We start from the raw sequence: 72,089 nt of genomic DNA, 5'->3' as shown, positions 1-72,089 counted from the left end.
TCTTCAAGGCAACCTACCGCATTAAGTTGAGTCTGCAACTGCATTACCTTCCTGACTAACTGTCCAATAGCAGTACTTTTCTCCGGAGTAATCCTGCAGTCTACCCGTCCAGTGATTGAGATGGGCTTGAATACGACCGATCTGTTTGCGAGAAGGATTACTACCACCCATAAACTCCAAATTGTCTTGCACATTTGAAAGGGACGTGCTACACAACGCAAGCGCGGCATCTACCTCACCGACGCGCTCTACCGTTGCGCATACCGGCTGGTCCAAGACGCCCCGTAACCGCGCGCTCAACTCGGCCATGGTACTATCAAAAAGAGCCCCACAAACCTCCAACTCATAACCTAGCTGCTCTCTGCGCAAATAACCGATACCCGGGCAACTCCTCTGCTGCGAATGGCTCGTCTGCTCAGGCTGAAACATTTTTACAAGAGAAAGTATGCACTCCAAACAAATTTCAAACTTAATGCTACCTAAGCTCGCAATTGTGAATAGTGCTGCCAGCAGACGTAACCCAGACACAACCACACTCTGCTACCATTTGTACTGGTTGGTAGGACAGCTTGGCTGTGGAAGTGGAAGGGTAGCCCACAACATAGACAACAGTATTCACAATTACAAGCACCTAAGCTTTAATGATCTTCCAGCAATAAAGGCTCTTAACAAATCTCAATTAAGCAACGACATAAACTTGGTTACAAACATATGTTAACCTTCAACCAGCGAATAACACCAATAAAGAATTACCAATCAATAAAACGTAGATAAAGGATGCTTAAATTAAATAAAATCATGAAAGCTAAGTTACAATTGTTATGTTAAGCTTCAACAGGTGAATAACGGCAATAAATAATTCTCATTTAAATAAAACATAAATAGGAAAATGCCTTACCAAAATGCTTGAATTGTGTAAAATCATGGAAAGCTCAGTTACAACCTTTCTCACAAACTACTTAGGAATTTACTGCAAATAAACAAATTTGATCTCATTAATCAGAAGGTTACTGCCAAGTCCAAGCGACCGAAGCCACTCAGAGCGGACGACCGCCCCAACGCTGGTCATCAACCGACATCGTCACGGCCCAGTGGCCACCGTGCTAAAACAGACTAACGTTTCGGTAAGCGACCGACACAACACAGGAGTGACAGTGACAAAGTCGGCGTACGCCTTATGAAACACGGCACACCCTGAAGCGGGAGCAGGCACAGCTGACTAGCGGCCATATAACCGCGAGCAAACAAATCTCACGCCGCCCGTACTAATGCGGGAAATGATAGCGAGCGACAAGACGCCACGCGCAAAGCAGCAACCATTCCTACCCCTCGACCACAGAATGTGCCCTGTCTCCTTGTCTATGGCAATACAATTTATAGCACACAAGAAACGATTTAATAATGGCATTAGTTCAACGCAAGATCATTTAACAGTTAGGTGCAGTAAAGATTCACCCATGGATATACCTTCAAACCAACTTCTGAACCACAGGCGGAAATTAGTAAACTTGGCATAAGTCTTCACCAGACCGATAAACAAGAAATCAAATTAAACAGTAGCCAAAATACAGTCACGATACGCAAGCCCTTCAAGACCTTGCTATCTTACAGTTATCGTTAACGGCGAAACATACAGCAATGAATGACAAGAAATTCACCATTGAAAGCAAAACACACCACAAATCTGCAGACAAGCCAGTCACTGAAAGCTCAGTTTCACAAGATTAGGGCTAACCTCACTCGGCAGCAATACATTTCTGTGCATGATAACTAGGTTGCCCAAATTGGACTCCAAAACCCAAAACAGGTCACACGTTAGCCGTCTTGTCCACGACAAAAAAAAAAAAAAAAAAAAAAAAAAAAAAAAAAAAAAAAAAAACACCACACGTGGGCATAAGGGAGCAGCAGATGAATACCAAGCAAACTGTACGGCGCCAAAATATGACCCACGTCACGTCCACAACCCAGAGCACTGCTCCCAGAGCTGGTGTCTGCTCGCTGGACTGCCGCAACTCTCTGTTCCCTGGAAAGCGATGCTGACTGCCGCCTTGCTCAACGCCCCCTTCTCGGCCGTGCACAACAACTCTTCTCTTGTCGCCTCAGAGTGCGGCCGCAATGTCTCCTCCTGTCCGCCCCAGACTCCACTTTACTCGTACTCACTCCCCCGTTAGGACCCGCTCCGACAGGAGGCGCTTGCGATCGCACATAGTGCCAACCTCAACCAGAGGAGTAATGGATCGCGTCTTGCACCCGAGAGCCGCGCCACGGCTCAGTTGTCTGATGTCTATGTTCATGCCATATTTAATGGACTTTTCGTTATAAAAACTATAACTGTGAAATAAAATGATAAAGTGATATTGGATAACAGACAAATGCCTGCCAAGAATTTTGATGCATATATGTATATCACACACAATAGTTTGCTATACATATCTTGTATTTAAACAGAGAAAAACAAAATTATGTGTGGCTTCTGATATATATTAGTGCTGGCACAGATGTGTAGTACAATGCCCATACCATATACCAGACATTAATGTTGAAGCATTTGCACAGTTTTTGGGGAAAACGATCTTATGTTATGAAAAATGGTTTAAATACAGGCTACTAAATTTTTGAGATGTAAATGTTGATATCACCTGAGCAATTTAATTTTCTAAATATGGTTAGATCATGTGACCCATATCGCATTAGTAATTCAAGCAGATAATTTTTCTGTCCTGGTAATGTATTTCATTTCATTTCACTTTATGTTTTGTTGGTCCTTTTAATCAATTGTTTTTCAAGGTGTACAATACATCATTGGATAAGACATTGTGATTTGCAGCACACATTTTTAAATCATAGAAGAATATTTACATTGGTTTAGGCTTAATATTATTACAACTTAAAATTCAGCTTTTGTGCATAATATTTAACACAAGTAATTCAATCAGTTTTTTTCATAAAACTTTTGATTAACATTTCATTTATTCTTTTTTTAAATATTTGGCAATAAATTTTTATGTTTCAAGATATTCCTCTACACTATAACAACACTTTTGTAATAAATATTTATGGACAGCAGTTTTAAGTTTTGAAGTGTCTTTTAATGTTATTAGGTATCTTGTTGTATAATCTTACAGACAGATATTCTGGTAAGTTAATGCAAGATTGTTGCTATTTTCTAAGAGTTTCATAACAAATATTATTACTTGTAAAATATACAGACATGGTAGTGCAAGTATGTGAAGTTTCTTAAATAAGGGCTTGCATGAGCTTCTTGAGGCAGCATTTCCTATGGCTCTTTTGGCATATAAAACAACTTTTGCTAGCAGATGCGTTTCCCCAAAAATATTATGCCATATCACAGTAAGGATTCTGCCTGAGCAAAGTATACATGTTTTAGTGTCTCTTTTAACATGCAACCAAAAAGAATTTTGATAGTGTAGTCGCCAATGTTCAGAAAAATCAGTAGGAACTTGGACTGTTCAATATTTATTTATTTTTATCAGTCCATAAAGGTCACTAGAGGGTGACAGTGGCCTAACCCCATCCCGTAAAGTTTTGATGACAGAGTAACCTGCAGCATATCCCAAAGTCTAGGTTTGGTTGGAAGGCACAGTTTGTTTGTTTGTGCAAGGTGGGTCCATTATTTAACTTTGGCCCAAAAAGGTACATTGTTAAAATTAAAAACTAAAATGGCTGCAGAACATTGCAACAAAACGAAGTATATAAGACTTCACAAAGGTGAGAACATTGAGAATTGCAATATACAGGTTTAGTAATGCAAAAATAGAAAATACAACCTTGAACATACTTATCTCAACAGGGCATTTCTGTTATTTATCAATGCACTCAGGTATGTTAAAATCATGTTGCCCTAAGGTAGTATAAACAAAATAAACAATGTACAGGAAACACAATCTCACACCTGTGCATAAATGGTTCAAAGTTGACCAGAAAAGACTTAGAATTTTGGTCATAATTTCTCATGAAAAATCTAAACAATTGTGATGCAGAGAAAGTAAACTACATGAGGTTATAAAGTAAATACATGGTAGAGCTCAGATTCACCAAATGGAGGGTGAATGATGAGGACATCAATAACTCTCAAAACATTGTAAAGTACATGAAATGTTATCAGGAGCAACTGGGTAGAAGTACGGATAGCAAAAATACTTCCTCTGAAGTTGGTATCACCCCAAATGCCTTCAGCAGTTTCTTCAATAATGCCTGTGATTTAAATAATATTGCTGCAAATGAACAAATTAATTTGACAACTTTCAGACTCAAATAATGGTAATAACTTACTGAAACATTTTGAACTCATTGTTTTTGCATTTAAATGCAAAGAGGTTAAAGTAAATTACCACAAAAGTAGTAAACTTTAGTCACTCAAAATCAGAGGACATTTATGGTATTCCCAATTTTGCAATAAAAAGTACTGACATGACAACAAATCCACTATGTTCTCTAATCATTGAGTATTTAATAGTGTTTCTTAAGCTTCATCCTTAAACAATATAGTAATTAAACCTCTACTAAAAAATAGTGACAATCTCTCTTGTTCACACTTCTTTCAAAAGTACTACAGTATGCAAACGTACTAGAGTATGTATTTACTTTATAACCTCATGTAGTTTACTTTCTCTGCATCACAACTGTTTTGATTTTTCATGAGGAATTATGACCAAAATTCTAAGTACTAGAGTATGCTACAAATCTGTGAGCATCTATCAACAAATAACATTCTCAGTGACTCACAGTATGATGGTCTGGTGTGTCAAAAGTGAAAGCAGTTCAACACACAGTTTCATTTGTGCTACACTCATTTCATCTGTGACTATTTGTTAGTGCTAAGCCATTGGATATCAGGAAGGCATCCAAATTGGTCAGCCACATGATTCTGATAAAAAAACAAAACTCTTTTTGATCAGATCATATGACAGTGATAGAAAAGAAACACTGCAGTTCAACAATAGAATGAAAGTTTTGGCTGTCATATGTGGTGTGTCACAAAGTCCTGTGTTTAGACCTTCCCCATTCATAATCTATGTAAAAGTATTATTTTGTGCAACTTCATACTATATGCAGATGCCATCCATTTGCTACACTTGGAAAGATTTGGCAGCATAAAAGTAAAAATAATTTCAGAGCAGCTAGTATGTAGATTAGAGTCAATGAAGCCTATGTTAACTGTAAATTTCTCTTCAGTTTTTGTATTACAGTTGACAATAGTTATGCTTCTGGTAAACTTCTCAGGATTCATCCTGACTCAAAGTTGACTTGAAAAATTGTGTGTTATATCTGTGTACAAAGTAGACAATGTTTCAAAAGTCTGACAATACCAACAGTTAGGTCCCTTTTAATCTTAACTATTTGATATGCAGAAAGGAAAACCAACACAACCATAAACTCTGGCAGTCTGTGCAGCAATATGATACATAAACATATAACAATTTGCCAGCAAAGGCATTGAGCGTGACACTTACGAGGGAACTTTCTGGGAGGTGCATCGAGTTATGAGTTCCTACTTTACCTGCTTATAGTGTGTGTAGATACCTATCACACCCTAAAATTGTAGGTGCCAATGCGGCCTCATTTTTGAAATATTGCCTGTTAAAGTTTGGGCAGCTCTTTATATATAGAAAAGTTTCACTATTGTGGCAAGTGAGCGAGCAGCCGAGTGGCAAGCGAGCTAGACTCCCGTCCAGGTGACCCTGCTTCGAGACCCGTGTATGCTACTTTTGTTTCCTTTTTTTTCAAATGCCTGTTTTAATTTATAATTAATCATGAACATTCCACAAGGAATTGATTAAAAAGAAATACAAGCCTCTATCAATCAAAATTACAAATTGAATGTCACATTCTGTTTCAATCTTTTGCGTTTTTTTATTTTAAAAGGAAATTAACCATAACATAATATCTTGAAATATTTTATTATTGTTCAATTTGTTTTTGTTGCATTTTTAATTTTGTTCCGTTGAGGTAGGGAATATTTAAAAAAAAAAAAAAAAAAACAACAAATGAGGGATTAAAAATATCTTTCATTTAATGAAAAGTTAATCAATATTTCCTATATTTTGATGAGTACATTCTGACAGATGATACTTGTTATAAAAACAATCAAAACATTTGTACTTTCGACACCATGAACATTGTACGAATGCACATTCATTTTTATCGCAATCGCATCTGTATTTTCTCAAGTCTGCAGGAAACGCCACTGCATTGACGTTATGGAATACTTCTTTTTGCGATGGATCTAGCGTTTCACAAAAACAAAAGTAGCATATACGGGTCTCGAACCAGGGTCGCCTGGATGGGAGTCTCGCTCGCTTGCCACTCGGCTACTCACTCACTTGCCACAATAGTGAAACTTTTCTATATATGAAGGGCTGCTCAAACTTTAACAGGCAATATTTAAAAAAATGAGGGCACATTGGCACCTACAATTTTAGGGTGTGATAGGTGCCTACCCACACTATAAGCAGGCAAAGTGGGAGCTCAAAACTCGATGCACCTCCCACAACGTCCCCTCGTTAGTGTATTTAAAAACACCAAACAAAACTTGCTCAGACAAAAGCATTTTAATCAGTATATGAATTTAAAACATGTCTCCAAAATGATATTGAAAACTAATGTTGTTTCATTTATGTTGTATGTATTGTTGTTGTGGTCTTCAGTCCTGAGACTGGTTTGATGCAGCTCTCCATGCTACTCTATCCTGTGCAAGCTTCTTCATCTCCCAGTACCTACTGCAGCCTACATCCTTCTGAATCTGCTTAGTATATTCATCTCTTGGTCTCCCTCTACAATTTTAACCCTCCACACTGCCCTCCAGTACTAAATTGGTGATGCCTTGATGCCTCAGAACATGTCCTACCAACCGATCCCTTCTTCTGGTCAAGTTGTGCCACAAACTCCTCTTTCCCCCAATTCTATTCAGTACCTCCTCATTAGTTATGTGATCTACCCATCTAATCTTCAGCATTCTTCTGTAGCACCACATTTCGAAAGCTTCTATTCTCTTCTTGTTTAAACTATTTATCATCCATGTTTCACTTCCATACAGGCTACACTCCATACAAATACTTTCAGAAACGACTTCCTGATACTTAAATCTCTACTCGATGTTAACAAATTTCTCTTCTTCAGAAACGCTTTCCTTGCCATTGGCAGTCTACATTTTATATCCTCTCTACTTCGACCATCATCAGTTATTTTGCTCCCCAAATAGCAAACCTCTTTACCACTTTAAGTGTCTCATTTCCTAATCTAATTCCCTCAGCATCACCAGACTTAATTTGACTACATTCCATTATCCTTGTTTTGCTTTTGTTGGCGTTCATCTTATACACTCCTTTCAAGACACTGTCCATTCCGTTCAACTGCTCTTCCAAGTCCTTTGCTGTCTCTGACAGAATTACAATGTCATTGGCGAACCTCAAAGTTTTTATTTCTTCTCCATGGATTTTAATACCGACTCCGAACTTTTCTTTTGTTTCCTTTACTGCTTGCTCAATATACAGATTGAATAGCATCGGGGAGAGGCTACAACCCTGTCTCACTCCCTTCCCAACCACTGCTTCCCTTTCATGTCCCTCGACTCTTATAACTGCCATCTGCTTTCTGTACAAATTGTAAATAGCCTTTCGCTCCCTGTATTTTACCCCTGCTACCTTCAGAATTTGAAGGAGAGTATTCTAGTCAACACTGTCAAAAGCTTTCACTAAGTCTACAAATGCTAGAAATGTAGGTTTGCCTTTCCTTAATCTTTCTTCTAAGATAAGCCATAGGATAAGTATTGCTTCACATGTTCCATCATTGTATGTATATAACGTATTAAATAATGGAAAATCCAGGATGGAATGTAACAATGTTATGAACAGGACAGTTGCTACTCAGCATATAATGGAGATGCTGAGTTGCATATAGGCACAACAAAAACACTGTCACAAAATAAGCTCTCAGCCAACAAGGCTGTCGTCTGTAATTTGTTTATTTATTCAGCCAGGTATCATCTCATAATGTTAAAGGATCTGTCGTCATATGGAGAAAATAAAACAAAGTATTTTTGAGTGATTTTTTGTGAATGGTCTCACTCTCAATTAAAAAAAAAAAGACACAACACACTCAGTTCTGCACATTTAGAGGATATACACCAATGACAAGTGTACCAAATTTTGAGGAAGTAATAACTGTAGTGTCGGCAGACTTGCCAACACTACGCACACTAATTGAAAGAGGCGGCCAAGATGCACGCGCTAACTCACGAAGGATGGAGTGAGGTCTGAAACAGGATACGTAATGAATGTTATAAAGAAAAGTATGTAGCTCCTTGAATACTTAACTTTTAATACATCCTTGTATACATCGTTCTTGATGAGACATCTGGAGATTGTGGCGATACAATTGAGACACTTTAGATACATGCAATGTTACAAATGGCGCCTTGCTAGGCCGTAGCCATGGACTTAGCTGAAGTCTATTCTAGCTGTCTCTCGGCAAATGAGAGAAAGACTTCGATCAGTGTAGTCGCTAGCAAAGTCGTCGTACAACTGGGGGGAGTGCTACTCAGTCTCTCGAGACCTGCCGTGTGGTGGCGCTCGGTCTGCGATCCTGACAGTGGCGACACGCGGGTCCGACATGTACTAATGGACCGCGGCCGATTTAAGCTACCACCTAGCAAGTGTGGTGTCTGGCGGTGACACCACAATAACTAGGGTGGAAACTTCAATTTTTTTAAATTATTTCAAATCTCGAGGAGAAACAAATCAATAAGTTGACATATTTTTCAAATTTTCATTCAACAATATCATATGGAAGCATGTTCTGGGATAACTCAGCTTTAAGAAACAAAGTCTTCAGTGCTCAAAGAGTATTGTAAGAATAATATGTGGTAATCACTGATAATCATCTCATAGACCTCTGTTTAAGGAGATGAGCATTTTTATTACTGCTTCACAGTATATTTATACCTTCATGAAGTTTGTTGTAAATAATCTGCTGCAGGAACAACAGTGCACATACTTACAATAGCAGAAGAAAAATTACATTCATTTCTCCGCATTAAAGTTCTCTTTAGCACAAAATGGACTGCACAATGAAATTGCACAATTCTTCCACCGAAATTTTTGATCGCTTTAACAATTATCTAAAATGCCTGGTAGACAAGAAAAATAAATATAAAAATCAAATGAAGATATTTCTCTTTGACAACTTCTTCCATTCTGTAGAAGAATGTCTATTTTTGTAATTTGTAAAAGGTGGCATTTAGGGAGGAATTACAAGCTAACATCTCTATTTAAAAAATATATATCAAATAAAAAGCTTGTTAACCGACAGTTTGTAGCCATATTTACATATGAATGTTTAATGTGAATGTAAAGCAACTTGTTCCATATTATTACAATTAATCATGGAGACAATCTGTAGAATATGAAACTAATTACTCATGGAATATGTAAGTATGGTATTGTAATTATGAGGACAGGACAGGTGGCTGGTCATGGCATTGTCAAAGGAACCATGCTGACATTTCCCTGGGATTATTTAGGAAAACCTAAATCGGGATGGCCAGACAGAGCAAACTCCAACCTCCCATATACGTCAGTGTCTTAACAGCTAAACTGCCTCATTTGGTTGGTCCCTATTATACAATGTTCTTTTTGCTGTGCTCAATTTACAGCAATTAACTCCTTCCAAACAGGACATGAAGGCCAAACGGTACTGACTGGCTGCTGTGTCATCCTCGGCTCATAGGCATCACTGAATGCGGATATGGAGAGGCTTGTGGGCAGCACACCGCTCTCCCAGCCGTATATCAGTTTCTGAGATCGGAGCCGCTACTTCTCAATCAAGTAGCTCCTCAGTTTGCTTCACAAGGGCTGAGTGCACCCCACTTGCCTACAGCGCCTGGCAGATTGGACGGTCACCCATCCAAGTGCTAGCCCAGCCCGAAAGCGCTTAACTTCGGTGATCTGACAGGAATCGGTGGTACCGCTGTGGCAAGGCCGTTTGCACAGCAAATATAATATAACACAGAATTTTCCACTGCACCACTATGGGGCTTACTGGTGACTTTTGGACCATGACCATTGTACCTCACCGTATCATACTCACAATGTATATGAATATAATAGAGGGAAACATTCCACGTGGGAAAAATATATCTAAAAACACAGATGATGTGACTTACCGAACGAAAGTGCTGGCAGGTCGATAGACACACAAACAAACACAAACATACACACGAAATTCAAGCTTTCGCAACAAACTGTTGCCTCATCAGGAAAGAGAGAAAGACGAAAGGATGTGGGTTTTAAGGGAGAGGGTAAGGAGTCATTCCAATCCCGGGAGCGGAAAGACTTACCTTAGGGGGAAAAAAGGACAGGTATACACTCGCACACACACACACATATCCACATACACATGTGTATGTGCGGATGGATATGTGTGTGTGTGCGAGTGTATACCTGTCCTTTTTTCCCCCTAAGGTAAGTCTTTCCACTCCCGGGATTGGAATGACTCCTTACCCTCTCCCTTAAAACCCACACCCTTTCGTCTTTCTCTCTTCTTCCCTCTTTCCTGATGAGGCAACAGTTTGTTGCGAAAGCTTGAATTTCGTGTGTATGTTTGTGTTTGTTTGTGTGTCTATCGACCTGCCAGCACTTTCGTTCGGTAAGTCACATCATCTGTGTTTTTAGATATATTTTTCACAATGTATATGTATTTACAAGGGCATGCTGAAGAGTAATGCTTTTGAAATTTTTTTATGCGAAAACTTTTACAGCTTCTTAAGTAAAACAAGCATTATTAACACTCTACTTTGTTATTCTTCCTGTCCACATATTTTTAGGGTTGCGCCACTGGAGGGCCCACAATTGTAGCAAATAACATATCAGTGTATAATGTAACTACGTGAGAAACAGTGTGCTATTATCAGGTTTCAAGTTTGTACACACATGGAGCACCTCTTCTTCAGCCTGACAATGCCAGACCACACATAAGCACTGCAACAATTTGACACCTTGAGTTCACTATCATCAATCATCCTCCATACAATCTGACATGGTCCATGTGATTTCCATCTGTTTTCAAAACTTCAAGACCATCTTTGAGGACTTCACTTTGATAGTGATGAAGCAGTGTAAGCAGAGGTAAGGTTGAGGCTATGTCAACAAAGTAAAACATTCTATAGTGGAAATACCAACAAACTGGTTACTGAAGAAATGAAGGGCCAATGAAAAGAAACAGTGAAGTTCACTTTTTCATTTTTTGAGTTTTCACCAGTACACGAATGTCTGGAATAGATTCAATCTTTTCTACTAGGGTAAATGGGAAGCAGTTAGCTTAGTCAGTCATAGTGTAAATAAGTTTCGAAAAGAAACTGTACAGAGAAAGAGCTCAGTCCATATGAAACAGGGAAACAAAAGGCTTAGCCCACTAAGTACTGAACTTAATGTAATCTGTAAATCTGCGGAGTGCTTGTTTATGTGGTCTCATTTCTGTATTTCCAACGCAGCAAAGAAGGCATAGAAAAGGTGAATTTGGGTCAAGGTTTAACAATGTATTCTAAAAGTACTGAGTTCAAGAAGTTGTAGTTTGTCATAAGGCATTTATGGAAGTGCACAGCATATCAAAATGTAAGGCTCAATACTTAGTGCTAGTCTTCAAACTACTGAGAATGTCCCTAATGATAACAGAAGGAAACATGAGAACAGGCTCTGGAAAACAACTGCTGAAATGCTTAATATCATTAGCGGCATATTGCCTCCTTTCTGGATACACGTAGTTATTATGGGTTGAAAGATACAACTACAGTATAATCTCTGAAGAACTAGATATGAATACAATGTTCATTTATTCAAAGAGGCTTAACCAACAATTAAGGCATCTTATGAAATGTAGTGACATATTTCATACAAACTTCAGTATTTTGTTTGGGTATCCTCACTCAGATATATGCAGTTCCTATGATGAATATACAGTGAAAGTGAAATGCCTGGAAATGGTGCACTGAACTAGTGGAAATGAGAGGTATTCAGTCTCAATTGAAGAATTTGAGAACTTTAAATACTTTCCGCAAATAGCAGGCCAACACATTTTATAAGAGGAAGGAAAAAGCTAAAAAGGAAAGTTGAAAGAGCATGGGAAAGGAAGCCATATGTATGGATTTATGGATTTTAACAAGAATTTTTTCCTGGCTAACATTATAACTAACACTATATATTATAAATGGCAGTTACCTATGTAAACTTTCAACAGGCACTGTTTATATAATGCAGAATGTACATTTTTCCTTTATCCTGAATGTGTTGCCAAAAAAGGTAGTGATGCTGTCTGTTCAATGAGTCATATTCCTGTTATAGTTACTTGACATGGCCATGAAAATCTTGATATATTTTGTGACCCATGTACAGCCAAAATGACAACTACACTCTTATTTGATTTTTGCACAGTTTGGTTACAGTAGAGGAAAGATTTGACACTGTAAAAGTAACAGTTCCGATAAGAGGACATGCTTAGTAGGAATGTGATAAAAACACGAGTCTTATAAACCAGAAAGATAACACAGAAATCCCAGAAGATTGGATAGTGTTCACATCAGCATGGTCAAATGTTGCTGAAGCTATATCTGAAACTTCTTGCCAATGAAGAGCATTTGTGAAGCCCTTCTACAAGCACAAGTGTCCCTGTTCTACACATTCAGTTAAAGAACTCAAGACAGACAGAACTCACACAAGGGTTGTCAAATTGAGCGTGACTTATAATGAAGCATGACAGAGTCCTGCTTTGAAGTTGGCTCTTTCAGCTGTAGAATCCAATGAACTGCAGTTTGATTTGGCTGAGTTATACTAGTAAGACTGTATGATAATCTCCAACTATGGTACAGTTTCAAATTGTAAATTGTTCTGCCTCATATTTTCAAACCTACTACCCATCTCTCATTACAACCACCAGGAGCTTCATATTTTGAAAATAAATTGTGGGTCAGAAGCACAAGAATATAAACAGTGTTTTCCTATTGCTTGAAGTTCTCAGAACTGCTTTGTTTTGTTTCTTATACAAATAATAAAGGAAATGCTATGTTCATGTTACTTTGAATTCGTGGCCTCAGCCCTTCTTTTATAGAATATGTTACTCTTGGTCAACTCTTTAACATATAGTATCAAAAGTTTGAATAAATGTGCAATTATATATTGTCCATGAACCATGGACCTTGCCGTTGGTGGGGAGGCTTGCGTGCCTCAGCGATACAGATGGCCGTACCGTAGGTACAACCACAACAGAGGGTTATCTGTTGAGAGGCCAGACAGACGTGTGGTTCCTGAAGAGGGGCAGCAGCCTTTTCAGTAGTTGCAGGGGCAACAGTTTGGATGATTGCCTGATCTGGCCTTGTAACATTAACCAAAACGGCCTTGCTGTGCTGGTACTGCGAACGGCTGAAAGCAAGGGGAAACTACAGCCGTAATTTTTCCCGAGGGCATGCAGCTTTACTGTATGGTTAAATGATGATGGCGTCCTCTTGGGTAAAATATTCTGGAGGTAAAATAGTCCCCCATTCGGATCTCCGGGCGGGGACTACTCAAGAGGACGTCATTATCAGGAGAAAGAAAACTGGCGTTCTGCGGATCGGAGCGTGGAACGTCAGATCCCTTAATCGGGCAGGTAGGTTAGAAAACTTAAAAAGGGAAATGGATAGGTTAAAGTTAGATATAGTGGGAATTAGTGAAGTTCGGTGGCAGGAGGAACAAGACTTTTGGTCAGGTGAATACAGGGTTATAAATACAAAATCAAATAGGGGTAATGCAGGAGTAGCTTTAATAATGAATAGGACAATAGGAGTGCGGGTAAGCTACTACAAACAGCATAGTGAACGCATTATTGTGGCCAAGATAGACACGAAGCCCACACCTACTACAATAGTACAAGTTTATATGCCAACTAGCTCTGCAGATGATGAACAAATTGATGAAATGTATGATGAGATAAAAGAAATTATTCAGGTAGTGAAGGGAGATGAAAATTTAATAGTCATGGGTGACTGGAATGCGAGAGTAGGAAAAGGGAGAGAAGGAAACATAGTAGGTGAATATGGACTGGGGAAATGAAAGAGGAAGCCGTCTGGTAGAATTTTGCACAGAGTACAACTTAATCATAGCTAACACTTGGTTCAAGAATCATAAAAGAAGGTTGTACACGTGGAAGAATACTAGAAGGTATCAGATAGATTATATAATGGTAAGACAGAGATTTAGGAACCAGGTTTTAAATTGTAAGACATTTCCAGGGGCAGATGTGGACTCTGACCACAATCTATTGGTTATGAGCTGTAGATTAAAACTGAAGAAACTGCAAAAAGGTGGGCGTTTAAGGAGATGGGACCTGGATAAACTGAAAGAACCAGAGGTTGTACAGAGTTTCAGGGAGAGCATAAGGGAACAATTGTCACAAATGGGGGAAAGAAATACAGTAGAAGAAGAATGGGTAGCTCTAAGGGATGAAGTAGTGAAGGCAGCAGAGGATCAAGTAGGTAAAAAGACGAGGGCTAGTAGAAATCCTTGGGTAACAGAAGAAATATTGAATTTAATTGATGAAAGGAGAAAATATAAAAATGCAGTAAATGAAGCAGGCAAAAAGGAATACAAACGTCTCAAAAATGAGATCAACAGGAAGTGCAAAATGGCTAAGCAGGGATGGCTAGAGGACAAATGTAAGGATGCAGAGTCTTATCTCACTAGGGGTAACATAGATACTGCCTACAGGAAAATTAAAGAGACCTTTGGAGAGAAGAGAACCACTTGTATGAATATCAAGAGCTCAGATGGAAACCCAGTTCTAAGCAAAGAAGGGAAAGCAGAAAGGTGGAAGGAGTACATAGAGGTTCTATACAAGGGCGATGTACTTGAGGACAATATTCTGGAAACGGAGGAGAATGTAGATGAAGACGAAATGGGAGATACAATACTGCGTGAAGAGTTTGACAGAGCACTGAAAGACCTGAGTCGAAACAAGGCCCCGGGAGTAGACAACATTCCATTAGAACTACTGACGGCCTTGGGAGAGCCAGTCCTGACAAAACTCTACCATCTGGTGAGCAAGATGTATGAGACTGGCGAAATACCCTCAGACTTCAAGAAGAATATAATAATTGGAATCCCAAAGAAAGCAGGTGTTGACAGATGTGAAAATTACCGAACAATCAGTTTAATAAGCCACAGCTGCAAAATACAAACGCGAATTCTTTACAGACGAATGGAAAAACTGGTAGAAGCGGACCTCGGGGAAGATCAGTTTGGATTCCGTAGAAATATTGGAACACGTGAGGCAATACTGACCTTAAGACTTATTTTAGAAGAAAGAATAAGGAAAGGCAAACCTACGTTTCTAGCATTTGTAGACTTAGAGAAAGCTTTTGACAATGTTGACTGGAATACTCTCTTTCAAATTCTAAAGGTGGCAGGGGTAAAATACAGGGAGCAAAAGGCTATTTACAATTTGTACAGAAAGCAGATGGCAGTTATAAGAGTCGAGGGACATGAAAGGGAAGCAGCAGTTGGGAAGGGAGTGAGACAGGGTTGTAGCCTCTCCCCGATGTTATTCAATTTGTATATTGAGCAAGCAGTAAAGGAAACAAAAGAAAAATTTGGAGTAGGTATTAAAATCCATGGAGAAGAAATAAAAACTTTGAGGTTCGCCGATGACATTGTAATTCTGTCAGAGACAGCAAAGGACATGGAAGAGCAGTTGAACGGAATGGACAGTGTCTTGAAAAGAGGGTACAAGATGAACATGAACAAAAGCAAAACGAGGATAATGGAATGTAGTCAAATTAAGTCTGGTGATGCTGAGGGAATTAGATTAGGAAATGAGACACTTAAAGTGGTAAAGGAGTTTTGCTATTTGGGGAGCAAAATAACTGATGATGGACGAAGTAGAGAGGATATAAAAGGTAGACTGGCAATGGCAAGAAAAGCGTTTCTGAAGAAGAGAAATGTGTTAACATCGAGTATGGATTTAAGTGTCAGGAAGTCGTTTCTGAAAGTATTTGTGTGGAGTGTAGCCATGTATGGAAGTGAAACATGGACAATAAATAGTTTAGACAAGAAGAGAATAGAAGCTTTCAAAATGTGGTGCTACAGAAGAATGCTGAAGATTAGATGGGTAGATCACATAACTAATGAGGAGGTATTGAATAGAATTGGGGAGAAGAGGAGTTTGTGGCACAACTTGACAAGAAGAAGGGGCCGGTTGGTAGGACATGTTCTGAGGCATCAAGGGATCACAAAGTTAGCATTGGAGGGCGGTGTGGAGGGTAAAAATCATAGAGGGCGACCAAGAGATGAATACACTAAGCAAATTCAGAAGGATGTAGGTTGCAGCAAGTACTGGGAGATGAGGAAGCTTGCACAGGATATAGTAGCATGGAGAGCTGCATCAAACCAGTCTCAGGACTGAAGACCACAACAACAACAACAACAACAACAATATATTGTCATATGTTCACAGTATATTATGTAAAGATTGAAATTTTTCAAAATAAGTGTAAATGTTGCACAATTATAAGATCTAGAAAAGATTTCAATGAACATATTAATGTTTTGTACACTCTATAAAACTGGACTTAGATAATAGATAATTCTCTTTCTTGGCCCTTCAATGTGTTTATTGCCAGGGTGACTATATTGAGAAACAAATATCTAGACATTTCATTTATTTACTTCATTTATTTATTCATCCAGAAATCATGTTGTGTTATTACACATAGATGTAGGATAAGTTACATTTAACATGCTTTGATACATAAATATATTTATTTTGTAGGTATTCAGTTACATGCATAAGTATAGACATTCTTAAGATATACATTTATATAAATTATATGCTGTACATAGTGAATCGTAACTTTTTTGGTATGTTACATACAGTCATCAGATAATGATTACAGAGTAACACTATTTACATTGTGTTATCATAAGTGCAGATGAGCCATAACAAGGAACAGTTATATCTGTGAATAGAGTCAAATAAGTTAGTTGAAAGTAATATTTTAACACATGCAGTAAAATACATTAAAAAATTGTTTTAGATTACTATTCATAAATTCTTCCACTGAATAGAAGCAGTGCTTCTGTAGGACTGACTTTATTTTGGATCTGAATCCTTTCTGGCAAGACCTGACATTTTCAGGTAGCTTCTTGTACAGAAGTACTCCCCTGTGCCTTACACTACTGTGCCCTTTATGTAGCCAGTGATCAGCTATAAATATGTCATTGGAATGACGAGTATTACGATAGTGAACATCTCTATTTTTTGTAAATATATGGAGATTTTCATGAATAAAACACACTGTTTCATGAATATAGATACAAGGCACTGGTAAAATACTGAGCTCCTTAAAGAGATTTTTAGTGGTGGAAGACAAGGGTACTTGTTTCATTGTCTTAATTATTCGCTTCTGCATAATAAATAAATTCTTATGGGAGAAGCCCCAAAAAGGAATGCAGTATGTAATTATTGAGTGTACTAATGCAAAGTGGGCACATTTTAGTGTTTCAAAATCACAGATTTTACTTAAAATACTAAAAGCATAGCACAAACTGTTCATTTTACTTAATAATTTATCTTTATGTATGTCCCACTGTAGTGTGGCATCTATCCACACTCCAAGGAATTTAGTGGCTCTTTCTCGCTGTGTGGGCACATTCTCAATCCTGATATCATCGATCACAGACGATACCTTTTGTGTCGAGTGGAAATTTATATACACTGTTTTATCTTTATTTAGAAGAAGTTTGCTTTTGTTCAACCAGTTTACCAGACTACAATTTGTATCAGCAATTGTGGAGTTGAGTTGATGAGGACAGTGATTTGAAAACAGTATATTGGTGTCGTCAGCAGACATTACCGGTAGACCTCCCTGAATGCTTTGGGGCAGATCATTGATGAATATTAGAAATAAAAGGGGACCAAGTGTAGAGCCTTGGGGAATACCTTGTCTTACAACTTGCTCCTCTGATTGAGCATTTTCTTCAATTTTTGATGTAATCACTACTTTCTGTACTCTGTCTGAGAGATATGACCTAAACCAGTCATTGCAATTTTCCCTAATCCCATAACACGAATAATAAATATGTAGAATGTTAATAGCATTAGTTTTATTTAAAAAGCTTTGAGAGTTTTAACAATGTAGGAAAACATAGACTGCTACTTACTATAAAGAAGACACGTTAAGATGTAGACAGGCATAATTAAAAGACACTTACATAAAGCCCAGACCTGAGCTGCTGGAGTTGGCAGTCATGTGTGGATGAGGTGTGCTTGCTTGTTTGTATGAATGGTGTGTGTTTCCCTTTTGCTGATGAAGGCTGTGGCTGAAAGCTTTATGTAGTGTCTTTTAATTGTGCCTGTCCACAACTTAAAGCATCTTCTTTACAGTAACTAGCAATCTATTCCCAATTGATGATGTTCCTAACTGGAGTTTTCATTGTTTACTTTAAAATTTTTCACATAAAATCTAAGATGCATTACTTTTCAGCATGCCTCCACATTTTTACATGTCAGATGCAGACGCACAAAATGAGAAGCATCAGCTGAACCTAGCAGTACTGCCATTTGGCCTTCATCCTATGATGTGGTCTGTTATGCGGCATATAGAATACTGACGATGTTTGTTTTTTTCCTTATATATTACTATTTGGAATGTAGGTTGTGATGACAGACTGACCTCTAGCATAGTCCATGGTGTAGATGAAGTTGAAAAGGTGACAATTTGGCTGTGTTTTTAGTGAAATCAGTGAATCTGAATATAACATCTTAATTGTGATGGCATACTGATCTGTAGTGTTCCACAAGGCCTGGGTTAGGTTGAAGGGTGGGAGTTTGGCTGTGTTTTGTTGAAGCAGTACGACAGGCTTCAGTTAATCAGCACCCATGCAACAACAACCTTACCAATATGTTTCAATATGCTGCACATAAAAACAGGATTCTTTCTAGACTCATACCTCTGGTTCTATTGCTGATGGAAAAGTAGGGTCAAGTGTTTTGGACAGCCCTTAGGCTAGGGACTATTTGTATACCCAACAGAAGGATAATTTTCACATTTGGTGTGGTCTTGGGTGGCCTCAGGGGTTTTGTGAAGACACCGTCATGTCATGAGCAGTTCCTTAAAGTATCTGGAAAAAGTGTTTTTTTTACCATTTTTTTCAAACCACAAGTGAGCCACTGATTATAAGACAGCCATGCACAGCGAATGGGTGGAATTTTTAAAATTATATTCCTTAAGACCCTGACCTTAAACAACCTTAAAATTCTTTTTTGATATCTTATCCATTTTGGAGATACCGAAGTTCAAAGTTACCCTACTCTATACATTAAATATGGACGTACAATCCAGCATCAGGTGAAATCTTAATAATAAATAACAACAACAAGTTGTCCAAATTTTAATGATACATTCTAAAGGTATTTGTCTAGATGTGCCATCTTCCTGTTTTGAAAAATCTTTATCTGTTATTGACAAACACCAAAAAAAAAAAAAACCCTTGGTTCTTGTGTACCAAAACTGAGCCGCCAATTCTAAGGCGACTTTAGTACAAATCACTACAACATAATAGATATATACCAGTAATGAGACAGGAACAACAACGTAGAAACACCGTACATTAACACGCACAATAATATAAGCAAGTCCATTTGCAGACACAGCTCTGTACACACTGTAGTCTTTGGTCCAGTCACAGATATTGCAGTCCTCACTTGCTAGTGGTGGGCATAGGTATTGACATCACCACATAGTCCTCCCCCCTCTTGTATTGCAGAGCACTGAAGGGAGGACATTCGTGGAGACGATGACTAATGAGATGGTTGGTGTGGTGGTTGGCAGAGAACAGGGTTTGGTGGCGCAGGTGCGCACGACTGACCATTCTGTAGCTGGCATGAGTGTGAGGCACAGTCGGACCATTTTTTGGTGGTAATTGGCTTAATTGCAAGGGACCGACTGGTTGGTTGGAGCTGGTGCAGAGCACAGTTGGACCATTTCTCCATAGTAGATGTTGTGGAGTTTGGCACAGTGCTTTTAGCACACAGCTGATATGGTTGTAGATAGTGAGGGGTTTTCGGATGGGCCCATATCTAGGTGCTGGCAGGTGTGCAAGAGGCAAAGGATGTGCTGGGGGTGCACTATTCACTGCTGATGCATCTGATGGGTCGTGTGGTGTGGACAAAATGGTTGTTTGTGGACTAATAGTCCTTGGGCACATAACAGTGAGTACACTGTCCTTGGACACTTCAGATGAGATGGCAGTAAAACTGATGTCATCTCGAAGGGAATAAGTGTGTTCCAATCATAGGATATGTGTAGTGTCATTTGGAGACAGGTCATTATTAAGTCATTTATAGTTAAACCATTGTCTACGGGTTTGGTGAAAACATCATTAGGGTTGAAGGCAGCGACATCGAGATGGATGGTATTGCTTATCTGGAGTGTTGTCCTCTTGAGGTACTCACACTGGTGGTAACAGCAGTGACTTTACCATTGATAGTGATATCAAAAGTGTACGTATTTCATTCAATGACTTTGTGTGGACCTGAATAAGATGGTTGGAAAGCAGGTCACACTGTATCATCACACAGCACAACACGCGTGCAGTCTGAAAGGGCGTTGTGTACAAATAATCAAGGTGTGATGTGAGATTTGGGTAGTGGTACAACAGAGCGTTGGATATATTCTTTGACATGTTGTACAAATACTGTTGACATCTGATATTTCTCCACTGGTAGGACCAGAGATTCACAGTAAAAAAAATTCAGCCAATATGATATTCTTTGTATGCTGTACACACTCCAAGAACGACCCAGGGCAGAGCCTCCATCCAAGATCTGCCATGGTACATGACAGCAGCCTTAAGTGTCTTCTGCTGCGTCTTGTGCAGGCCGTTGCTCTCTGGGTGGTAGGCAGTGGTTGGGGTACGTTTAATACTGCTCTGGTTGCAAAGTACTGCAAAAAGTGCCAATTCAAATTGGCGGCCCTTGTCTGTGGTGATGGTTTCTGATGTGCTGAAGTGTGATATCAAAATGTCAACAGAAGCACATGCTGTCATGTCTTTAATGGTTATTGCTGCAATTCCCTGTCTATAATGGAGGGGAGAAACTTGTAACCTGACTCAGGAAGGGAGCCCATGAGATCAATGTGGAGGTGGTGGAAGCAAGTTGTGGGTATCTCAAATTGGCTGATCTGTGGCTTGGTGTGTCCATTCTACCTTGCTACATTGACAAGATACACACGTCTGTGTCTGGGTGCAGCAGTCTCTTTTAATGCTGGGCCACACAAAGCGTTCATTGATTAGGCAGACTGTGGGGCAATTAGCGGAATGTGAATGGCTGTGTAGATGGTCGAATATTTCATGTCGTATTGTTAGTGGTACAAGCGGTCAAATTTTGTTGAGAGAGATGATGCACAAGATTGATCTTTCACTGACTGGAATGGTGCATCTTTCAGTTTTTAGGCTAGTGCCATTACTATGTAGTTTGACACTGACAGTATCAGTTTGTTGGGTGGCAGTTAGCTGTTTGCACTCTAAGCCGAGGGGGATAGTACGAACCCTTGATATATACAGTTATTTTTATTCTAACACACTACATGAACTGGAACAGTGATCTCTCATCAAAACAACTACTGTATTATTTCTTGCCCATTTCGTATTACGTTATTCAAATGCATCTGTAATAATTAATACATAAATTTGTCATTAGGTAATCATACAAAATTAAATATCAGTATAAATTACCCATACAGAAGCTAATAGCTTTATGTATTTGTGGATAACTCCATTTTAGGTACACAGTTTCATATCTTATATTACATACCCCCACTTCATGAAAACATTACCTCAGTAATGGCTGCATGAATTAACACAAAGACTTCAGCACCAATATTACTACTATATATAAATAGTAAACAAATATGAATTCAAATAAAATTGTGCCAAAATGTGAATAGCAATTTGGCACTGAAATAAGTGATATGTAAATAATTATATATCTAAACTGTAAGTGATGTCTACATTCAAAACATATTTATAAATTTCAATAATAATTGGTCTCTTGTGGGCATCAATCAAATCAATTTAAATGGAATTGATTCTCTATCTCTAATACTCCATCTCATTGCGTATCACTTCACTTCACTTCACTTTCACTTTACTGCAGTCTTACAGTTGCTTTCATGGCATGGATCTCCTTCTTGAGTCCCAGCTCCACTGGGCATCAGCAGACCACCTCTTTCGCATGGAAGTATAGCCACCAGTGCATTGTACTCCTCGTCAGCCACTCCATGTCCTGACAAATGTCATAGAAATGACCCAAATCAATACTTGGGTGTAACTTGTGACCCATGGCTTCCCAGTGATCAGGCTAATTACACCCTCCCTGGTTTATCATGTGTCCACTGCATCAGCTCAGAAGCGAAAGATCTTAAAAGTCAGAATAAGTGTATGAACAAACTTCAAATAAATGGAAATCCCTGATGAATCAATCTCACAATCGAATTACACGCACAGACTTCATAATCCATTAACATTTTACTTAAATAGATAAAATATATGCTATTTCCACAGCATATATTTTCTTATTTCAGTCATCCCTATTTTAAAAAAAAAAAAATACACACACATCCCGTTTCTAAAACGACATTTTAATTTAGGGTTTTGGCCACCTCAAGTTTGCACCACCCCCACACACCCACCTCAAGCTATGGATGCAACTTTCCTTGCCACACTACAAACAATATATTGCCCCACAAACGTTTCCTTGATACACCCTTACAAATACAATCATCAGAATCCTCTTGCTACAACAAATCTGATATATACCCACACACAAAGATGATGTAACTTACCAAACGAAAGCGTTGGCATGTTGATAGACAGACACACAAACAAACACAAACACACACAAGGAAAGACTTACCTTAGGGGAAAAAAAAAGGACACACACACACACACACACACACACACACACACACACACACACACACACACACACACACACACACACACACACACACAGATATATATCCATCCGCACATATACAGACACAAGCAGACATTTGTAAAGGCAAAGAATTTGGGCAGAGATGTCAGTCGAGGCGGAAGTACAGAGGCAAAGATGTTGTTGAATGACAGGTGAGGTATGAGCGGCGGCAACTTGAAATTAGCGGAGGTTGAGGCCTGGTGAGTAACGGGAAGAGAGGATATACTGAAGAGTAAGTTCCCATCTCCGGAGTTCTGACAGGTTGGTGTTAGTGGGAAGTATCCAGATAACCCGGACGGTGTAACACCGTGCCACATCCTTTCGTCTTTCCCTCTCCTTCCCGCTTTCCTGATGAAGCAACCGTTGGTTGCGAAAGCTTGAATTTTGTTTGTGTGTCTATCAACATGCCAACGCTTTTGTTTGGTAAGTTACATCATCTTTGTTTTTAGATATATATCCCCAAAATAATTACATTTACCCAACATACACCATAATCCCACAAAAATTTCTTATAATTGTATACACAAACAATAAATAATAAATATTTCAACATGGGATTAAACAGCCAATCAGTTGCACATAAATGGTAGGTATTTAGACCTAGGTATTAACATGTACTAGGGCTGTCTTCACCAGAATAAATGTTGCTAAATCCTATAAAATAATACATAGGAAATGATGTAAGGTCAAAAATACATTAGAACACTGATTTCGCTGGAAATAATATTTTAACTGGGCAATGAAAATTTTTTGGAGCCTTCATGCACTGTCTGATGTTAAAATAGGATTTCACATAACTTGACAAAAGTCCATTTTCTTGACAATGCTTACTAAAATTAGCAGCCATACCTGTGCTTAACAATTTTCTTCTTACGTCTTTGTATTTTGATACACCCTTACACACCTGGGCCAGGGAAAATCTTGCAGGTTTGAACATGGATGTTATTCAGCAACCTTATACTGGTTTTGACATTGGATTAAACAGCCAACCGGTTGCACATAAATGGTAGGTACATTGACCTGGCTTTTGACTCCTACTAGGGGCGTCATTACTGATATGGCTATTAATTTTAATAAGCATTGTGAAGAAAACAAACTTTTGCCAAGTTACATGAAATCCTATTTTAACGTCAGACAGTGCACGAAGGATCCAAAAACTTTCCAGTGCCTAGTTTAAAAAAAATTATTTCCAGCAAAATCAGTGCTTTAATGTGTTTTTGGTCATACCTTATTTCCTATACATTATTTTATAGGATTTTGCAACATTTATTCTGATCAAGACACAACCCGCCACGGTAGCTGAGAGCATTAATGCGCTGCTTCCTGGACTCGGGTAGGTGTGCCGCCTCCGGATCGAATCTGCCTGGCAGATTAACGATGAGGGCTGGTCTGCCGGCGAGCCTGGATGTGGTTTTTAGGCGGTTTTCCACATCCCACCACATGAATACTGGGCTGGTGCCCACATTCCATCTCAGTTACATGAGTCATAGACATTTGGAAATGCTCGCACTGTTTCATGGCTTACACTAGACGCAGGCAGCTGGCGTACACTACTTACATCCCGGGGGTTTCGGGGTGTTGGCAGGAAGGGCATCTGGCCACCCTCTGCAGCTAACACTGCCAAATCCGTAATAAGACCACCAACCCCACACTGAAGTGGGACAAAAGTCCAATGAAAGAAAGAAATTCTGATCAAGACACCCCTAGCAGGTGTCGAAACCTATGTCAATGTACAAGGGTGGTTTGAAAAGTTCTCGCAATCACCACGAGAGGTCAGCACTAGCGCAGCGAGTTGTTCATGTATACTCATTGGACTTTTGCCTGTAAACAAGTGCCACATCAGCGCTCTAGGAAGAGAGCTGGGGTGGTGACGTGGCTCTGTTGTTGTTCCCGCGTAGTGATTTGCGAAGATGGAAAAAAATCAAGATCGGAGCAGTGATTAAGTACTTCGTACAGAAAGGTGTGAAAGCAAAGGACATTCATACCGATTTCCACAATACACTGGGGGACTCTGCTCCTTTATAGTCAACTGTTGTCAAGTGCACAAACGAATTTTAATTTGGTCAGGAGAGCTTAGATGATGATCCAAGCACTGACGGCCAAGATGTGTCACTACTCCAGAAATCACTGCAAAAGTGCACAAAAATTGAAAGTGCATGAAATTGCTCATGCCTGCCAGATATCATCTGAATGAGTATATCACATTTTAACTGAAGAGTCAGAGATGAAAAAATTATCTGCAAGACGGATGCCACGACTCTTGGTGCTGGATCAAAAACGCATGAGAATGGACATACCGGATCGATGTTTGGCCCATTTTAGAAGAAACAAACAAGATTTTTTGTGTCAGATTGTGACTACAGATGATACTTGGGTGCATTACTATGCCCCAGGGACAAAACAACAGTCAAAGCAGTGGAAACAAGCCAATTCTCCACCACCAATGAAAGCAAAGACAATTCCTTCGGCAGGAAAGGCCATGGCATCAGTGTTCTGGGATGCAAAGGGGATTCTGTATGTAGGTTATCTCCCCAGTTGACAAACAATTACTGGAGAATACTATGCTAACCTCCTGGACAAATTGCAACAAAAGATACGTGAAAAAAGGGCAGGTTTAGCAAGGAAGAAAGTTATCTTCCATCAAGACAATGTGCACCCGCACACATGCCACTGCCATGGCAAAATTACATGAACTAAGGTATGAATTGTTGCCACACCCGCCTTATTCACCTGATATGGCTCCGTCAGATTTCCATCTCCATCGTAAACTGAAAATTTTTTTTTGGTGGACGAAGATTCACCTCGAACAAAGAATTGTTAGCCGGAGTTGAGAGCTATTTTGCAAGCCTGGAGGAAAGTTGTTTTTGAGATGGGATCAAGGCACTGGAACATCGTTGGACCAAGTGCATTAGTCTACAAGGAGACTACACTGCAAAATAAAAAGAAAAAAAAATGTTTCAGTGATGTAAGTACTTTTTTTCTACTCCATTCTGACAATTTTTCAAACCACCCTCCTACCTATGACACGTACCAATGACATTTGATGATGCGACAGATTGCCACAATCACCAGTGGATCATATGGATCTAGCTGCTGCATAGACCCGCCTTGTCTCATAATATTCAGTTGTCTTGGTGGCTGACAGTGTCAGACATTGGCTTCTATCTGCAGTGTATTGTCTCCCAGAACCCCCTATACAATCTCCAATGTTTTGTATTATAGTGTACAGGATGTAACAGACAGAGAATGACAGCATTGAAATTATGGGGACAGCAGCCATCGCCATCTACTCCAATGGAATGTGCAGCAACTGGCTGCATTACACGAACAACGGCTGGCGTTCAGAGATATTAGCATCTTTATTGAATTTAAAGGTGAGGAACCATGAATGCCAGCAAACAGGAAGGAACCATACATGTAGACACTGTGGCAGGCATCAGACAAAACAGAATCCATAATTACTTTTACCATTTATTCCACTGGTACAAGAAATTAAATAAATTGTACAAATAAATAATATGTAAAACACACATTAAAAACTAAATGTCCCATTGTGATTGACACTGCTTTCTTCACTTGTTTAAATTAGTTTATCAGACTACGCAAACACAATTACAGTAGGTGATCAAATGCCTGTCTCCAGCATCGCAGCATGTCTGGTATCTGAATATCGCTGACTGCTACATTCACTCGAAGATCCAGGAGTGGTGCGAACAACCTCATATGCTGCCTGTAGCCTCACCACCTGGTCTTCCACTGCTTTCACCAGGGTTTCGCACACCACATTCTTCAGATGGACCCACAGGGCAAAGTCCAGTAGGTTGAGTTCAGAGGATTACGACAGCCACATTACAGGGCCACCTCGACCAATTCAGTGATCTCTTAAACAATCTGCATTCTAGCAGCTCGACTGAAGTACATAGATGCCCCATCGTGCTAGAATCACATGTCAACAGACTGGAAGTGGCATCTCTTCCAGTAATTCCAACAGCACTTCATAGATGAATGTTATGTAACTGTCACCTTTGAGGAGATAGGGAAGCATCTAGGGGCCAATCAACTAACCGTTGACCACGTCAACCCTTACATTTCCTGAGGACCTCGTTTGTGTGTGGCATGAGTGTTCGCCTTCACCCACACATGGCAACTGTGGGTGTTGAACACAAGCTCGTGGGTGAAGGATACCTCATTTGGGAACAACAACACATATGCAGCATAATATGGCCGCCTGGCACAACGCCGCAGGAACCACTGTCCGAACTCTATATGTGGAGCAAAACTGCGGGCCAACAGCGCCTGTGTTTACTGAAGGTGGCATGGATGCCTTCCCTCCTCATGCAGCACTCACCAGACCTATGAGTGGGATCTTTTCTTTGTGTGCGCCACAGCATGGGTTCTTGTGGATGGCTCAGCACGAATCTCTCTAGTACATTATTTTCCAATCGTGGTATGCATATTTCCTCTGTCATGTTAACACCATGTGAAGTCACCCGTTTCACCCAAATACCAACAGATGGCTGCAAATCACACTTGGTGGGCAGTATGCGATTCCTCATCTTAATTCAAGACAAAAGGATATCTAGCAAAACCTAGTTCCGTTAATAGGTTTAACAGAAATGCGATTTAAAAAAAAGAGGTTCTGGCAATGCTGTATGTGTGTGCTGTATGGCGAAGAACAGGTAGCATGAACTCTGTGCTGCGCCAAAACTGTCCCATTAGCTTGGTGAGATGAGGTGATGCTATAGGGATCAGATATTCAGACTAATCTTTGTTCGAGCCACAGTCGCACCAAACATTCATTAGTATTATTATTTTTTACTGCGGATAGGCCATTGAGAATCACATTCCAGTATCAATTCTTCATTCTTTGATCTTTCCTTTTCTTCTTTCACCTGTTTATGTTTTTTTTCTGTCTTCAGGCCATCCTGAAATTGTCTTTTCAGTTACTCTGCCTGGGAAATTTTCCATTTTCAATACTTTTTTCCAAAAGGCTTCTCTGTTGTTTATACCTTCTGCTTTTAATTGTTTCTTTCTAAATACTTTTTTACTTTGTTTATCCAGCTTGTGGTGGATTCCTTAGCCCACAAATATTTGAAAATCTTTTAGTTAATCTACTGTCTTGCATTCAAAATAAATGTCCAAAAAACGTTAGTTTTCTTTTTCTCATTATGTTTGAAATATTTTCTATATTTTTCCGTATTTCAGCATTACTTCACAATTTCCAACCTTTCATTGCACTTTGTAGTCCTAATATTTTCCTTATAATTAGTCTTTCTAATACTGCTAATTTATCCAAATTATAATTTCATGCCAGGCATTTGCTTGCACAAAGGCATTCCGGTTTCATCAATTTTATGCATTGTTGGACATGCACATTTTCTGTACAGACTTCTCCCTATTTTATGCAACTTTTCCTCTATTGTAAGATTTTTCCATAGCATTTTCTTGGATTATCTCTCCTAGATATTTCAATTTTTTTTACCCTCTCTATCTGGCCAATATGTTTTCAGGAATTTTGGAGCATCCTTAATGTTTGTTAAAATTTTTGTTTTTTCTGCAGAAATTCTTAAGCCAGCTCTGCTGGCTATTTCTTTCAGGAGATTATTTGTGTTATAGCAGATGCTACATTTTTCGAAAGTATAGCAAAATCATTTGAAAATGCAAGACAGTTGATTTCGGTCATTTTGCTTCCTCTTTCCAATCTTATTGTCGAAACACTGAGTTCAGTACGTTTTTTATTCCAAAGTCTCATTGTTTTCTCTAACACATTATTAAAAAGAATTGGTGATAGGCTGTAACCTTGTCATACACCTATTTTTATTTTGAAAGGCTGTGAAATTTCTCCCATAAATTTTACTTTACACACTGTACCTCCAAGTGTTTCATGTATTAGGTCTGCCAGTTTAGACTTTATGCCAAATTCTTTAATTATTTTATCTATAGTTTCTCTGCCAACAGAACCAAAGCCTATTTGAAATCCACAACAAAAACTACACTGTCCTTTCAATTAAGTAATCTGTGGCAAATTAAAATTACTGACTTGAGATTAAATATTTGTTCTGAGCACGACCTTCCTTCCTAAAACCACCTTGATATTCACCTAAATAACTGTCTTGTGTTGTTTCTATTCTGCTTAATAAAATCCTGGAAAATACTTTATACACTACTGGCAGTAAAGACATTCCTCTGGAGCAGTTCACATCCTGTTTATTATCTTTTCTGTGGAATGAATGTATCAAGGCAACTTTCCATTCCTCTGGGATTTTTTCTGTTTTCCAGATTTCTTCCAAGAGTAAATTTAGCTCATTTGCTATATTTGGCAAGGGCCACGTAATAGAATCTTCTTGATTAGCTTTGTTGTTTTTGAGGGTTTTAATTACTTCTTCAATTTCTTTTATAGCGAGTGGTTAATCTTCTTACAAGTTTTCAGTAATAGCTGAGAATTCCAATTTATGACTTAGTTCAGGACAGTTCAGAAGCTGATGAAAATATCTTGCTAGTATTTCACAATTTTCAGTATTGCTTAATCCAATTTTGCTGTTTCCATTTTTGAAATGTCACAGGTATTATGATTCACAAAGTTTTTGTTTATTTCTAAAAGTTTCTCCTTTTCAAAGGCTCGTTTGGTATTTCTGATTAACCTGGCTGTTTCCTTTCTTTGTTGTATAAATTGATCATACTCTTCAGAGTTTTTTTGAACATTTCCATTTTTAGTCCTCTTTGCTATGGCTTCTTTGCATATTTCATTCCCCCATATGTTCCTTTTATTTTTTATTGACCCAAATGTTTTCGGTGGATATTTCTTGCCAGTTGCCATGTTTAGCCACTTTTATTATGGCTTGATAGTTTTTAATTGATTCTTTTGTTATAGCAAATCAGTATGTACCATATTTTATTAACCTTTGTGGTTTTCTTTGTTCTTTATTAGGTAGGAGTTTGACTTTAGTTTTGGAGAGGTAATGACCAGAACCAAATCCACCATTCCTTACTACTTTCATATTCATATCTTCCATTGCACTTTTTTTGCAAAATAGCCACATGTGCCAACTGAAATTTTCCTAACATTGGGTTCTTGGAGGTTTCCTAAAGAAGATTGACATTAGTTTCAGGTGAGAGCTTCAACACAAATTGATTAGCCTCATACCATTTGTGATGGTTCTACTACATTTGTAAATTTCTTTTCTCTGCCTTTTTGTGCACTGGAGTTGCCTATGGTGTTCACCTCTGGATCTTTCAGTTTCTAAAACATCCCAAAATTCCTCTGTTTTTTGTGGATTTTTGCTGTTGTCTTCATTTATTGGTGCATGGCAATTAACAAGTATGTATATATTGTTTTTGCATTTAATTGATAGGAAAGATATTCTCTCCGAGGTGAATTTAAATTATGTTGCATTTCCTATTATACATTTACGAGCATAGAAAGCTGTATCCAATAATGGAATCCGATTCATAATTTTGATTGCTGGTTTGCCTTTGAAGATTCTGTAGTTGCAAGTATTTACTACAATTTCATCTAGGAACCTTTCTTCTTGAACTGCTTAAATCTGTATTTTGTTTGCTCTAAAAGTATTTCTAGTTCTTTGTGTGTATCAGTCTTGAGTAGAGAATTTACATTTAAAGTGCCTAGAAAGAATTTCTTTTTTAATTTTATTTGAGAAAGATTCCAAGGTTGTTCCAATTCAACCTTTTGATTGCAATTGTAGAGACTTCCCAGAACCTTTGGTCCGAATGCACTGCATGTCACAATCGTGGATTTCTCTCTCGAGTTACCATCTCGGGTAGCGCACTCACTTTGCGGACTTTCCATAATGCAACTGAAACTGTAGTGCATACAAAGTAAGGCATTAGATTCCAAGATAAGATTGGATTGCCAGTCTGAAATTTGGTTTTTTGTTTGAGGTTTACTCCACTTATTGTTATTATCTTAGTTAAAACATTACTACTACTACTACTACTACTACTACTTTTTCAGTTAAAACATCAAATTATATCCAATTTACACACCCACAAAGTGATATCTTGTGTAACTCTTTCTGTTACTGTTATCTTTATTTAAACATTAAGACAAAATATAAACTTCCCACACATAAATGACCAGTTTGTTTTGTCCATGATGTTTAACATCTGGCGTATCTTCACAGAGCGGGTACGTACACATATGAGCAACGTTCACTTGAGAGGAGATGTTCAAAGCGACCACCTCGCATCTGCAAACACTTTACCACTCACTGGTTCAAACTTTGCTGGACTCTACACAACATATCTGCATCCAGCATTGCTGAAGCGACATGCACATTTCTGGGTTGAGTATTATAAACTTTTTCCTTTGTGTGTCCCCAAAAATGAAAATCTAGTGGATTAAGGTCTGGGGAACCAGGAGGCCAGAACACTGGACCCTCCCTGGCCAATCCATTTCCCCAGGAACACTTCATTTACATAGTTATGCATATTCATTCTGAATTGTGGAGGTGCACCATCATGCTGAAACTGTGGGTGTCACCATACACCAACTGAAACATTTTTTAATGAGCAAGCAAAGTGTACATGTCCGGCAATAGGTAAGGGCCCAAAAGCAAACCTACCAGGATTCCAGCCCACAGATTTATGCCAAAGCATGGCCGAAAGCCACATTCGCTGGTGACATGGACCCTGCTTCAACCAACAATGGCTGTTGTGTAGGTTGGAAATAGCATCATGAGTTAAGCTAGATTTGTCAGTCCATATCACATTGTTTCTAAAAGGTCTGTAATCCTCCACTTGGTGCACAAGTCATTCACAAAACTGTACTTGTAGAATGCAATCTTCTGGCCTTTGGTGTTGAGTTACCTTAATGTGTAATGATATGGAGGCAGTTCTTCATCATGCAACACTATAACAACCAATCTTTGAGACATCTGGAACTACCTTGCAATATCATGGATACTTCACCAAGGTGATTGGTGAACGGTTTCAAGAACCACGTTCTGTTTTTGTGCAGTATGTCTACTCCTTGAGCAATCTGTGTCCATTACTTGTGGCCGAAGATTACTGGTTTCCCAAAGGCATTGCTCCAGGCGATGAAAAACATTCTCATTGGGATGGTGCTTTTGACAGTACCACACAGCACGCAACTGAGCAACAGCAGCAACAGCAGCAACAGCAGCAACTTGGTTATCTGGTGCACCCAGCATCTGATTTTTCTTGATAAACTTTTGTCTTGAATCTGGATGAGAGATTGCATGCCAACATCCTAGTGTGGAATTTTTCTTTACCACATACATAGTTGATTTTTCTTGGGCCTTTCTTGTGTACTTCTTCAGTTTACAGTACGCACTCATGAAGTATCATAAATCTCTATTTTGCAACCCCAATATGAGTCACTACAAAATATATTTAGTAATTTTTTCAAGCTTTCTTATTTCTACATATCATTTATTCTCCCCAAATGATTATTTTGAAATATAATGGTTGGGAGGTTTTGCACAGCTATACATTGAAATGAAGCAGGCAAAAAAGGAATACAAACGTCTCAAAAATGAGATCGACAGGAAGTGCAAAATGGCTAAGCAGGCATGGCTAGAGGACAAATGTAAAGATGCAGAGGCTTATCTCACTAGGGGTAAGATAGACACAGCCTACAGGAAAATTAAAGAGACCTTCAGAGAAAAGAGAACCACTTGTATGAATATCAAAAGCTCAGACGGAAACCCAGTTCTAAGCAAAGAAGGGAAAGCAGAAAGGTGGAAGGAGTATATAGAGGGACGATGTACTTGAGGACAATATTATGGAAATGGAAGAGGATGTTGATGAAGATGAAATGGGAGATATAATACTGCGTGAAGAGTTTGACAGAGCACTGAAAGACCTGAGTCGAAACAAGGCCCCAGGAGTAGACAACATTCCATTAGAACTACTGAGAGCCTTGGGAGAGCCAGTCCTGACGAAACTCTACCATCTGGTGAGCAAGACGTATGAAACAGGCGAAATATCCTCAGACTTCAAGAAGAATATAATAATTCCAATCCCAAAGAAAGCAGGTGTTGACAAATGTGAAAATTACCGAACTATCAGTTTAATAAGTCACGGCTGCAAAATACTAATGCGGATTCTTTACAGATGAATGGAAAAACTAGTAGAAGCCGACCTCTGGGAGGATCAGTTTGGATTCCGTACAAATGTTGGAACACGTGAGGCAATACTGACCCTACGACTTATCTTAGAAGAAAGATTAAGGAAAGGCAAACCTACGTTTCTAACATTTGTAGACTTAGAGAAAGCTTTTGACAATGCTGACTGGAATACGCTCTTTCAAATTCTGAAGGTGGCAGGGGTAAAGTACAGGGAGCGAAAGGCTATTTACAATTTGTACAGAAACCAGACGGCAGTTATAAGAGTCGAGGGGCATGAAAGGGAAGCAGTGGTTGGGAAAGGAGTGAGACCGGGTTGTAGCCTCTCCCCGATGTTATTCAATCTGTATATTGAGCAAGCAGTAAAGGAAACAAAAGAAAAGTTCGGAGTAGGTATTAAAATCCATGGAGAAGAAATAAAAACTTTGAGGTTCGCCGATGACATTGTAATTCTGTCAGAGACAGCAAAGGACTTGGAAGAGCAGTTGAATGGAATGGGTAGTGTCTTGAACGGAGGGTATAAGATGAACATCAAGAAAAGCAAAACGAGGATAATGGAATGTAGTCGAATTAAGTCGGGTGATGCTGAGGGAATTAGATTAGGAAATGAGACAATTAAAGTAGTAAAGGAATTTTGCTATTTGGGGAGCAAAATAACTGATGATGATCGAAGTAGAGAGGATATAAAATGTAGACTGGCAATGGCAAGGAAAGCGTTTCTGAAGAAGAGAAATTTGTTGACATCTAGTATAGATTTAAGTGTCAGGAAGTCATTTCTGAAAGTATTTGTATGGAGTGTAGCCATGTATGGAAGTGAAACATGGACGATAAATAGTTTAGACAAGAAGAGAATAGAAGCTTTCGAAATGTGGTGCTACAGAAGAATGCTGAAGATTAGATGGGTAGATCACATAACTAATGAGGAAGTATTGAATAGTATTGGGGAGAAGAGAAGTTTGTGGCACAACTTGACTAGAAGAAGGGATCGGTTGGTAGGACATGTGTTGAGGCATCAAGGGATCACCAATTTAGTATATGTAAAATTTGCAAATTGCGGCTTTGTCTAAACCATAGTTTAACATTCACATTAAGTATCAGATTTGACAATTTGCCTATAAGGAATGTCGCTGATTTAATACTTCATCTGACACGGAGCAAATTAATCTCACTGAGTATGTAACTTGTCTTTTATACTTAGTAGAAATTATTATCCTTATGAAATGTTTATGCCATGTAAAAGGAATTTATAATTTTGCTATGAGTTTGCACTTAAGATGTAAGGAAATCTGTAATTCATACCCACTTCACACATTCTTTACACTCCACAACACTTATCATGTTTACTAGTCAGATGCCAGTTTTCTGAAGTAATACAGCAATAAAATATTTTCACAATTTGTATCTCAGGTAACAGAACAGTTTATACTAATGGAAGAGACCAGATTAAGACAATCTGAACTGCTGTTTGAATGTTGAAGGCAAAAAGGGAACTAAAAGGGCTAAGACATCGGCTATGGTGAACTGATGTGGACCAAGTAGGTTGTTATCGTGGACCAACTATTTTTATTTGTACAAATATTTGTGAATCATTTAAAATATGATCTTTCATTTACATGAACATGGACAATGAATCAAATGAAGGAGGGGAAACACATATTATATAACTTTTAATGCAATTATTCATCTCATTTGTACCTTCTTATGTAAATTTGTGTGTGCACCATATGCATGGACATTGAAACAAATGCGAAAACATAATGATGATTTTTAAAATGTTTGCATTTTTTCTTTCTTACAGACATTCTTAACTGGGTTTGGGTTTTACACAGGATTCTGTTAAATCACAAAGTACACCTAAACCTGCCAAAATTTTTACGTTGCTAGATGTACCTAATTATGTTACTTTCAGAATTGTCGAAAAAAATGTGCACAGCATTACACTGTTGGATAACATCTGCCAGTATAAATTATACTAAAATTTAGTTTTACTATACTTATAATGTGTCACAAGAAAATTTCAATGCCAAACAAAAGATTACATACAATTCTGAATATTTAGGACAAAAAATTCAAAATTAAATTATATGGGAAAATTAATGTTAATATAAATACTTATATTCCATAGAGACACAGAATCTCATTCACCAACTGTAAATCTCTCCAACACCTCATTTAAAGAACATAAGTAACTTAACAACTGTAACACTAATTTCTTAAGCCCAACACTCCATTACACTTCTGTACAATAAGGAATGTTTTCTGCATTACTACACTTCTACCTATCAACTTTTCCTTTTGTGCTTTTAGACAGAAGAGTGAAGGATACCACAGAACCTTACATACACAAAACTGAGCACTGAAATACATAATTTATGGACAAATATGTTGAATCAATTTGTATATCCTTAATTTAAACATTCACAGCAGCTTTTCTGTTTCTCAAACTGATAGTTTTATTAATATGCTCAAGAGTACTTGAGAATAATGATCGAGCATGTTATGACATAACACAACAGCCTAATACCTTGGAAACCATAGATTCACATGATTTACTGTCCATTTTAAAGAAGTTTTTGGTGCGTATGTAACATGTGTTAAAGAACTCAAACATAAAATTCACACAGTGGTGATCTGTAAGAAAAATGAATAATTTTTTCAACAAAGAAATCCCAAATTGGTGAAAATAGTGAATGTATACATATTTGAAGAACCAGTTAATTTGTACAGTAATGTACAACACCAATATTTTAATTTTAGGTGTTACTTTCAATGTATTTCAGCTTATGGCATCTGAAAAATTCCTCGTTATTATTGTAATACAATTACAATTACGCAAGTACTAGGATTATTAGCAGACCTTTACCCAGCAAATTCAGCTAGAATTTAATGTGTTCAAATTTATGGTGTTCTGAAACACTAGACCACACAAGAAGTTTTTTTTAACATTAAGCCATTTAACAAATTGATTTCTGACACTGATTAAACTGACGTCATCTTCAAGGATTTTTCAAACAAATCATCGCACGTCTACGATTTCTGCCTCTGAAGTCTGTTGTTACAAACAGCAGTCTGTCTATTCACTTTCTTCAGGGAACTCTTATGAACAGTAGATGAAACAGTTTGGTACATGAGAAATTTGGCAGCACTTTGGTCTACAGGAGATAAGTGTTGTTCATATTTTTGTGAGATACATGCACAGGTCCCTGCTTCTTCTCAATCAATCCTTAAATTGATCTTGAACTTTATTCCTGTTTACATTTCAGCTACTAATATTTCAAGGTCACATGTCAGTCTTGCTCACATCTTCCAACATTATGCCAGTTAAATGCATTAAAAAATCATCTGCTGAGAAACTGGCCCTTCTAGACGCAAAGTTTCTACTCAATTTTTTAATATTTGCTTTCCTCTTCTTTTCTTTGGCTTTAGATATCCCCGTAAATATTATTTTTCTTGGTTTCTTAGGCCCAAGAATGCAACATGAACCATTTTTTTTAATTACTGGCTCCTCATATATAGTTTCCAGGTGTCTCACAAGTGGTTTCTGAAATTTCTTATTCAAATAATAACTCTCAATATCTGCCACATCCATTTTGGCTGGTTTCAAACTGCATCGTCTGTTCTGTGTAGTAAAATCAGTTGGCTTTGAACAGCTTCTGGTGATCCTTCTTTGAGAGTCCATATTTTTCAGGATTACAGCATCTGGTACTTCACTTCCAACATCACGTAACTTCAAATTAGCCATAATTAATGGAAGTTCAACATCACTGTCTCCTAGAACATAAATGTTACTCTAATAATAAAAAGACAACATGATACTGTGAAGGCAACATAGCATTAACCTGCAGTGAAAACTGAAGCAGAATCGAATTTTATGTAGTATTCCTCAGGACATCACAAATATGAATACACCACAAAAGATATTACCTATGGCACTGTTAACAGAACTGCTGCTGTTGAGAATAGTTCCATAAAGAGGATCAGTAGAACATGCAATGTTATTTCTCTTATTATCTTTGGCAGATGTCACAGAGTTTGCAGAAACTGAATGAGGCTGTTGGTTTGTTACAGAACACATCAGATGCAAACCAGGTACAGCGTGTGCTACCTGCTGGGATACCTTTGATGGCCTCCTAGAGTAAAAAAACAGAAAACTTTGTTGGCATTACAGCATTTTTTGTTCAACCGAAAAGAGAGAGAGCTTGATTTTTACCTTCAAGACAGGATATACGCAATGCAAGACAGAAACAAATATTAATGGCAAATAAATAAACCTTCACTCTTTGACTTAAATGGAAAACCAGTCTGCAAAAAATGGGTTGTAATATGTGCATGATTGCAACTGAGCTTTGTTGCTGATTTATGATGCAATAAATCTTAAGGAAAAATGCAGAAAAAGATAAACTCTTCATTAACATGTAGCATACATTTTAATGATGTGTTTAGCTGACAATCTACCACTAATGCCTGCAAATACAAAACTATTCACTCACCATTAAGTACTCTTTATTTCATTTCTTTTTCAACTTGAATCATTACTCGTTTTAGTGTTTCTTCAGTTTTTAAAATATCACGGCGCATTGCATAAATTTGTATTCACAACTGATTTTTACATCTATTTCAATGTGAACCTTTACCCAAAATGGCCAGGGGATTAAATAAGTACTACACAAAACAGTATGCAACTGGTTATTGTTTATTACTGCCTCTTTCATACCAGAAAGTGGATTAAAATGATACTTGTCAAAATTCATACTACAATAACTATGAATGAAAGCAGTTGTAGGGCAAAGGTACTCAAAATAGAAGACAAACTGTTATTTATTAAAATACATTAGAAAGTATACTGTGCAGGTGAGGAAGAAAAAGGGGGGAAAATGGTTTAAGAATCTAAGAAATAGTTTCAATCAGACACTACTTCACATGTTTGACACATCCAATAACATAATTCTACACTGATGCAGGAAGTTGATGCTTGGTCCTAGCATTTATAAAAGATTTGCCAAAGATAAATACTACAGCTAATTGTAAAACAGGGACAAGCAAACGCCATAGGCCAGAATACAAAAGATACAGTCATCAAATAACAAAACTGAAGAACTCAAAGCTTTTTGTTCACTGATATATCTTCAGACTTTTTCAGGCTTTCCAGGAGGCTCGTCTCCCATAACAAGTTTCTGAAAGACGAGCTAACCGAAGCATTTTTTTCACTAATGTTTTCTTCTAATTGGACAGCAAAGCATTACTATTAAAAATAGTTTCAGTTGCACAGATGGAGATATAGAATGGTAGCTTTAGCTGGTTAATTTGAAAGCATTCTTTCTTTCAACACAATGGGACCTTTCTTTTGTGAAATGGGAGTGTCATGTCTGAAGTGTATCTGCAGGGTGTAGGTTGTTGTTATGAGTATGTACAGAGTTCGGTGTTACATTAGCTCACAAGATAAAATGTGGAGGCTGAAATCCAGAGTACACACACACACAGTTCATTCAAGCAGCAGCTTCCAACAGTCTCAGATACACCTAGGGTGGAAACTTTTGCTCGAGCCGAGGACTCCCCAGCTCCAAACTATTTGGGACTGGTCAGAAGCTGTTCAATCAGTGATCACAGACAGTTGGAAAAATTAACAACAAATCAGGGTTTTTTCTCATACAGATTTGCTAAAAACTAATATAAATTTATGTTGTAACGTCTTTTCTGAAAATATTTGTCTGGAGTGTAACCTTGCACAGATGTAAAATGTGCCCAATAAACAGTTAACACAAGAACAGAAGAGAAGTTTTTAAAATGTGACACAACAGAAGACTGCTGATTATTGGATGTGTAGATAATATAACTAATGAAGAGGTTAAATCAAACTGAGGAGAAAATAAATTTATTGCACAACTTGACTAAAAGAAGGGTCTAGTTGAAAGGACAAATCCTGAAGCATCAAGTAAAAGTCAGTCTGGCAGTAGAGTGGGGGGTGAGGGGTGTGTGTGTGTGTGTGGGGGGGGGGGGGGGGGAGTAAAATTTGTAGAGGGAGACAGAGACCAAGTAGTGTCAGGATTTGGGTTCAGGTATTAACCAGGAGATGAAGAGGATTGCACATGATGGATTAGCATGGAGAGCTGCATCAAACTGGATCAAAGACCACAACAATTAACACAATCCCAAACCAAAAATCAACACATATGTAAAACAGTATATGTACAATCATGCAGCTCTCCTGCCAAATGAAATCAAAATGGGCTTTCGTGACTGAAAGCTGCCAAGTGCTTCCAAATACATTTCTTAACATAGGTTCAGAACACTAAAGTAATATGACACTGGTTATAGTGACTTGTTTTAGCCTTTTATTTCCGAGTTATTAGCAGAATGTTGAAGATTTCAGTTTGAAAATTAAATTTGGCTTTTGTATACTTGATATTTTTTCATGTTTGCATCCCCTAATGGGGAACCTCAATGAGGTCCCTTCTTGAGTTTACCAGGTGCTGATAAAGCTGCCTTACATGGGTACACATCATCTTCATGTCCTTCACAGTACTAGTCAGTATCTGATGCTGTCCACACAGCTTATGTAATTTACCAGGTGTAGCAAAACAACACTAATGCACTCTCGTGGCTGTTCACCTGTCAGAGAGAACTGCAACTACAATCATTAATTTAATTGTATCTGGATGAACAGACTTTAATGACAATTGTCGCCTGTTCAAAATTAATCTGAAATAAATTTGCTGACTGCAAATATCTTGGCATCAGCAGTGACATTTTCCTATATTATTAATAGGTGGAAAATCTACACCTAACACAGCTGATGCCAAGCTATTCGCAACAACAAATTTATTTCGAACGTAATTATTTACATACACATCCATGAGTACATAGTTACATCAACATCCAGCTGTATGTTCAGGGTGCTTCACTTAGTCAGACAGTATAGTATGGTACTTTGTACTTGTCACTCTAACTTACACATTGTTCTTGTTTAGAAAAAAGTTATGAGAGCAATGAACAGTACAAAACAACATGCACATGTAGAAGACCTCTTATCCAACATTAATCGATTTCACATCTCGGCATACTAAGAACATCTAAGTTTGTCGGAAGCAAAATATGTTCTAAATATGTAAAACGAATCTCCATGTTCATACAACAGAAAACTTTGGATTTTATAATCTTTTTTTATCAGGCATACCATCACCAACACCACCTACTGGCAAAATTGTTTGCATTATGGCATGGTGAACTACTTGTGTCAGTGTGGGCAGTGACAGTGTCAAGAAATGGAGTAGGAGGTGGCATTGCACCCATTGATTTTGATAGGTTTGTCTCTCAGCTTCAATGAGTTGCCATAATATATGTCTTTTAATATCTTGTCTTACATTGTACATTTATAACACAGATCCGATGAAACAAGAAAGGAAGGACATGAACAGAGTGAGAAAACATGTTTATTGTGCTTATTGCAGCAGAAAGCAAGAAATAAGAATAAAACTGACAACAATCAAATTTCAAAGAAGGTTTTCAAAATTACAGCCCTGGACCGTGATGGAGGTCTCACAGGCCTGGTGTATTGGTCAGCGAGATCACCATGCCTCACTTGTCTAGAAAACTTCCTCTGGGTATATGTCAAGACATTGGTGTATAAAATTCCTATTAACAGTGCCGAGGAACTTTGTGTACACATTGTGGCAGCTGCCAGGGAAGTCCAGGACATGTCTGGTGTTTTCCACGACATCATATCTTCCATTTGCCAGAGATGTGTGGCCTGCATTGTAGGGTGGGCCGTAACTTGGAACACCTTTAATCGCAAGTGGTGGCTGTTTTAGTTCTTATTTTTTGGTTTCTGCTGTACTAAGCATAATAAACATGTGTTATCACCCTGTTTGTGTCCTTTTTTTCCTTGTGATTTTCACAGCACCTAGAAAGTGCTTTGACCATGCACATGTGATTTTGCATCATCTAGGTTTTACTCTATCTCACCTCAAAGTTTGTAATAGTTGTGCTGAAACACCCTGTATACTGGCAATCAAGACAAGTGTATTACCACTTCAATACACTGTTGTACTGAGTGGTGACAGATGACTGGATGGATGAAAATACATATCCCTGTGTTTCAGTTTGCTGTGAATAGCCTGACATAATAGGTCATCAAGATTTATTTGTAGCCAAATGTTGAGTAATGGGAGACAATTATCTTCCTTTATTTCAACTATGGATTTTTACATTCTCAGTGTCCACAACATTTGTTACCAGGGCCTGCTTGCCATGCAGCCATAAGATGGAAGTGTTCAAACCCACATGCAGAGATAGATGGGTTTGAAACACATGTTTTCAATGGTAACTTTCTCAAACTCTTCAAAATATAGATTGTCTGCTTTAAGTTTCAGGATGGATTCCATAGGTACACTGTGCATTCGCTTATACTTTTCAAAATAAGTTGTGGGAAGACTGAGTTGAAAAAGTCTCACCATGCATGGTCAGAGGCATTTGGTTGAATAACAACAACACTGAATCTCACCAGTTGGTGGTCTTTGCCAAGTCCGACATTCTTCAGCAAGTCTCACAAATTCACACAGGTTTTTCCACATGATGTCAACAGTTTCTCACAAAAGGCTCCAGTACTACTTTCTGATATCTGACCATTTCATAGGTCAAACAGCTAATGACACTGACAATCAGCCCTAGAGGGCATTCTCTCCTTGCAAACTTTTGAAAGCTCCTATAAACTATTGAGGCATTTTTGCCTTAAGAGGCCATCACACTCTCAATATACTGAGTACTGCGTAATGATGTTGACTGTGTGTGTGTGGGGGGGGGGGGGGGGGGCGGGGGGAGGGGGGTAATTGACAGTGTGCACCCAGATTTGGGTTCCTGCTACTCCCTAAATTTTCAATAAAAATCATCTGCAATGTTGCCAAAGTCTTCGAGCATAGGAAATCACCCTCAGTCAGCCAATAGCCTTGTCATAGAGGGCGGAGGAGTGGACAGAGGTTCAAAGCACACTTTTGCCTTTAGGAGTGGGAAATTGCCCCTAAAGGTGAAGAATCAGCAATGATCGATGGCATGAGGGTGCAGAAGCCAATGGAAACATGGAAAACACCGCATTAAAGACACAATGTGTATCCACAGGACATGTGACCTAGAACTGACGAAGTATCATGATGATACTTAAGCTTAAGATTCTGGAAAAGTCCACCATTCAGATCTCTGTGAGGGGGCTGTCAAGAGGCAGATGACCATGAGAAAATTATTGAATATGAAAGGATAATGTTCAATGAGTCGGGATTTGGAATGTCAGAAGCTTGAACTTGGTAGGGAAGCTAGAACATCTGAAAAGGGAAATACTGAGGCTCAATCTAGATACAGTGGCAGTCAGTGAAGTGAAATGGAAGGAAGATAAGGATTTCTGGTCAGATGAGTAGAACATAATACCAACAGCAACAGAAAATGGTATAATGGGAGTAGGATTTGTTACGGATGGTAAGGTAGGGCATGTAGTGAGTTGCTGTGAACAGTTTAACGATATGTTTGTTCTCACTAGAATCTACAGCAAACCAACACTGACAATGGTATACATGCAATGTTGCAAGCCGATGATGAAGAGACAGAGAGAGAAAGTATATGAGGAAACTGAAAGGGTAATTCAGTATGTACAGGGAGATGACAATCTAATAGTCATGAGGGACTAGAACACAGTTGTAGGCAAAGGAGTAGAAGAAAGGGTTATTGGACAATATGGGCTTGGTAGTAGACACAAGAGGAGAAAGACTAATTGAGTTCTGCAATAAATATCAGTTAGTAATAGCAATTGCAAATGCTCTGTTCAAGAACCACAAGATGAAGAGGTATACTTGGAAATAGCTAGGAGATACAGGAAGATTTCCAGTTAGATTTTATCATGGTCAGACACAGATTCCGAAATGAAATACTGGATTGTAACGCTTACCCAGGAGCAGATATACTCAATTAACAATTTAGTAATGATGAAGAGCAACCTAAATTTTAAGAAACTAGTCAGGAAGAATCATTGCACAAAGACATGGGACTTAAAGTAGTAAAAAATGAAAAGATGCATTTGAAGTTCTCTGAGGCTATAGATGCTGTGATAATGAATAGCTCAGTAGGCAATACAGTTGATTAGGGCTGGACATCTCTAAAGAGGGCAGTTATAGAAGTTGGAAAGAAAACCTTAGGCACAAGGAAGACAACTGCCAAGAAACCATGGATAACAGATTAAATACGTCAGCTGATCGATGAAAGAAGGAAGTCAAAAATGTTCAGGAAAATTTAAGGATACAGAAATACAAGTCACTCAGGAATGAAATAAATAGGATGAGCAGGGAAGCTAAGGCAAAATGGCTGCATGAAAAAAAGAAAGCTTATAGGAAGAACAAATTCAGCATATCATAAAGTCAAGACAATCTTCAGTGATATTAAAAGCAATGGCAGTAACATTAAGAGTTCAATGCGAATTCCAGTCTTAAATGCAGAGGAGAGAGCAGATAGGTGGAGAGGGTACACTGAAGGCCTCCACAACAGTGGATGATGTGATAGAAGAAGAAACAGGAGTCAACAGGGAAGAGACACAAGATCCAGTATTGGAATCAGAATTTAAAAAAATCTTTGGAAGACTTAGCATCAAATAGGGCAGAAGGGATAGATAATATTCCATGCCCAGATTGAGATTTCCACTCTGCAGTGGAGTGTGCGCTGATATGAAACTTCTTGGCAGATCAAAACTGTGTGCTGGACCGAGACTCGAACTTGGGACCTTTGCCTTTCACGGGCAAGCACAGCTTGGGTAGTTCAGTTGGTAGAGCACTTGCCCGCAAAAGGCAAAGGTCCCGAGTTCGAGTCTCGGTCTGGCACACAGTTTTAATCTGCCAGGAAGTTTAATATTACATATGTTCTAAAACCATTGGGGGAAGTGACAACAAAACGACTATTCATGTTGGTATGTAGAATGTATGAGATTGGTGATATAATGTCACGCTTTTGGTTAATCTTCATCCACACAATTCTGAAGAGCCAACAATTATAAGAATTATGGTACAATTACCTTAACAGCTCATCCACCCAGGATAATATACAGAAGAATGGAAGAGAAATTCAGGATCTGTTAGATGACCATCAGCTTGGTTTTAGGAAAGTTAAAGGCACCAGAGGCGCAGTTCTGACATTGTGTCTCATAATGGAAGGAAAACTGAAGAAAAATCAAGGCCAGCCATTGGATTTGTCAAATGTGAAAAAGTGTTCGACGATTTAAAAGGGTGCGAGATGTTCAAAATTATGAGAAAAATAGGGGTAAGCTATAGGGAAAGGTAGGTAATACACAACACATACAAAAACCAAGAGGAAACAATAAGACTGGAAGGCCACGAATGAAGTGCTGTAGTCTTTCACCGCTATTTTTCAAGCTATACGTTGAAGAAGAAATGAGAGATATAAAAGAAAAGTTCAAGAGTGGGATTAGAATTCAGGGTGAAAGAATATCAATAATAAGATTCGCTGATGACATTGCTATCCTTGGTGAAAGAGAAGAAGGATTGCAGGACGTGTTGAATAGAATGAACAGTCTAATGTGTACAGAATATGAATTGGGAGTAAATTAAAGAAAGATGAAAGTAATGACAAGCAGCAGAAATGAGAACAGCAAGAAACTTAACATTACAATTGGTGATTATGAAGCAGACAAAGTTATGCAATTCTGCAACCTAGGCAGCAAGATAACTTACGACTGATGGAGCAAGGAGGGTGTAAAAAACTGACTAGCTCCGGCGGCCATGAGAAGTCTGCTAGTGTTGAACATAGGTCTTAACTTGAGGTAGAACTTCTGAGAATGTACGTTTCGAGCACAACATTGTATGATAGTGAGACACACTGTGGGAAAACCGGAACAGAAGAGAATCGTAGCGTTTGAGATGGGGTGCTACAGAAAAATGTTGAAAATTAGGTGGACGGACAAGGTAAGAAATGAGAGGGTTCTCCACAGAGTCAGCAAGGAAAGGAACATATGGAAAACACTGACAAGAAGAAGGGACAGAATGATAGGACGTCTGTTATGGCATCATGGGATAACTTCCATGGTACTGGGAGTTGTAGAGGGTAAAAGCAGTTGAGGAAGAAGATACTGGAATATACCCAGCAAATAATTGAGGCTGTAGGGTGCAATTGATACTCTGAGATGGACAATTGGCACAGGAGAGAAATTTGGATGGGCTGCATCAAATCAGTCAGAAGCCTGACGAAACATAAATAAATAAAAGTTCAATTAGGTCCAAACACATTTCCACAAATAACTGAAAAAGTAGCCAATGAAAAAAGATCAGGAAGTATGCTGGATGATGTATATCAAGCAATATTCCTTACTTTGAGAAATGGGGTTCCTGACTGTTTAGGAAATGCAAACTACCCCATTGTCCACAATGGAAAAAATAAACAGAAATGTTTATTTTATATGCAGTAGTTTACAGAGTTGGCAAAATAAGATCAGGCCAGTTGTCCAGTGAGCATACTTTTTTCCCCATTGCAACAGTTGTCACACCACTGGTATAAGCTCATATAAGCTTTCAATCAATAATCACTACATAACTGTTTTATTTCTTTTGCAACAGTTGACACCGTAGAGAAATACATATTCACTTGTTGATTTTGCAATTAGTTGTCGTTGTGTGTTATGATTCTATGCTGCAGAGAGTAGGCCCCAGGTGCACTGAAATGTTTACTGGAAGCTTTTCAGGTTTATTCTGTCCATTCTGCATAATGTGTATTTGTGTTTTGCAAGACAAGCAACTCGGTCGTAATACATAAAGGTTCCACATCATTGAGTACCAACATGTTCACTACAAAAGCACAGTTCTAACTGATGCCTCCCGGGCATAAATACTGTGCAATCATATTGTGCTGTTCTTGGCCTTGCACAATCTACAGACATAATATTATTGTGCAATAAACATTAAGTGTGTGAGGGCCCCCCTTTAGAATGTAGTAGGTTATCCCATACTGTGGAAAGTCCTAGTTCTTCACAAAAAAGATAGCTGCTTCATTAAACCAATGTCATACCTTTCACAAGTCTCTTGCATGCTGGGTCTCTGGAGCAATGGGCTTATTTTTTTGTTGATATTCAGAGACACTCAACAAGATCATTGTAGTGCCTCCATCCACTAGCAGCTCTACAGTGTCTTTATTGACACACAATGTATGAAGCACTTTGCTTTCTGCTGCATTAACATTTGTTTTTGGGACTTTCAACATGCTGGTGATTTTGCATGTTTAATGTCTACTTTTGAATGCATCCACATACAAATTGTTAATGATCTGTTCCATTTCACTTATGATCACTAGTTTAGGCAATTACATTAAGCTATTGTGAAATTATGATCCTTCGCAGCACTGCTTTTTTCCTTCTCTACAGGATTTATTACCACCCTATGGGCAAGGAGTTCTATGTTCTGTGTCCGCACACATCATTCTGCCATGCTTTAACAATCCTGTTGTTTATGCAAATGTTATTTCAATGCCATCTACCCAGTTCCACATATCAACTGAAAATTCTTAGGTGAAGTGCAAATGACACAGAAGCAGTATATGTGCAACCAAGTCAGGGTCCCTAAGAGTTTAACGTATGAGCTCTCTCACAATGGCCATCCATGCCTTGAACAGAATTGTTTTTCTTAAATAAAATTTCCTGGATGCCATAGTTATGTAAACCAAGGGGGCGGGGGGATCTAATAGTCTTGGCACAGTTAGATAGCTACGCAGCTTAGTCTTTCTGCGCCACAGATTGACACTGCAGGGCTGTCTCCTCCAAAATGCTCTCACTACTACTTAACCACTTAATTTCAATGTGGCTAACAATATGATGAGGAAATGGATGATGTGGCTATAGGGTCTTCCCTGATATATAGAGAACACTGAATCTATACATAGAGGAAATTGTTGATAAAACTGCACAACTCAAATCCGTGCATTTCAGCAAGTACATCTGAACACTTAGTGGCTGAAGGTCAGTGAAATGCATGATGAATTTATTTACATGCATTCAACTGCTACCATCCAGCCCAATTATGGTTTTCACATGACTCAGACCGTAAGTGAAGATGAAAGCTTGCCTACTGAATGTTGCACCAGTTTGTGTGTTGTTATTGGCACAATAAAATGCAAAATACATCTACAGGAAATGTGAAAACACTATTACCCATGCCAAGTACATATCCAGCAAGCCACTGAGGACATGCATATGGCTGCTATTAACACGCTATGCCATGAAGTGTTTATCACATGTACACAACATAAATGAAGTTCCAGATCCATGTAAGGTTTTACTATGTGATAAATGACTTCAGGTATGGCGAGACTTCTTGAATGCTTACAATCTGCTAGCCTGACACCACAGCCACCACACAGTCCAAATGTATCTGAATATTGCTAGACAATAGGTATACGAGATTTCACTGGATGATGAGGATGTGAAAACCTGAGGGAGATGATCTGCAATAATGGTTGCAATATGTGGTGTCTCACTGTATTGATACCACACCAGGCAAAACATGTTCTGAGGTTGGTAGTAAATCATGTGATGGCCCCATCAATCTGCAGCCGGTTCAAATACACACCTTCTGCGCGCACGCACGCACGCACACACACACACACACACACACACACACACACACACACACACACACACACACACACACACACACACACACACCATAGATCTAGCATAAGAAGACAACGCAACAATGCCAGCCCAGTCTACAAGTGGAGTCAGCTGAAGCCTCGGCAGTGTTTATAGCAGTTTCTCTGTTCTGTGGTCATTTATGACTATTAGGCCCCTTAATGGAAACACTATGACTTGCTGTTTGAAGTTAAGTAAAGATAATGTCCTTCAGCTTACATCTGCTTCTAATAATTTCTGCCTAAGCATCCACCTCTGGCAGAGCCAACACAGTGAGGCAAATTATGGAGGTAATTAGATCAATATATGTGGAATAATCAGGTCTACTGACGGATGTTTGTGTCGCTCTGGCACAATATTGCAGCCACGTAACTTGTTGCCTTCTTCAGGTGCTACCTGAGACTGCCGCATTGGAGGATCTTGTGCAGTATTTATGCCCAGAGGGCGCTGGGCGCTCTGTTTGCTGTCCGCATCCACCTGGCGCTGCTTGTAAGGTGTTGTCTCTTCCCCAGTGCTCCCTCGGACGTCCGCGTCCGACTTGGTCACCATCTGTGGCAGCTCTCTGAGGCCCGTCCTGTGTTGGGCACTCCGGTCACGGTCCGCGCCCACCTGGTGCTGCTTCTGGTTTTGGCCCTTCCCTGGTGACCCCACGGATGTCCGCGCCCGTCTCGTCCATCATCTGCGGTCGTGGTGGCTGTCAGGAGCCCGTCCCGTGTCGGGAGTTGCATTCGCGGTCTGCGCCCGCCTGGCGCTGCTCCTGCAGTGTCACAACTTCTTGAGGAGTTTCTTGGTTCCTTTCGTTGGGCCCTGATAAGCTCCAGATCCGGACTCTGCACCGAGCTGAGCTGGTAACCGCTGTCTCGGTTTATTAGGTTGTCTGTGACCTTGATCTCTATGGCCTCCTTTATGACACTGTCCCAAAATCTTGGCGTCTGTGTCACAATTTTGATGCTGTTTTAGTCCATTGAGTGACCGAGCTCCAGACAGTGGTCTGCTATGGCAGATTTGGTTGCCTGTCCGAGTCTGGTGTGCCTCAGGTGTTCTTTGCACCTGACGTCCACCATCCTGGTTGTCTGGCCAATGTATGACTTCCTACACTGGCACAGGATGTTGTAAATGCCTGGTTTATGTAGCCCCAGGTAGTCCTTCACACTCCCTAGCATTGTCCCAATTTTGGTGGGTGGACAGAAGATACTCTTTATATCATATTTTGAAAGAATTCTGCTGATATTTACAGAAATAGGTCCAGCATATAGCAGGTATGCCACCTTATTCGTCTCCTCTGGCTCCTCTTCTGTACCCTGTGGTTGGCTGGTAGCATGAAGTGGCCTTTGGACATCTGTGGAGGAGTATCCATTTCTGCTGAACACCAGCTGTAGATGTTCTATCTCTGTGGCCAGACTTTCCATATCTGACAGAGCCCGAGCCCTGTGAACGAATGATTTTAAGACTCCATTCTTCTGTGCCGGCTGGTGGCAGCTACTGGCTTGAAGGTATAAGTCAGTGTGGGTGGACTTACGATACACACTGTGCTCCAGAGTGCCATCTGCCTTCATCTTGAACAGGACATCCAAGAATGGGAGCTGTCCATCCTTCTCTAGCTCCATAGTAAATTTTATACTTGGGTGGCGTGAATTTAGATGTTCCAAAAAGTCATCTAGCTTCTCCCTGCCATGGGGCCAACTGACAAACGTGTCTTCAACATACCTAAGAAAGCACTTGGGCTGGTAAGTGGCTGATGCAAGTGCCTCCTTTTCGTACCTTTCCATGAAAAGGTTGGCTACCACAGGTGATAAAGGGCTGCCCATTGCCACTCCTTCCATTTGCTCATACAATTGACACCCGTAAAGAAAATATGTTGAGGTCAGTACATGCTTGAACAGGTCGAGCAGGGCACCATCGAACTTCTATCCAATGATATTGAGTGAATCGGTGAGTGGCACTCGTGTGAAGAGCGACACGAAATCGAAACTGACCATGACGTCAAAGTCCACGGTGTGTAGCTGCCTTAGCCGTTGTAGGAAGGCCTCCGAGTTCCGAATGTGGTGTGCACATTTGCCCACATACGGTGCCAGGATCCTCTTCAGGTATTGTGCAGTGAGGTACGTCGCTGCGCCAATGTTACTGACAATAGGTCGAAGAGGGACCCCCTCCTTGTGGACCTTGAGGAGTCCATAGAGTCTGGGTGGTACAGGTGCTTTGGCCAGACAACCAGGACAGTGGATGTCAGGCACAAAGAACACCAGAGGCACACCAGACTCAGACAGGCAACCAAACCTGCCACAGGGGACCACTGTCTGGAGCTCGGTCACTCAATGGAGTACAACACCAAAATTGTGACACAGACACCAAGATTTTGGACAGTGTCATAAAGGAGGCCATCGAGATCAAGGTCACAGACAACCTAATAAACCGACACATCGGTTACCAGCTCAGCTCGGTGTGGAGTCCGGCTCTGGAGCTTATAAGGGCCCAACAAAATGAAGCAAGAAACTCCTCAAGAAGTTGTGACACCGCAGGAGCAGTGCCAGGCGGGCACGGATGGCGAACGCAACTCCCGACGCGAGACGGGCCTCTGACTGCTGCCACAACTGCAGATGGTGGACGAGGCGGGCACAGACGTCTGTTGGAGCACCAGGGAAGTGCCGACACCTCAGGAACAGCACCAGGCAGGTGCGGACCGCGAACAGAACGCCCGACACAGGACAGTCCTCAGAGAGCTGCCACAGATGGTGACCATGTCGGGCGCGGACGTCCGAGGGAGCACCGGGGAAGAGACAACACCTTACAAGCAGCACCAGGCGGGTGCGGATGGCAAACAGATTGCCCAGCACCTTCTGGGCATAAATACTGGACAAGATCCTCCAATACGGCAGTCTCAGGTAGCACCTGAAGAAGGCAACAAGTTACATGGCCGAAATATTGTGCCAGAGTGACACAAACATCCATCAGTAGACCAGATTACTCCACATGTCAAGATCTCGCCGGGAAAGCCTGAAGAGTTACATCAATATACTTTGCTGAATTAATACATGAAGATAGCAAGTTAACAGCATTTCTACCTGATGTTGTACTGTCTAAAATACAATCTAAATCATGAGGTTCTGAAGAAACACGACATATTAATCTGGGTGTGGGCTCTGTATTTCAGACAGACCCAACTCTGCTATGCAAGGCCAATGGATCTGGGAAGAGAAAACAATGAAAGTGGTGCAAATTAGGACCAATAATAGACTTATAAACAGGAACGAAGGCTACCACCAAGTTCTGTTTAGAACCAATTACTGGCCACAACATGCTGTGAGTTGTGTTCCGCAAACACATCGTTGCAATTTTGGTGGAATTTTGGGTGAACATGCCATCAATACAGTGCTTCCGCTTCTGTCTCCCATTTGCCCTTTATCTTTGGAAACTGATGGGTGACTCCTTTGCAGCTTCTGCTTCGCCATTAGATGAGAGTGGCTCTTTTATGTGGAAACCCAAGATCTTTATATTACTTTTTACTACATTGCTTATTATTACACAAAAGCCTTATTGTGGAAAAATTCGTTTCTTATAAATTAAGTCACCATGGAAGAGAACAACAATAACACACTATGAAAAAAATTGTGTCCTAAACATGTAACAGTTCATTTATCAATAGATAATTTAAATGAAAGAAGCAGTTTAGCCACATTTGCAGGCATTTTTCGGAGAAGTATATCTAATGCTGGCTCGGCAAGCTATGTCATTTAGTTTTTACACTACATGTGAATAAATAGAGTAATTTTCACACCTCTTGTCATAAGTTAACCATTTCTTTACCAACTGAAATATTTTTACATCTCACAACACTATTAGGAGTTTTACATTCAAAAAAGCAGAACTGAAATATCTAAAGAACAACCATTCCCTGTATGCTATACTTACACCATGTTCATGACCTGTCAACTGACAATATGAGCCATGAAATGAACCTTCATGAATAATTTGAGCTGGTACTATTCCTATGATGTTCCCATATGGGCACAATATGTAGTACCACTGACATATGCTGTCTGGTCCATATTTCTTGACTTTTGTAACCAGCGCAGATTTTCAGTCAGTATCTGCACTCACTGTAAACAAGACAACCACAACACTAGACCTCAACGGCTTTAAAAATGATTTTTAGTCTATTTAACGAAAGAAAGTTGGACGAAAAAATTTGTGTCGTCCAGGCAGTATGTGTGGACAAAGAAAAAAAAAATCCTGTATTTTTCCCAGACTCCCGGTTAAAAATACACTTTTTCCCTGTTAAGTGACAGTATACTTTCCCTTGGAACTGTAAAACTTATCAATCCTTTCAATGGTTTTATAAGTTGGTTTAACTTCCCGACAGTTTAGAAAACTAACCACGACCCCCCCCCCCCCAAGTGTGTTTTGGAAAGATCTTTGGTGTGCAGCAACAAGTAAGCTGTGTATTTTTCGTATTACAAAAGTATATATTTGAATTCCACCAAAAACAGCACCTTAGTTTGCAAAACATTGGAATCGAGATTGTGATGCACTTTAATAGACCAATCATAGCTCATGTCACGTAATCTCGCCAGCCGACAATGGCAGATATTCCGAGCATAAGACACGTGATGTACTCAGCCAATAGCAACATCACCACCAGTAGCGTGAACACGCAAATTGTTTAAATTAATAAACATAGTGTAGCTACAAGTACAGCTAAGCTTTCATGCATAATATCGGCCTTTTTTGTGTGCATTACACTTTAATATACATCACACAAATGTGCCAGTAAAATTTTAAATAATGACATAAATGTCTGGTCTTCTGGGCTCAAGTTTCTTTTCAGTGGCTGGCTCTCTAAGTGTTTACACTTTACGTGAGAATCAAACGTTCTGTGATTTAAGAAGTTCAAAGCACATTTGCACACGTAACATAATTCATCTTCCATAAAATAAAATTTACTTTGAAAGTAACATTTTTAACTACCATTCGCAATATTTTCCCGCGACCTGGAATTTGTTTCAGCAGGTATCATAGAGCGCCAGGAAACGGCGTTGATGCGAGTGCGCAGCTCGATGACGTAGATTGCCCAAATGTTCGTACATATTTGCATTAAAAATATCATACATTACATCGTAAATGAAGCAGGGTGTCAGGGGATACTCCAAGAGCATCGGAATTTCATAAACCACACTAAAATGGATAATTCGGCTGAAAATGCACATTCGTATGTCCAGATTCACAAAGACGTAGGCCCCACCCTGCTATTATGCTTTTCAGTAAGGTTTTAGGGCTGCAAATTTTCTTGGAGTGCCAGTACCGTATTTTTCAAGTTTGATTCTTTATTATGACATAATGCCATGCATGCCAAAAGATAAAAACGGGCACTTTTAATTCAGCAAACAGCTGACACTAGCCAATAATGTGTAATGAAAAACTTCTTTTCAAACAAATTGACTGGTTCTGCGGTAAAGATTAATAAAAGCCAGATTTCTTTTGCACATGTAAAAAATAATTTCATTGTTCTGCAAGGCAATTAATGCTTGACTGCCAAAAACCTAGAAATAAAAATAAAATTAAAAAATCAGAAAATTGAAACTAATAACATATTTTTGTCTTCCATAATTATGTGAATGTATTCATTGGTAGCTTCCGGCCATAGAAATCCGCTTTGTTGTCATTTGACGTGACAGCTGTAAAGGAAAAGGAAATAACAAGTTACTAAACCTAAACACGAGTCACGTGGAGACTGCCCCTCCCCACTACAACGCAGACTAATCTACGCATGCGCGAATCTGACAGGAACATTTCTGAAGTCTGGCTGCTTATTGCTACTGCTGATACAGCTAACAGCCGCACTTAAAAGTAGCCACAGGTGGAACAGGTAGTGCTCATACACGACTCAACTGCGCATGAGCCCTCTAGCAACTGCTCAAACGAATCTAACGTAAACTGTTTTCACGTCACACTCATTGGAAGCAATATTTTTGTTATGAAGTATTGCATAGTTCTCGTCCTAAAGCCTTTGACACATTTTGCTGTTGGCAGACGCTTGAGTGTGCACTGTGTTTTGTTGATGTAATTGGCGCATTTTCCTTGCAACTTAAGTTTTATTTTGGTTTTTTCCCTTGTTTGTGTTTTATTGGTGCAGTATTATTCTGCAATAGTGGGCTAAAATAAAATTCTTTGTTAGAGCATTGGTTCTTACCAGTCAAAATCACAAAAATTCATGGAATTATAAAAAATTCCCGAGTTTTCCCGGTTTTGTCCCAGATGAAAAAATTTCCGAGTTTTTGCCAAATTTTCCAGGGCGTATACACCCTGTTGTCACGTATTTTTGTGCCGTGGTAGGAAGCGGTGCCAAGAGCAACAGTATACTACAAATGCTAACTGGTGGAATGTAAGCATGGGGAATGTTTTTCAGGTCACTGTCTTATGTTTTCTTGAATAACTAAAACTGAGGCTTCCAGTGAAAATGTTTTCTGTTACAAAATTAAAATACATTAAATTTCCTACAAAAAGGCCCTATTCACTTTTCCCCTATGACTTTTCAGTTTTACAGGCAGACTATACCTCGCCAGCATTTCCTTCGAGTTCTCTTATGTGCGTAGACAAAATAAATTCACTGAGCACATGTTTATGTGGTGGAGTTATTTTCAGTTTATTAAATGAATACTTACTTGCAGTTGTTAAATGGGTTTATACATTCATACAAACGGTGGCTGAGAAATGTTTAATTTGTAAGTGTCATGTTATCAGTGACCTATGTAGTGTTGGTGGGAAAGGGGTTGGATTGTTAAATGTGGTATCTTGTGTCTGTCTATCATTGACAGTGTACTGTGAAGTTGTGTTGCAGTCACTTTGTGGTGAATTAATGATTGACAAGAAAGTTATTGCATTTCAAGACGGTATTACTGGTAGACTCCATAAATCTCTTACATTTAGGAACTGCTTGCACTTGTGGAGTGGGCTGCACTGGGTGGGGCCACCTGCCACAAATATACTGTACATCTTCTAAGGTGGGTGTGAATATGTCTGATAGAATGGGACTGATTACATTCAAATCTAGAACAGTAATCTGCTCTAATGCATCACTTGACTTAAATTGAAGCCTCTGGGCCTCTTTAGACATTGGGAAGAAAGCTGATGCTGGGGTAATAATGCATTTGGTACTCCTCACACTGTGGAAGTATACCAGCCAGTGGTAACAGTGGCAATGAAACTGACAATGTCGAATACACTTTGCCAGCACGTTACACTTGGGGTATGTTTCTGTAGCATGGTAGATAGTTACCTGCTCCAACTGCTGAACTTTTTTTACATAGCTCACTTAACAGCTGCAGACATGCAAAATAAATTCACTATACAAACATGAACTCGTGAAGACATTTTGTCTGCTCTTGTAACAGAACTGAACAGGAATGGCTGGGAGGTACATTCTGTCTGTAAACTTAAAACCAAGCATTGCCCTTGGTGGGGGAAGTTGACCTTCCCGGAAGAATACTACGCCACCATATAGGATGACTAAGAACCAATTTCCCCTCTAGCAGTATAAAACAAGGCGTAGAGATTTACACAGATTCTGTCCATATGTGAAATGCTGTGTGCATGTCTGCACGCATACATGTTATGCTTTGGGACTTTTCAGTGACAATGGTCATCAGATGATTGAAAACAATTTTGATCATAAATTGACTGTGGGCTAAAATAATGGTCACCCTAGTTTATAAAAAGCCCTAACAGGCCATTAAATGATGTTGAAAAATACTTGCTTGAGTGGGTGTAACCATACGGCTGCCATGAAAGGCATTAGCCTGAGAAAAAAAAAGTTGCTATTTTAATTTGCTAATACTGATCATTTCTTCCAATCTGATGAGGGAACTACATAGTCCCAAAGCTAGGTAGTGTCTCTCTTTTATATGTGTCTACCGGCAATACCAGACATTTCACCTCCTGAGGATAACTATGATACAATTTTATCATATACAGAGGCATTTCATGTCAAGTGGTCAATGGTTAATTTTGAGAACATAACTAGATTCTGTTCATATCTAACCTATGGCTGCATATATTTATTAAAGGTAATTTCACATATTCTTAGATCTCAATATTCAATACTTGTGCATTTTTAAGCCTCATAAGTCAATGCTATTGAAACCCCATGGTTAAGGATGTAAAAGTTTTTACTATTTTTCAGGTGACCAATTAATTTCAGATAGTGCAATAAAAATCCTCATCATAATGAAAAAGGTTTGGGAGGCTGTTCTCCGTTAGGTTCTTTGTGAGACTTGGAAAAATTAGGTTTCCGGAGTGGATGGTTCGTGAGATAATTGGAAGCAATTAAAATGTTTCATTGACATTTAGGTAATTTTGAACTCATCTCAGAAAGGCCACCTCTAACAAAATTAATTCAGCATTAATTGGAAACTGCAAATTTTTATTTCCAACATACCTTAACTTCATTTTGTATGTTTTCGGATATCCCCACAACTATCCACGATGTAGTCACACACAATATTTGTAACGAAGAAACACAATTGTTTATCGTTTTCAGCATACTGCCTCATAATTGTAAAATGTATTCTGATAGCAACAGAAAGTGTATTGTATCGTGCAGGGAAAAATTTCTAAACACCATGGTAAAGTACACTTTCATACAACTTAACTCATTTTGAGTTAGCATGTAATTTTCACTAAGTCCATTATATGCAAGGATTTGTTACTGATCCTGGAGCTATCTTTCAGTGCTAACTTGTGTTGTCTGTGGTGGCTTAAGTGCTACAATTATGAGAGAAATATTAGGCTAAAGCCAAGGGGATACACCTGACTACCATGCGAGAGAAGCCACGTGTGGGACACTTTTCCAAAGTTTCTAAGACTATTAGTGGATTGTTTACAAGAGATTTCCAAGTCTCCAGTGGTCCACTTAGCCAGTTCTCAAACCACAGATGGGTTACCTAATGGATCCCATTCTGGAATTCTGTCACCAAAATTATTTATCAGTGTTACAACAGTTTAAATTCTGCACCTACTTTTTAATGAATTCCTCAGGAAATCACAATTTTGACCCAAAGAGAATGCTTCAGGAACTGAGTGGCAAGTGGAACGAATATGAAGAACTACAAAGATGTATGAAAGTAATCCAAACATAATATTCTTCAAACAAAATTCAGCAAATGTTACCAACCCACCAGCTGATGACATAACTACAGACTTGGAATTCTGGCCGACACTACTGAGACTTAAATGTTGGCAACAAAAGGCACCAAGTCTAAAGACACTCATTTCACGTGGATCTTTTGAAAAATAAATTGGAACAAACAGCTGATCTCTCTCTTGCTCCAGCAATCATGTGTGCAAAAGACATTCATTCTTCTTGATTTATCCTAGATGATTCTATCTGAGGCTTTTCAGGGTCATTCCATGTCAAGTCACCCAGGCCTTGGCACCAACATGTCAGATTTTGATGAAACTTGGTACAATTACTTCTTTTATCATCCTGAAAGCACTTGTAAATTTTTTTGCTCTCTCTCTTATAGTTTTTTTTAATAAATTTTTAAAGTTTTTAGATTTAGTCGTGGTCACCTTTGTGCTCATACGGCAAAGACTACCAAATCCACCGGTTAGTCCCTCAGCCTTTAGGGGTAAAACCCAATGGGACTCGGGGCAAGTAAGGCTAGCAACCTGCTTCCCTGGTACTTTAAATATGATGCTGGCAACAATCAGAGCAAAATGCCTCGGACCTTTGGAGGTGACAAGAGTCCCACCTCTAACAGACAAACCAGGGACTCCTAAGATACAACTTGGCAAACAAATGGTAATGAAATGGGGAGCTATTAATATCAATGGGGGCTACTCTGGGAAGAAGGTAGAGCTGGCAGAGGCTGCAAGTAAGATGGGGCTGGACGTTTTAGCTGTTAGTGACATTCGAGTAAGGGGTGAGAAAGAAGAGGAAGTGGGAGAATACAAGGTCTACCTGTCAGGAGTCAAAGCAGGAATAGCACAATGGGGTGTAGGGCTTTACATCAGGAAAGAAATGGAACCCAGCGTAGTTGCAATAAGGTATGTAAACGAAAGACTGATGTGGATAGATTTGACAGTGTCTAGCAAGAAAATTAGGGTTGTGTCAGTACATTCGCATTGTGAAGGGACAGATCAAGATAAGATTGATAGTTTTTATGAGGCACTCAGTGATGTAGTTGTTAGAGTAAAGGACAAGGACAGTGTTCTGCTCATGGGTGATTTTAACGCCAGGATTGGAAATCGAACAGAAGGGTATGAAAAGGTATGGGTAAATTTGGAGAGGATATGGAGGACAACAGGAACGGGAAACAACTCTTGGACTTCTGTGCCAGTATGGGATTAGTAATCACAAACTCATTTTTTAAACATAAGAACATTCACCGGTATACTTGGGAAGGCAGGGGAACCAGATCTGTCATTGACTATATAATAACAGATCAGGAATTCAGGAAGGCTATGAGGGACACACGTGTATTCAGGGGATTCTTTGATGACACTGATCATTATTTAACCTGCAGTGAAATTGGGATTGTGAGGCCGAAAGTGCAGGAGGTCAGGTCCATATGTAGGAGGATAAGAGTGGAGAAACTTCAGGATAAGGAAATCAGGCACAAGTACATAACAGCGATCTCAGAAAGGTACCAGTTAGTTGAATGTAGTCAATTACAGTCATTGGAAAAAGAATGGACAAGGTACAGGGTCACCGTACTAGAAGTGCCTAAAGAATGTCTTGGAACAGTAGTGTGTAAAAGTAGGATGAAGCAAACAGCTTGGTGGAATGACACAGTCAAGGCAGCCTGTAAAAGGAAAAAGAAGGCGTATCAAAAATGGCTACATACAAGAACTCAGGTACACAGAGAAAGTTATGTTGAAGAAAGAAACAAAGCCAAAGAGATAATTGCAGCATCCAAGAAGAAATCTTGGGAAGAGTTTGGAAACAGGTTGGAGACTATGGGTCAAGCTGCTGGAAAACCATTCTGGAGCGTAATTAGCAGTCTTCGAAAGGGAGGTAAGAAGAAAATGACAAGTATGTTGGACATGTCAGGAAAACTGCTGGTGAATCCTGTGGATGCCTTGGGCAGATGGAGGGAATATTTTGAAGAGTTGCTCAATGTAGGTGAAAATACGATCAGTATATGGACCACAACCAGGATTTCAGAGGAAGGGAGGATGATGACTATCAAACTCTGGCCCAAAAGACGTACATGATGTTCTGACTCTCAAATACTTTTCCATTTACAACAAATACAAATAGCATTCCTACTGCTTGACTTAATATAAACACTGAATCTTCATGAATTGCACATTACTACCCAAAATTGTACTAATGAAGTGCTTAATTCTTAAGTTGTGAACACTACGACAGGTAAATATGTTACGGTGCACTTTGGTTCTAATGAGCTTTCTGCATCAGAATTTTAAATTAAGGAAATAAACAAAATAAGCTGTTTCTTTTATTGAGCCAAGTATAGTAAAATGCATCAACAACAAAACCCTCTGCAGATTCTAGTCTCTGTCAGTATCAAACAGTTCTCATGGGAAATGCAAAAAATAAAATGGAGTTTAAGGACGTTGACTTACAGTCTAAACATCACAGGATAGATTTATTATTTTGACAGCAGTCGAGTCAATCGAAAAAAGAATTCATTGCTTGCAATAAAAGAAACAAATTACAGAAGCCATACTGCCTAAGTGGAAAACAGTGATCGTCTTGTAACGAAGTTATTTCATTGTATTTAATTATTGTATGTAATTATGTGACACAATGCTGAAAAATACAACAAGAGAATTTCGTAGCAAATTACATTTTAGTGGGTGGTAGCTTCCCATCTACATACACTCGAGTGACCCTTACCTGTAGCCTTCAAACGTATTCCACTATAAGCTCAATATCAAAATAAATGTATTCTTGCAAAAAATCTACTACATTTATGTCTTACGATAGTTTTAATAATCGGAGAAGCATCTGTTTCGTTCATACAAAACTTGTTAATGATACAAACACATCAACGACGCTAATTCACTTCGTTTAAATACACTTTCGCACAGTGTAAACGAAGGTTCACAACGTTGTCACGTTGTGGGTCGCACGGACAGACACCGACAACTAACTGCTTAGAATTAACTGAGAGCATTGTTTATTTAACTTACACTTCGCTAGTACATACAAAAGCACCAGTCACACGTGATCAATATGTACGAATAGTGAAAATGTATAGGGACGAAACTGCACAATTTGGCAACGTAGGGCCAACATGTCAACATGTTTGAAATCTAGACCATCATCTATGATGTGGGTGAAAATATCGTAAAGTCTTGATCCAAGTTTATATTTGCTTCTGTTGCTATGAATTATTTTTAGCTTTTCAACTTTTTTAAATATGATTTTACGTATTGAGGTATCTTTTAAATTGGAAAAGAAACTAACATGCTTATTTAAACGACAATATCAAAAATTAGTAACTCTATTCCTTGTAAAACTGAAGATAATTGAGGGGAGCATGGTCCTTAAGCATAATAACTAAAATGTGATGACAAGAAAGTTACTTCGTGATAAATTTTAAATAAGTGAGATAGTTCCTATCACAGTCTAGTTAGAAAGGATTCCAATATTATTACGGATGTTACCGAGACAGTACGTGATATCTTTCTGCTGAAGTTCGCTGGATGGCGTCTGCTATAGATATACAAATAGTTCAGGGGGCGTGCTAGTTTTCTGTAGTAGCAAAAGGTTATGAAGAGACGAAACTTCTTGTGGATTATTTACGGTCTGACGGATGTTAAAAATTGTTGAGTGTGTTTTAAAAATACTGCTGTTGTGATGCCTTCTGCTAGGGACCCAGAAACACTTTTCGTACTCAGTCAAAAAGTAATTGTTGATTTCTTGACATTACCTTGGCGAAGTAGAAACCAGTTCACATTCGAAATTTCGAACCGAATCAATTCTATTTTATCATGTATACCGGCATCTTTAATCGATTCCGTCGTATCTGGTGTGATAGAAGAATTCTCACGACTTAAAACTGTAACAGAAGGAGGTGCTGCCGAACTTTTACTGAAAGCTGTGGCCGTACCACAGTTGCAAGTGTTGGACTGCCGGACGCTTGTCAAGCTTGGATACGTTTCAGATGAAGTACGACATGGTTTTCAGTATACTATAGCAGGTTTGATTCCGTCATTGCGCAATTTAGTGCAGTTGTCTTTTTCAACTCACAAGAATGAATTCACACTTCCAGTCTGTGATGATGAAGTGCTATGGAACATAGGCTGCAATTGCCCTCATTTGAAGTCTTTAAACTTTAGATGTTGTAATCACGTTACAGATGAAGGTTTAAAGTGTTTAATACCTGGGTTCTCTGATAGTACAGGTTGTAAACATCTCGAAGAATTATACGTGTTCGAAAGCTCTGTTACTGAAAAAGGTGTTACTCTCGCACTGGAACATTTAAAAAAGTTACGAATAGTCGATTTCAGAGAACTGTGCACTTCGCTGATACTTCTGTACAATAAGTGTATGACGAATGGTTCACGCTTGTTGGAGGATGGACTAAAAATAACCCATATAAATAATTTGGGTGTCTGCCGACCAGCACAAAAACTACAGTTCGACCAGAAGATTGTTAGAATTTGTCAGATTTTATGCCCCAACTTGAGAAATCTCAAAGTCAGGGTAACTGATTTTGATGTTGCACATTTAAAAAAACTTCCGTCATTGACAGCTGTAGAATTCGTCTATAATATTGGTAGGCCGCTGTCTCCTGGTGAAGGGACAGTAAACTTCCTGACGCAGTATGGCCATCAATTGAGTGCTCTAACAATAATATGCAATTTATTTGCAGTAGAACTGTTTGTCACTATAGGTGACAACTGCCCAAACTTAAAAGAGTTATGGATCAAATGTAATGAACTGTTATGCAACCCTGAGTGGGTTGCTCCTGTTTCACAAAGAATAGTGTACACCCATCTAGAGTCTTTGTATGTGAGAATTGGGGAAACTGAGGATTCAGAGTGCTTTTTACCATCAGAGGTGTTGGTATATATTTTGAGATGTAGTTGGGGCTTGAAATCTCTGCAGCTGATTTTTAGAAGTGTGTCGGTGGCAGATACTTGGTTTGATTCCGTACTGATGGAGATAAACACTGGATCATTGGAAAAAATATTTATAGCGATTCCTGGCAGTAACTGCAATTATTCTGCTGTTATGTTGTCGATGGAAACTGTTGAGAGTATTATGATACACTGTCCAAAACTGAAAGTGTTGGGAAATTTGTTGGTATGGAATGTTACTCGCACACAGGTAAAGGAATTGAGAGACTGGATTACTGCCAGAAATTTAGATGTGTTAATTGTGTACAGATTCATGAAAATTAAGTAATTTCATTGCCTGTAGCCTTGTAATTGAACATTTTTTTAAAATGTAGGTTATTGATATGGACAAATGAAAGTTAAACAGTAACTGAAGATTGGCATTTGAGAATTTCATTATTGTTTTTATGAAAGCAGATGTGGAGTGGAGTGAATCATTAAAAAATACTAAGCATTGTTTTATGAAGGACTAAGTAATTGCCGTTTGCACAGTGATAACTGACTCATTCCAGTGCCTTACCCTGCTTTGTTTCTAAGATTTTTTTAGGGTATAAGAAACTGAGGTTTTGTACTGTTTTAGACCTGTTGCAAATAGAATTTCACAAATGTGCAAATGTGTATTGAAATTTTTGCATTTATTGCTGATTTTTTAAAATCAGGTACTTTGGTAAATGGTTAGACACAACTGGTTGCATTTGACAGAGCATATTGTGTAACAAATGCTTATAATTGGGCTACTTATCTATACTTTCATGTTTGTTGTGTAATTTGCTTTTCCTTTTGTGCTGATAGTCATCGAACAATTTTAAGGGCACTAACAATGAAATCATTAAAGCATTAGTTTATTGCTCGTCTCGAAGAGATAAGATCTTCTATGAATCACCATTTCTTTAATTCTGCAGATAGTGCATTGATTTCAATTACCATTTTTTATTTAACTGCTTTCATTTTTTGTTCACAGGTAATTTCGGAATAGTTTTGTGCAGTTTGTGTTCCTGTAACACACTGTGTTTCATGATAATATCATATAACTATGTAAACTTATTTTGTTTTCTTATATTCTTCATTAACTGTGTTCACTTCAGTTAGACATTGATCTCGTTAGTCTTTAAGTAGACAATGTAAAGATGTCAATCACTCTACTCTTAAATTTGTGAAACACTGGTTCTGTCTGAATAGAAGCTTAATGGTGCTGCTTTGCCATCAAGTTTCCATTGTTAGTACAGCCAATAAGTAAAAGCTCATTTACTTTGCTCTTTTTAATTTTAAAATCACTCGTGGAAAAGTACTTTTAGGTAAATTTTAGTGCAAAAATTGTGTTATCTAAATAAATCTAGAATTTTTTAACATCAAACTGCCTGTATTGATGTCATCCTAGGAATATTGGGTTTGATTGTGCATATCACTAACTCACAAGGAATCAGTTTTGCCTGGACCAAATTAAATACACTATAATCATCTCGTGGATTTCAGTGTGCTGATAACAGCAGCAGAGAAGTAGTGTGTTAAGCCAGAAGGCGACATGAGTTGTTAAAGCCAATGAATGCAGTGTCATGGAAAATAACTAAAACTCTTTGTTCTGTAGGTTAAAATTATTAGATTTTGGTGGGTGGCATATGGCTGCTATTTTTAGTCGCATCATTGGTCAAAACAGGTTGTGCAATACAGGTAAATGATTTCTGGCAGTATCAGTTAAGGCTGGAATGTGGTAGTAAATTACACAAGCTAAAGCCAGACAACAGCTTAGTGTGGCGTTTACAGTGTTCTGAGGTTTTCTCTTGAGTATTTATTTAGTTTTGTGTGTAAAAAAAAAAAAAAAAAAAAAAAAAAGACTAACTTTAATTAGCATTTTAATTAACACAGTATGAATAAATGTTTATTGTTGAGATTTCCTTAAGTGTTTATAAGGAAGCTGTGCATCACAAATGTACCTGTACGAAATTTTGCTCAGTGTAAAGTACCTTCAAATGTGTACCTATTTAATCATAGAAATTAATTTTAAAAAATTTTGGTATGTTGTAAAGCATATCAGTGTGAAAGTCAGTGGACCAATAAATAATTGCAAGGTAGTAAGCCCTGCATCAAATAGTGTGTTTGCTATCAGTGTATAAATTTACCATCTCTGCTGAAAGTAAGAGTTGCTTGGCATCTTTATACTGAAGTACATACTATTAACTTTCTTTATGTTCGATGTTAATTTATTACATACTGCCCAATTGGAAATGACATTGAGGATGTCATTTACTTAAGCTAACAGGAGTTCTGATGGATCACTGACTACTATATTGCTGTCGTTGACAGAGAGAACTCTTTCTCCATGGCGTACACTATCTGGAAGAACAGCATTGGACCCTATACAGTATACAGAGGATCTCCTATTTTGTATGTTTCTAGTCTAGCAATTGTTTCACTAAAAATTCATCATCAGCAGATATGTGAACAACCTTCCCCATTTCCACCCTGTTTACCAAGTAAGGCTGACACCATTTGTTTGCTGTTCCTTTACAGCCTGCACTTCTATTTTGCACAATAGTATTTTATGGTCAAGTATCAGAAGCCTTAAAGAAGACTGTAACACAATCCTCCCTATCTAGTGCTTAAAGTACCTCTTCTGTAACTTTGCAATAGCCGATATTGTTCTTCTCCCACTTCTGAAAACAAACTGTGCTTCGTAAAAGAGGTGTTGTGTAGTGTACCCTGTAACAGTACCAATCATTTCCTTTCCTGTTTATAAAGGAGGGAGAAACGACGGTCTATGTGCCTCCGTATGAAACCTAATTTCTTACACCTTATCTTCGTGGTCCTCACATGCATTGTATGTCGGAGGCAACAGACTCATTCTGCAGTCAGCTTCAAATGCTAATTCTCTAAATTTTTCTCAATAGTGTTCCTCAAAAAGAACATTGCCTTCCCTCCAGGGATTCCCATTTGAGTTCCTGAAGCATCTCCTTTGGTGTTGTCCTTTAATCCAATCTTGTATGGATCCCAAACACTTGAGCAGTACTCAAGAACAGGTCGCCTTAGCATCCTATATAGTCATCTTTTTACAGATGAACCACCCTTTCCTAGAATTCTCCCAAAAACTGGGTCGACTATTCCCCTTTCCTACCACAAACCTCACATGCTTGTTCAGTTTTGTATTGTTCAGGCCGAGAACATTCGTCTTATGAAGGGTTTTCAATTGAACGATCTGCAGAAATTACATTAAAGTGGTAAAGATGGTGAGATTAGGAGTAAGATGGCTGCACCAACAAGGCAAGCCTTTTGTGTCATGATAATGTTTTTAAAATTTTCTTTGGAATGTACAGGTATTTTCAGTTTCTCATTTTGTCAGGTGTGACCTTTTTGAAGACTTATTGGAGTTCAATGTAGTAAATGCACAGTGAATACCAAATTACATCAATAGTACATCTGATGATTTAAATAAATTGAAGTAAGTGCACATATAGTATGTGTAGAAGCTGATAAATTGTAAAAAGTGTTAATGGGCACAAATTAATTTTTTAAAAAATGTTTTTGAGGGGAAGATGGTATAGAATGTGCAGGTATACTAATATGTTAAAGTGTGATGCTTCAACATAATTTAGTACATGGAGGCTTCCAAAAGGTAAATATTAAGCTTCGTACAAACATGACACTATCACTTGATAGACTGTGGTTTGTTACAGAATTTATGTATGGAAATAAGTACTTAGTTGTATGTGCAGGCACAATCCCTTAAGTCCTTGTTTATTGTGCAAGTTGCATTTTCTGTTGTGGAAATAGTGGTGATGTTAGTGGGACATTGGTGCTTAAATTTCCTTAGTCTGTTCCCTGATTGCAGTACCCCTCTCAGTGTAATAAATTGTGGTATAATGTATTGACTATCACACAAATAGTGATGGATGTTTCATTGCCAGGCTAGTGGACACACAGTGTCAGGTGTGAGTGAGGCTGTGCTGCAGCCTCTAATAACCTCATAACAATCGGTGTGTTTAATCACTTTGTGATGTTAAGTCACATGGAAACAATTGTGGAGTATCTGTTGCCTGTCCTGTGTATGTGACTGAGGAAGTATCCTTATCATTACTTTAAATATTTTGTACTGTAGATCCATTTTCCAAACCACTGTCTTCTGGGTGTTCAGGTTGTGCATTATAGTATTGGTTGCCTCTGCGCTATAACATTGATCTTTGCTCATCTTTCCACATGTTGTACACCCTCCCTTTTTTTTTTTTTTTTTAGGGATAAGTAAATGCTTGTGCATTCTGCCCTTTGTAAGGCTGTCCATTTGGGCATCTGTTCTGTTCGGGACTCTGGTGTGATGGAAAACCAAGAACGTGTACCATAGCTTCATACTGCTTCAGCTCAGTTGCCTTCTGCATTATGCTTAAAAGATGAACATTCTCTCTGCATTCCTGTGGCATTGAGAGCTTACAGTGTGCTTGTAGCTCGAATAAAACAACAGTGACTAATTCAGTCCAGTGGTTTGATAGACAGGAGAGCCTGCTTGATGGCTGCTGCCTCTATGGTTAATACTGTTGTGTTATGAGTGAGGAGTGTGACCATTCTGTTTGGATATCAGGACAAAGGAAGGCATTGTATGCATAGGATTAATCAGCACAGGGTTATGGAACCACACTTCGAATTTTAGGCAATGAGACAAAGTGTGCATGACAATTATATTTGTTTCCTATGTTGTTACTGTTTATATAAAATATAAACTGAAAGTGATTTTTAGAACTGAGAGCAAATGCTGTAAGGCATAAATATATCACACGTGATAGTAAGAACTTAAAGATCACGGGAAAAGCTTCTGTAAGCTTTCCCAGTTTTCCTGGATAATGGCTCAAAAGCCAAAATTGTGATAGTGGAAATACTAAAAACACCATACAGTTGAATGGCTGCAATCTTATCATTTAAACACTCCTGCAAGATGTTTAGTTACCCACTTTATAAATATTATTCACTTTTGCTGAATAAATACTTTAATTACATTGATTTAGAAGATAATTCCACCAATCAGGAAGGAGATGTATGCAAAATAAAACAGCAACCTGGTCAACGACGTGAGGGCTACTCCAAAGAGCAAGCCATTCCAAACTTATCTTCTTGATTAGTTTCTGTCTTGCTTTCATTTCAGTTTGTTATCCATTTATGCCTGAACTCCAAGGAACTTAGCACACTCTTTTTAGCGTATGACTATCAATGCCTGCTGCTAGTACTAGGAGATTATATTTATTTGCCAAAAACTGCATTTCTGAAATCAAAAGTCATGATTGTGATGTCAAGCAATTATAGATATGTTAATTAAAAAAATAATATGCATCTGTGCTTTGTCTTGTAAGGTTAAATTTGGACCCTTAATTAGTAGCCTTGTGTCATCTGCAGATACTAGGCTGTAAATTAGAAGCTTTTTTATATAGAGCAGGAGCGGGAGTAGGAGTGCAATGCTGTACCTTGTGAGACTTTGATGTTCATTCTGAGTTTAGTTTTGTTTCCATGGTGCTGTTTGTTGTTGTTAACCTATTCTTCCTTTAACACTGTATTCATGCCACAAGTGCCATAATATTTAGTGTTCCAAGCCTAACTTTAAAGTCCACACAAGTAAAGGTGTTGGAAGAGCCACAAAATATGCCAACAGACTTGTTTTTGTTGTTCAGTCAGGCAGGACTTCATTTGTTAATCACATACTTCTGTCTATTTAGAGCATCCTCTGCAAAAGCCAGATAGACAAGGAGAAAGGGCTTACACACAACCAACTGATTTGACTCATGTTTGGCAGGTTGCTTATGACCACTTAAAATGAAGGACCTGAGGTACTTTGGCTCACTGTTCCCCGTTCTTGAGAAAACCACTGTTAAAGTTCATGATGTGTAGTTGACTCAAAATTGTTGGGATCAATATACTTGAAAACTGAGCATTTTTCATTACCATGAATGATGTACGCTGATGCTTTTTTTCCCTGAGAAATAAAGAAATGAAACGTTTACAACTGCCACCTCTGTACCCATAATGTTAACATCTGTCCATCATCAAGGAAAGCATTGCTGGCAGAACTAGCAAGGCTGGGGAGTGGAGGGCTTATATTTGAGTCCTACATGCATTCTACAGTATCCCTCCCCCCCCCCCCCCCACACACACACAGAGATATATATATATTGTCTATGTATTGAAATTTGGGGGGAATAGAAGGGAAAGTAACAAGATATGTAAATAAATTTCTCAAAGAACTTGAATGAGTAAAGAATTGAAATTTTAATCCTGATCATTTTATAGTCTCTCTGCTACTCACTCTGTTAAATATCTTCACATCCTTTCAGTTAGCAAGATGGGTAGTACTTATTACATAAATGATCAATGCAAATTTATTTGTGCCACTGATCTAATAATGCAGTCTTCGAGCAACTGCATTGTTCCTTCCCAAGAGTTGGTGGAAACAAGCTTGGTTTACATCTTACTCTCTCTCTTTTCTGGGAATTAATTTTGTGGCATATTGTGCATAACATAACATTGCTTGAAAAATCGATGCTGAAAGTTGAATGGAGCTTTGGGTAGTTATTGCATCTGCTCAATTGTGCACAACCTCCCTCCCCCTGAATGTCTAGTTTTCCAGAAGCGATTTGCTATCATAAAGCATCAACATACAGTTATTAGCGATCCTTTGTTACAAATTTGGAGCAGTCCTCCTTGAAGTTGTTTTCATACAATGATTAAAATTTTAATTCTTAACTCACCAAAGTGGTTTGGAAATTTTTTTACCTATTTTGTTAGTATTCCTTAGTGATTTATGTATCTTATTAACTATCCTGTTACCACCATTTCCAATATGGAGGAAATACATGTTAAAAAATATTTTTTTTTTTTAAAAAAACTACAGAATCCATGTAGAAATTGCCACTTGCCTTCTGCTACCCAGCCAGCTGCCCTGGTTACTTGGCCAGCACTGTTTTTGTTGATGGATGTTAACCTAATGGGTGCATAAAAAGCAGTTTTAAAAGTTACTTTCCTCAATTTCCCAGAAAATAAATGTTTGTTGACCCATATATAATGGTGTAAACTTCTCAGTTCTTCAATTATCTGGTGATCCCATCAATTTTGAGTCAACTACACATCATACTCTATAGGGGCAGTTTTCTCAAAAATTGGAGGATAGTGAGTCAAAGTATTTAGAGTCCTTTATTTTAGGTGGTAAAAAAGTGACTTACCAAACGTATGCTGAATGGATTGGCTGTGTCTGAGGCCTTCCCCCTGTAAAAGGCAATTAGCAAGTCATTCTGTATCAAATGTGCGTGTTGTAATGTAGCTTACTTTCTCAAGAAAGGGCTAGGAGTGTGTTACATCTATATTTACATATTTTGCTTGTCAAGAGTGGAAACCTTATTACCATCAGTAAACTACAATCCCTCAGTCATTGGACATAAAAGTATGCACAGTGTCAAAGATGTTGAATGATAAAGAATAAATGATCAGGAGAATTATTGGAAGTTTCAAAAATAGCACACACAAAAATTTGATGACAGATTCCTAAGAAAACATAGGTACTGGTTATAACTGCTTTCGTGTCAAAGTGTTACTGATGTAAACTAAATTTCCACACCCGCTCGCCACTCCAATTTGAGCTGTCTTAGTAACTAGTCAGTAATCAACTCTAGCAAAATGTGTAATAGTAATGCCCAACTATAAAAAATGGGAAAACCAATTATAATTACAGATAAAATCACTCATATTTTTATCAAAAATTTTTAGCAGTACAAATAACCCTTTTTCTGATTTTTGACCTTACAAAGGTATTAGATTACATGGCATATAAAATTTAATTTGAGGAAAAAAAAAAAAAAAAGAAGTATTTGCCATTAATGACATCCCACCCTGCCTGTATAGATTGTGATTTTCATAAGTGAATGTCTCGGCTTCTACAAACTGTACTATAAAATAACACTAACCTTCATATGTCAGCAAAAATAATAAATTTTTGAAAATATAATGTAACTGGATAGATAAAAAATCTGCTCACAAAGTGATGGCATAATATGCAAAAGAGAGTTTGGGTTATATACTTTGATATCTTTGCCATATGGACTCATGGTGAGGCTCACCTTTTAAAATTCTTAGTATCTCTAAACACATTCCCCCAATTAAATTTCACATGGTCCTATCCTATTACAAATCCTATGCCATTCTCCTTGATTCTTACCTCATCCTCAGTGAAAGTCAGCTATACACTTGTCTGGCCTTTTACATCAGCATGACTACCACCAAGTCATCAGGATGAGTGGGCGTAAGCAGTGTGTGTATACTGGCAGCACATAATATGTTGTTGCAGAGCGTGCTTGACAACATGACAGTCATGGCTACGGTGCCTGTTCCACCACACTAACCATCTGGATTCTGCAGGTGGGGAACTGGTGTTACAATATGTCCTTGGTTCTCACCACCCACCTGGCCCTAATTTGTGTAAATTTCTTTGGTCTCAGCATTTCTTCGCTCCCTTGTAGTTTTCTATATCTTTCATTTTCTGACCTGTCTATTCCCCCTTGTACACAGTGATGAGAAAAGGCTTAAAACAAAACCCTTGCAGACTTTGCTTTCTTATGAAGGTTTCATAATATGGTTCTGTATTTTGGTGCAAGATGAGAAGGTACCACTGAAACATTTGCCTAAGAGATCTGAAGAGAGTTCCAAACATAAATATAAATGCCCATTTAGGGGATTCAGAACCTTTTACCAAGTGAGGTGGCACATTGGTAAGACACTGGACTCATAATCTAGAGGATGCTGGTATTGTTTCTTCAGTGGACTTCCTTCCTAAACTTCAAGTTTATACTCTGTCTGTAATGACCTCATAAGAGGGATGTTATACCTTAATATTCCTTCCCATCCTTACTCAGTGCTTTGTCAGTAGACATAAAGCAGGAGGTTAGGAATCCCTGAATTAATAAAACCTACAAATTATCTATATTTGACAATTAAAGTTCATGATACCAGCACGATATGTAATAATTCACACTGTAAGTTGGCCTCTATTCTTATGTGTAGGTAACTGTTATTCTTTAACAGTTGCCAGTGTACTAGTGCAAACATTAATAGATGAACAGCAGCTGCACAATATAACTAAAAATCAGCATACTTTTCCTAGCTAGTGGCTTCCCTGCTAGTTTTATTATGATGATTTGTGACCTTCATGAAAAAACACAGAAATGCTGAATTTTTTTGACATCAGCTTAGTTGACATGATGTTTGAGTTTCAGAAGAATTCTTTTGAAGTTTCAGGTAGTTTCATGATTGTAAATTGTGCAATATTTCCATAAATCGTGTAAGCAATTATTCTGTGAAGTTTGGAAGGTATGAGTAAGACTGGTGGGAATACAGCTGTGAGATTGCGTCATGAGTCGTGCTCAGGTAACTTAGTCAGTAGGGCACTTGCACAGGAAAGGCAAATGCCCTGGGTTCAAGTCACAGTCTGGCTCACAGTTTTAGTCTACCAGAATGTTTCAATTACGGTAAGTTGTTGTGCTGGTGGCCATTTTTCACTAAATGAACTTTCCAATTTTCTGTACTCAAGTGAATCCTTACCTGACTGGAGACGTGATCTTCACTCATCTTGCCCTGAACTGCATATGAAAACTATACTTTGTGGTCAAAGGTACAGTTACGTGTCATACCTTTGAGTGGAAGGTATTGTACCTTTAGAAACTGACAGATACAAGTTATTTAATTAACATTTTTATTCAGAAATTTATACAAGTGGCAGATATATCTGATTCAAAGGAGGTTAATAAAACATTAAATAAATTACAATTTCTCAATAGTCTTGCGTGTTTACATTATACATTGAAAAATAGCTCCAAAAGATAAGCGTTCTTTTAATAGATTTGTGCCAACAGCTATGGTTGGATTTGGTAGCCCGGCCACAATATCTTGTAGTTTTATATCATAGAGCTGGTTATCTTCTTGGATAAATTTTGCCATCTTTGATAGTTTTTCAAATATTTAACTTCTTTCCCCCCAATGAAAATTCAATATCAGAATGAGAATCATAGGCAAATAATCGATTTTTTTCCCTCTATTTGGATAAGATTTGATTTTAATTTCTATTTATTTTACATTATGCTTGCTTCCTTCTATTTTATTTTTTGCAGCCTCAGTATTCAGTTTTTCGGGAGTGTCACTGAGAATTTGAGACTAAAGTTGGCCTTCCCTTTTTATTTTTATGTTATTTATTTATTTATTTATTT

General features: G+C 38.6%; 2 protein-coding genes across 5 annotated transcripts; one reads left to right on the top strand and one right to left on the bottom strand.

The window, feature by feature from the left end:
- Positions 1 to 34,665: 34,665 nt before the first annotated feature.
- On the bottom strand, positions 34,666 to 60,064 carry LOC126262272 (uncharacterized). 4 transcript variants are annotated; one of them, XM_049958784.1, is made up of 4 exons: positions 59,938 to 60,064; positions 51,694 to 51,881; positions 37,050 to 37,255; positions 34,666 to 36,896 (listed from the first exon to the last, which is right to left on the bottom strand). In XM_049958784.1, exons 2-4 carry the CDS (start codon positions 51,702 to 51,704, stop codon positions 36,406 to 36,408), a joined length of 708 nt encoding a protein of 235 aa, XP_049814741.1. In that variant the 5' UTR covers positions 51,705 to 51,881; positions 59,938 to 60,064; the 3' UTR covers positions 34,666 to 36,405. The 4 variants fall into 4 exon arrangements, with proteins under 4 accessions (XP_049814741.1, XP_049814740.1, XP_049814743.1 ...); XM_049958783.1 differs by lacking the exon at positions 59,938 to 60,064 and adding an exon at positions 59,642 to 59,857; XM_049958786.1 differs by lacking the exon at positions 51,694 to 51,881 and having other exon boundaries at positions 59,938 to 60,056.
- A 400-nt stretch (positions 60,065 to 60,464) lies between these two features.
- On the top strand, positions 60,465 to 63,874 carry LOC126262271 (uncharacterized). Its single transcript, XM_049958782.1, has one exon. The coding sequence runs from the start codon at positions 60,608 to 60,610 to the stop codon at positions 62,159 to 62,161; it is 1,554 nt and encodes a 517-aa protein (XP_049814739.1). The 5' UTR covers positions 60,465 to 60,607; the 3' UTR covers positions 62,162 to 63,874.
- The last annotated feature ends 8,215 nt before the right edge of the window (positions 63,875 to 72,089 follow it).

The sequence above is a fragment of the Schistocerca nitens genome, chromosome 6 (genome assembly GCF_023898315.1).
Source record: "Schistocerca nitens isolate TAMUIC-IGC-003100 chromosome 6, iqSchNite1.1, whole genome shotgun sequence".
Classification (NCBI taxonomy): Eukaryota; Metazoa; Arthropoda; class Insecta; order Orthoptera; family Acrididae; genus Schistocerca; species Schistocerca nitens.
The sequence above is the reverse complement of the archived record's forward strand: the minus strand, read 5'-3'. Positions and strand labels throughout refer to the sequence as shown.

Excerpts from the sequence above, each read along its gene's own strand:
- LOC126262272 (XM_049958784.1), bottom strand. Across the intron at positions 36,897-37,049 it reads TTCTGTTAACAGTGCCATAG|GAGACAGTGATGTTGAACTT; the intron begins GTAATATCTTTT and ends TTTATGTTCTAG.
- LOC126262271 (XM_049958782.1), top strand. The coding sequence starts at position 60,608 with ATGCCTTCTGCTAGGGACCCAGAAACACTTTTCGTACTCAGTCAAAAA.